Here is a 72,089-nt window from a genome sequence, read left to right on the forward strand (position 1 = left end):
CCGAGCTCGCCGCCGTCAACTCCGGCCACCCCGAGCCCAACCACCACCACCAATAGTCGCGGCTCAACCTCAGCAACACGTAGATGCCTTCCGCCGTCCATTTGGTTGCCGGAATGGCAAAAAGCACTTTCGCCGCCGTCTCGGACCTCGCCGGCGTCATGTCGCCGGTGGGGTTTGACTTGTCCGACCTGGGGTTTGACCCCCCAGGGTCACTGACGCGTGGGCCCTGTCGGCCAGGTGGTTAGATTAGCGCTAACTACTGTTAGTCAACCCCCCCTGACACTGACAGTGGGCCCCAGCGCCACTAATCCCTAATTAGGATTAATTTAATCCTGTTTAACCCCCCCTGTCACTGACGTGTGGGCCCCACACGTCAGGTTTGACCTCAGCCAGCCGCAGTTGACCACTGACGTCATGCTGACGTCATGCTGGCGCAATAATTATATTTCTGGATTTAATTTAAATCAGGAAATTCCAGAATATTATTTAAACTTCAAAAATTCATAACTTTTATTCTGTAACTCCAAATTGGACAAATTATATATGAAAAATGATCAGAAAAATCCAATCTATCCATCTGTACTATTTTCATGCATGATCAAACAAGTTAAATTGATGTTTTAAGCAGAACAAGGAAAAGCACTTTAAAAGGCCATATTTGAATTTGAAATTTGAATCTTTGATTCAAATTTGTTCAAACCCTTCTGGTTTTAGTTGCATTAGCCCAACACACTCATATTGCCATGTTTCATGCATGCATCATATTGTTGCACATTGTTTGGTGATGCTTGTGTATCGATGTCCTTTGCGACAGGTTCTGCCTCCGAGGAGTACCGTGATTACCCTAACGAAGAACCGTATCAGTGCATCGAACCATCAGGCAAGCAACCAACCATTTGATCATATCGATACAATCCCATGTTCTCGCTCCTGCTCTCTTTTACTGCATTAAGACAACGCGATTCAAACTGCTGTGTGCTACGGTAGTTGAACCCATTTCCTCTGCATGACCTGTCATTGCCACAGTAACTAGATGAAACCCACTAGCATGTGTAGGAGTTGATTGAGCCATATGTATGTGTTGTTCCTACCTTGCTATGCCTGCTATGCTTAGAGTCGTGTCAGGTCTGGTTCATCTGGGTGATGGGCTAGAGTGAAATGATTATGTCGGTAATGAGAGTGGTGTGGTGAACACGATTTGGTAAAGGTATCGATGAGAGGCCATGTAGGAGTACATGGTGGGTTGTTTCATTGAAGCCGACCTTAAGCACTGAGATCTGTATGTGTGATTTAAGAATCAGCTACTACCATGCATTGGGCCCGAAACCAATGGACCCTCTCGGCTTCTTATTCACCCTAGTTCTCCGTCCAGGAGTTGCAAGTAGTTTCTGGTGTTTGTAGCCTACTGGAGGCCGTGGACAGCGCTGACCGTAGGGGTGGGCTGTGATGCGGTAGGTACGTGGCCGGGTGTACCGAATACCCGTTAGGTATCTCGGGAACCCTGTTCACATCGTTCGGGGCCGTATGGGAAACCTCGGCCGGACTCCCTGCGGATGGAACCTGAATAGGCGATAAACCTGGACTGGAGGCTTAGGTGATTAGGTAGGTCGTGGCCGACACCCACGTTGGGCTTCCGCTTGAAGGTTGCCGAGTACATGTCGTGTAAACGACGGTAAGTGGTGAGAGCGTGTATGAAGAAGTACACCCCTGCAGGGTTAACATGATCTATTCGAATAGCCGCGTCCGCGGTAAAGGACTACTTGGTTGCCTATACAGTTCATAGACAAGTAAATGGAAACTACTAAAAGCCTCAAGATAAGTGTGAGTGCCGAGGATGGCTCTTCCGTAGGAAGACGGAGGTGGATCCTCGGTAGTGTATTGAAGTGGTGAGTAGTGGACTCGTGTGCGCAAAACCATTTCAAGTTGGAGTATCGTAGGATAGCCTAGCCAAGAGTCAAAGCTGGCTTGCTGCAATAACTCCACCAACCCTTCTTGATACTATGCATGTATGTAGGATCTGATGTAAGTCTTGCTGAGTACCTTTGTACTCATGTTGCTATAATCTACATTTTTACAGAAGACGCTGCAACCCCTTCTGATGGGTTCTATGTAGACGTTGACATCAACGAGTAGGCTAAAGACCCAGGTGGTGACCCTGAGCTTGTGAAGGACCACGTAGTATAGCTAGGCTTTCCAAGCCTCTTTTATTTTACTAGTTGTCTGTACTCAGACAAGTTACTTCCGCTGCTGGTTTGTATGACTGTATGACTTGTATGTTGGGTCGTGAGACCCGTACCTTTGTGTATGTTATGTATGGCTCCCTGAGCCTTAAATAAAGTACTTGTGTCGTAGAGTCATGTTGTGATGCTTCGTTGTATTTGCACATATCGAGCATATTGTGTGTATGATTGAAATGCTTGGTATGTGTGGGATCTGACTATCTAGTTGTTTATCTTTAGTAGCCTCTCTTACCGGGAAATGTCTCCTAGTGTTACCGCTGAGCCATGGTAGCTTGCTACTGCTCTGGAACACTTAGGCTGGCCGGCATGTGTCCTTCTTCGTTCCTGTGTCTGTCCCTTCGGGGAAATGTCACGCTTTGAGTACCGGAGTCCTGTTAGCCCGCTACAGCCCGGTTTACCGGAGTCCTGCTAGCCCAGTGCTACAGCCCGGACCCACTTGCTGATGACCGACACGTTCGAAGCTGGGTCATGGATGCCTGTCCCTGTAAGTCTGTGCCACTTTGGGTTTACGACTAGTCATGTCAGCCCGGGCTCTTTATCATATGGATGCTAGCGACACTATCATATACGTGAGCCAAAAGGCGCAAACGGTCCCGGGAAAAGGTAAGACGACACCCGTGGGGATACCGTGCGTGAGGCCGCAAAGTGATATGAGGTGTTACCAGCTAGATCGATGTGACATCGAGTCGGGGTCCTGACAGCGTTGGCATCAGAGCCGGACTGCCTGTAGGTTCTCCAAGCCAAACTGGTCGATGTTGAGTCTAGAAATTCTTTAGTTATATGTAGGGGAATTGTTTGTGGGTTGGAACGTAAGGCTCTTTTTACTCCTTATACTTATGACTTTCTGATCTGAGTCAGTCCATTCTTCCACCGGGGGTTAAGGAATTAGGATCTGTTCTCTCTATCAGGATCACGAGTTACTAATCAGTAGTACCTTATAAGTTTGATGGATACAAGCCTAGTTCAGTTCTACTACCACATTATGTTGCCAGAATGGTTTCAGAACTTTGATATGATGATGTTGAGTATGTACGAAATCCTTTGTCAAATGTCTCAAAATCCTTTTGAGCATTTACAGCTGTTATGCTGCCGAAATTTTGCTAGAAATTCTAATGCCTTTGCATTATGATTGTGCTTTCAGATGGCCACTCGCGACCTCAATCAAGTGGTTCGCCTGACTCGATGCCTAGATGTACCCGGCCATACTGCTAAGTTGGTCAGGGTAATGACTGAGGCTGGATACCGCTGGTATCCTGAGTACACGGTCGAAGAGCAATTCCGGGACTTCAATCAAAGCCAGTATCTCTGCACTGTCAGGATATTTCCATCTTATCCTGGATCCACCGAGCCTCTTCACTGCTCCTATGGACTCGGGGTTACTATTGAGATGGCTGTGCAGGACGCCGCCTACTCTATGATGACCATTATGCGAGTCAGATCTGGTTTATTTCGGGACTCTGATTTCCGGTATATGCCAGGATCACTTCCGGGAGCACAAGGGTATCTCCAGGCTATCTATGCTGACTCCACTCAGGAGGATTCACGGACTCGCACCACTGCTGAGATGCTCGAGGATAAGGACCGTGAAAATCGGGCCTTAAGGTTAGAGCTCTTCAATACCCGTGCTGACCACTGGGCCACTTTGACTCGGTTCGCACCGGCGGTGCAAGCTGGATTCTCAGATATGCGCGATCTCTATCCTGTGAGATCTGCTCTGCCAGACGTGATGGTTTGGCGTGATGTAGGAGGCATCACCCCACCTCGCGGTCCCCGCAGGCCACCGTTTGTTGGTCCACGACCTCATCCTAGCCCCTATGGTCCACAAGCTCCGCGAGATCGTCTGTTTCCGGATGAACATGTTGAGCTTCCAGGCTATGGAGGTGACTTTTACGAGGACTACTACGGATCGGTCTGAGTTAGTGGTAGTATCCCTAGTTCGCACTAGCTGTGTCGTCTATCGTCCCGCGTGACTCGTGGGATATGACCTAGTTGTACTCCTTCCGGAGGTGTAGAAAAATAATGTATAGGAGCTTGGGATGCCTCCGAAGAGATGTAATCCTCTTTCACCGTAATAGTACTTTGTTTGGTCTTGTACTAAACCCTGTATGGTGTGTATGACGATGGAATAAAGAAGCAGTCTCTGTATCTACCATGTCATACGGATGATCATCTTGCATTCCGAGTTATTCCTTACATTATGTATCCTATGTCGGAATTTTATCATCCTGACTAAAACATTGTCTTGATTACCTAGGATGGTCAACACGCGCGCTAACCCTGCTTCCCAAGAGCAGGCCGAAGGCAGTGAAGCCAGGGATGCAAATCTGCCTCATCCTCCTTCACTAGCCGAGGTTATGATGGAAGCTGAGAGAAACAAGCGGGAGACCAACCGTTTGTTGGAGCGTATTGAACAGAATACACCACACCATCAGAGGGCTAACGTGGTGTCACTCAGTGATTTTATCAAATTGCATCCACCCACGTTCCACCACTCCGTCGAGCCTCTCGACGCTGATGACTGGCTTCGCAGTATCTCTCACAAACTACGTTCCGCGCTGGTAGCGGAGGCTGACAAGGTCACCTTTACTGCATATCATCTTGAAGGCCCCGCCAGTCTGTGGTGGGAGAATTATGGAGCTATGCGCCCAGCGGGCCATGTCACCACTTGGGCTGAGTTCAGCGAGGTGGGGTCCTGACATACGTAGACAACACTCTCCCCTCTCATTGCTATGCATCACCATGATCTTGCGTGTGCGTAGGAAATTTTTTGAAATTACTACATTTCCCAACATTAAGACCATGTATTTCTTCAACAGGCGGTAAATTAAGACCATGTATTTGGTCAATAGGAGGTAAATTCTTAACATCTTCAGCTTTTATACCCTTTTTCCTTCATAGATTTCTTTGCCTCTTGCATACCTTCAGGACTAAGAAATAGAATACCCCTCTTCTTCGGAGTTGGCTTAGGAGTTGGTTCAGGAATTGGATCAGGAAGTGTCCAGTTATTTTCATTAGTCAATATATTATTCAATAGAATTTCAGCTTCATCTGGTGTTCTTTCCCTGCAAACACAACCAGCACAACTATCCAGGTGGTCTCTGGAAGCATCGGTTAGTCCATTATAAAAGATATCAAGTATTTGATTTTTCTTAAGAGGATGATCAGGCAAAGCATTAAGTAATTGGAAGCCTCCCCCAAGCTTGTGGGAGACTCTCTTGTTCAATTTGCACAAAATTATATACTTCCCTTAAAGCAGCTTGTTTCATATGAGCGGGGAAATATTTAGCAGAGAAGTAATAAATCATATCCTGGGGACTACGCACACAACCAGGATCAAGAGAATTAAACCATATCTTAGCATCACCCTTCGATGAGAACGGAAATATCTTAAGGATATAATAATAGCGAGTTTTCTCATCATTAGTGAACATGGTAGCTATATCATTTAATATAGTAAGATGTGCCACAACAGTTTCAGATTCATAACCATAGAAAGGATCAGATTCTACTAAAGTAATTATCTCAGGATCAACAGAGAAATCATAATCCTTATCAGTAACAAAGATAGGTGAAGTAGCATAAGCAGGATCATATTTCATTCTAGCATTCAGAGTTTTTGTTTCATCTTAGCTAATAGTTTCTTAAGATCACTCCTATCATTGTAAGCAAGAAAATCTCTAGCAGTTTCTTCATCCATAACATAGCCCTCGGGCACAACAAGTAATTCATATCTAGGGGGAGAGTCTTCATCATCACTTTCATCAATATTATCAGTTTCAATAATTTCATTCTCTCTAGCCCTATCAAGTTGTTCATCAAGAAATTCACCAAGTGGCACAGTAGTATCAAGCATAGAAGTAGTTTCATCATAAGTATCATGCATAGCAGAAGTGGCATCATCAATAACATGCGACATATCAGAATGAATAGCAGGTGTAGGTGTCGCAAGTTTACTGAAAAACAGAAGGTGAATCAAGTGCAGAGCTAGATGGCAGTTCCTTACCTCCCCTCGTAGTTGAGGGATAAATCTTGGTTTTAGCGTCTTTCAAGTTCTTCATAGTGATAAGCAGATATAAATCCCAAGTGACTAAAAGAATAGAGCTATGCTCCCCGGCAACGGCGCCAGAAAATAGTCTTGATAACCCACAAGTATAGGGGATCGCAACAATTTTCGAGGGTAGAGTATTACCCAAATTTATTGATTCGACACAAGGGGAGCCAAACAATATTCTCAAGTATTAGCAGCTGAGTTGTCAATTCAACCACACCTGGAAACTTAATATCTGCAGCAAGGTATTTAGTACCAAAGTAATATGATAATAGTGGTAACGGTGGTAAAAGGTAACGGTAGCAAAAGTAATGTTTTTGGTATTTTGTAGTGATGATAACAATAGCAACGGAAAAGTAAATAAGCAAAGAACAATATATGGAAAGCTCGTAGGCAATGCATCGGTGATGGAGAATTATGTCGGATGCAGTTCATCATGTAACAGTCATAACCTAGGGTGACATAGAACTAGTTCCAGTTCATCAATGTAATGTAGGCATGTATTCCAAATATAGTCAAACGTGCGTATCGAAAAGAACTTGCATGACATCTTTTGTCCTACCCTCCAATGGCAGCGGGTCCTATTGGAAACTCAGGGATATTGAGGCCTCCTTAATATATATTGATGAAAACATAATAGGTTCAGATCTAAAATCAAGGCACTCGGGTCCTAGTGACAAGCATCAAGCATAGCAAAGTCATAGCAACATCAATCTCAGAACATAGTGGATACTAGGGATCAAACCCTAACAAAACTAACTCGATTACATGATAAATCTCATCCAACCCATCACCGTCCACCAAGCCTACGATGGAATTACTCACGCACGGCGGTGAGCATCATGAAATTGGTGATGGACGAAGGTTGATGATGATGATGATGATGGCGACGGATTCCCCTCTCCGGAGCCCCGGACGGACTCCAGATCAGCCCTCCCGAGAGAGTTTAGGGCTTGGCGGCGGCTCTGTATCGTAAAATGCAATGAATCCTTCTCCCTGGGTTTTTCCTCCCCAAAAGTGAATATATGGAGTCCAGGTTGAGGTCGGTGGAGCGTCAGGGGGCCCACGAGGCAGAGGGCGCGCCCAGGGGGGTAGGGCGCGCCCCCACCATCGTGGACAGGTGGAGGCCCCCTAACGTGGATCTTCCTTCCAGTATTTATTATATATTCCAAAATAATTCTCCGTTGATTTTTAGGTCATTCCGAGAACTTTTATTTCTGCACAAAAATAACACCATGGCAATTCTGTTGAAAACAGCGTCAGTCCGGGTTAGTTCGATTCAAATCATGCAAGTTAGAGTCCAAAACAAGGGCAAAAGTGTTTGGAAAAGTAGATATGACGGAGACGTATCAACTGGCACTAAAGGGGGGGCTTTAGTCCCCACCCTTTAGTGTCGGTTGGTGAACCGAGCCTAAAGGTCCTGACGAACTAGGACTAATACCCAATTCTACACTAGTGCAAAGGGGCATCATCTTTGGGGTTGTGCATCGGCTAGAGGGATGGTTGGCTTGGTGGTTGGACACAAGTCTCCATATGCTTCTAGTGCGGTGATCAAGGTGGAGCGGCATACCATCTATAGTATCGATGACAACGAGTCTTGGTGGCAAGGTGCAGCGGGGTCTTGGCGCTGGATAGCGTTTTATGTGCATGAGTAGGAGGCTGGCATTGTGGTCGCATCGAAGGCAGAAGGGTGTGGCAAGATCAGTGCATTGATTGCACCTAAAAATGGCACTGCGGAAGAAGGCAACGACAGATTCTAATGCGAGCGCATGTGGTACACGCTGAGGCTCTGCTAGACTGGTTGGTGCTCTCTGGTAGCTAGCGGGTGGCTTGGTGATGCCACTGGATTTCTTGGTGTGCGTGGCGCGAGGTCAGGGCATATCATCAATCTTGTAGGTAGGGCGACATTTTTTGTCAAGAAGGTGTCTTTTGGTTGATCTATGCATTTATTTTGTAAGACCTTCATGAATAATGCAATAAAGATGGTTGTGTGCATCACACGATGCAGAGGACGTGAGTAGTTCTCCTTATCAAAAATATGTTTGTGGACATTCATGAAAAAACCTAGTTTAATGCTTCAAAGTTTACATGGAACTGATTTTTCTATTGCAGAGTGATGAAATCTTTGATTTTCCATGCAAATTCATTAACATGCTTAAACAAGCATTCAAATTCTCTGGACACTTTCAAGTTTTTGTCAGTATCGAGTGTTCATCTCTGAACATGTGCTTTAGGGAGACATTTTCGTCATGTCCAATTAGCCGCAGGTTGATCTTCCTTATTGTTTATGTTTACTTGACAATAATTTGTTCTATACTAGGGAAAGTTTGCAAATGCCAAACACCTTACTACAATTTTTTTGAGACTCGAGACACATCATACTACCAAGGACTCAAAAAACTTCATCTAGTAACACCAGCACAAAAGTTAAATAATTGCAGAAAGTATCATATATTCAATATACACGGAGAATTTCATGTATTTAGATATTTCATCACAGTACATGTAAACTCACTGTACAACTGTTGTTAAGATGATTAGTTCTAAATGGAAGACCACCTTCTTTCTTTTTAGGGAAAATGGAAGACCACCTAATCATATGGAACCTTCAATGTGCACTACACCGAGGATCGGTACAGATTCAGGTTCCACTTGCATTATGATGTTATAATAACCATGGCTGCAAGCATATGTCTGGCATCTGAACTTTATCTGGGTGTGCCACTACACACTAAATCGACTCTATGATAAATCCAAATTGCAGCCATATTCTTTGTGTGCCTAACCTGTGTACTGAAATTACAGAGCTATCATAACGCCGAGCACATGATTATTTTTCAAATTATAGGCCGAATCAAAAAAGAGTCTAAAAAATAAAGAATAATTGAAATTATACGACCCAATGTGGTGCGAAAATGACTATATACAATCTCGACTAGTGAAGTTGGGGGACACTTAGGGCAGCTCCAATACCGACACTCAAACCGCCCGCACATGTCCAGACCGCATGATCCGGACCCCGGAAGCCATCCAACGCGCATGTATTCTGTCCGCTCGGCTGTCCGGACGTACCTTTTTTTCCGCAAACTGGAGACAAAGTGGGGAGGGAGGATAGTTTGGGGCGTCTGGACCACTGCCACATTCACATCTAACCGACCTTGCTCACCCAAACATCCCACCCGCATCTCTCGTGCTTTTTATCAAGCGCCATACCGCATTCATGCCGGCCCAAACCATGCAGCAGTCGGCATTGATGTCCATGATTTGATCAGACGGAAGGGCGGCGCTTACGGAAGTGAGCTCTTGGGCATCGCAGCTTCAATGCGGACGCCGCGTCCTTAGAAACCAACTCTGACCACTGCACCACATTGAAGCTGGTTGACCACCCGTTCCTCTTTCCAAGCCGAGTGGTGATACCAAAGTCCTAATTCTCTACGCCAGCAGGCATAGGTGGTGGAAGTTTCTCCTCAGGCGAATCATGGCACCGCCGCCCTCGCTCTCCGGGCCCATCCGCGTCCAGGGCGACGGGCTCCTCCGGCAAGGAGGAGATAGTCATCTCCTCCGGCCACAAGGAGGACTAGTAGCTGCAACAATGGCCCCTCTCCTCGCAGAGGCGGCTCTGATGGATGATGAATCCGTCCATCAGATGGAGATCACAACAGAGCGCTTGCTCTGTCAGATAGGCCCGGCGCCACCATTGCAGGCACGCATGAAGTAGGAGTCACCGTCCTCGACAAACGTCCACGTGAAGAGGGAGCCTACATCCCCACTCAGGCGGGTGAAGGACTAGCCCGCGTCCCCATCGTGCAACCGCAATCTCCACATCAGAGGTCGCCTGAAGGAGGAGCACGCGTCCCCCCAGAGGCTCCGCTGCATCAAGGACGAGCCACCATCACCCCCGCTGTACGGCTGTACACACGAATTGATGGGCCCTCGTCGCCGCCACGACATCATCGCCACCCAATAAAGGAGGAGCTGCCGCCGGCGATCACGAAGGATCTTGGCCGCATCCTCCACTACCTTAGAGCAGGAGGTATCGGTTGTGCCTCGGGCTCGAGGTCTGTTGTATCCGCTGTGGAGCATGCAGCAAGGCAGCTGGCGCGGTATGACCGACGCAATGCTGCTCACCGCACCGCATTCGCCAAGACAGACGTGGCACAGAAATGGGTCCACAATGACCTGGACCTCGTCGCCGCAGCAGCACTCATCCGCTCTGGCACCACCGCAGAGACGGCCGGCAGGCGCCGGTGACACCTTGACGGAGAGCTCGGCGAGATCGTTGATGAGTGGCCGCTTAGTGACTGCTCAGCTGATGTCGGCAGGGTCAAGGCCGCTCACAGGGCTTCCCCGATGCCGTCGGCAATGGACAAGGCGGCCGTCCACACCGTGCAATAGGAGGCGCGGCGGATCCTATGCGAGCGGCAGGAAGGCACAAGACAAGGTTGTTGCGCCCCTCCGGCGCCCTTCCATCGCTGGAGGGACGATGATGATGACAACGGCACAGACGACGACGGTGCTGTTGCAGGACTGGGTGGCCATGTGTACAGGATGGTTCTCCGATATTGGTTTAGGTTTTTTTAGAGTTTTTAGTTAAATGGTCAAAATATTGTCCGTTTTATGTAAATTATGTCAATATTTTAATGAAATACAACAGGTTTGCATGGATTTTTCCGTTTAGTTCAAATAGTGGTTGAAATATATGCAAGCAGCATTGGATTATTGGCTCCACATCCATGTCCGCACCCTGATCTCTCTGTCCGTGGACGGACGCGGAAGTAAATTTGTAGGTCAGCGTTGGAGATGCCCTCATATTATGGGTACATAATAGTCCGGTACAAAATTACATAGAAATCCTCAGGCCTATTCAGCATTGACTATTTATGTCCGTCGGCTTATATAAAATTGGTAAATTCCTAACAGACCTGAAAAGGGCACCCGCAACAACGAACCATGGAGAATGGTGAAAAAGTTTTGGAGGGGAACAGTTTGACAACAGATATGGTCGAATGGTGCACTTTAACTAGCATTATACATGAAGATTTTTTTAGAAAAGGAGGATGACCCTCGGCCTCTGCATCTGGGGGATGCATACGACTACTTTATTAATTATTCTTACAAGACTTTACAAAGTAATACCGCAGTAAGACTAAAGCCGCGGTCTAAGCAACAAATTGTCGCTACACCTATCCAGTTGATGAAGGGGCGCAGATAGCCTGGGCCTAATACTAAACAGAACATCGTAGCTAAACCTAATATTTAAGACCTGAGGACCCATCCAGAACGCCTGCCGGGCATGGGTCTCGCCGGTCTGGCGTGCTCTCAGAGGCCGCCGCCGCCAACTGCCACCGCTCTATCTTCAGAACTGTACTGATGCATCAATCTTGCTCGGTCTAGCTATCGTCAAGGCCACCACGGCATCCAACGGCACCCCCTCCCTGCACGCAAACAGCTATGCACGCCGTGGTCGCCACTGATACACCTCAGCACCATGCTGCCAAGTACCACCAGCCGACAGAGTTTGAAGTCTTTGGAAGATACGTCGTGCGTAGCACCTGCCGACCAGGCATGACAAAGCGTAGCACCTGTCGGTCAGGCATGACTTAACTGTTGGAATTTTGCTAGTAGGCCTTTGGCCCAAATCCCACCTAAAATTCTGAAATTCTCTTGGACCATTCATGCACACATGTGAGTGGAGTGAGTGAGGCTAAAGTTTAGTCCCACCCCGGAAGTTGAGAGAGAGTTGCACCTCTTTATAAGGTGAGCTCTTCTACCACTTGTATGAGCATGAGAAGAGGAGACCTACACGCGCGCTCCTCCTCCTCGCTCGCCTCGCCACGTCACGACGCGCCGCGGGTTGTGGGATTGAGCCGAGCCGAGGACAGAGCTATGCACGTTGTCTATATTTTTGCTGCATGGGAAAATTAATGAGTCATTAATTAATAATTAACGGACGCGTTAATTACTGAACTGTTTCCGATTCTTTTGGATCGTGATGACTCGGACGTGGGGTTTACTCCCACGGCCTACCCGGCCCGCACTATATAGTTAGGCAGACGTCTACCCTAGCCGCCGCCGCTTCGTATGGTTTCTCACCACCGTTCCAGATCATTGCGCCGCCAAGCAAGTCTTCTCCATCCCTCCTTCCGGCGTGCACCGCGAGAAGGGACAGCAGGCCTCCGGAACCCCGCCTCTCGTGATCCTGTACGGGAGAGGGGCGATCAGGTTTTTGGGGAGCGCACTCGCGCGACTGCTGGCAGCGACGACTTCGCGAACGACGACTTCTTCCCCGACCTCGGCAACCTCGTCCTCGACGACATGGGCGACAACGTCAACGCCGGCGGTGCTGCACCCGCTGCACCGTATGTGATTCTATCCTTCCTGTTCGAGATCGTGGTAGAATTCATGCTTCTAGTATGTGCCCTAGATGTGATATGTTCATCTGCTATGCTAGTTCGCATGATTAGTTTAATCTCTGCTGCTGTGGTCATGATTTATCTTCTGTTTATTCGGATTAAATCTCGTAGTAATTTGCTCATATTTCCAACAATCCAAAAACCTGATTATAGGCAATTTACTCCGAGTGGTTTTGCTGCGCATCTGAAGCCGCCTGCCTTTAAGGGGGCGCAATATAAGAGGTGGCGCACGAGAGCAGTCTACTGGTTTCAGACCATGGGCTGCTATGATGCCACCAAGGGCAAGCCTGAGGGCGATCTTAATCCAGCACAGCTGGAAGCTTTTGAGAAGATCGATACCCTCTTTAAAGGCGCTCTTCTGAGTGTTCTTGATGACTCCATTGTGGATTCGTATATGTCGTTTGACAACGGCAAGGACATGTGGGCTGCGCTCGAGGCCAAGTTTGGTGCCTCGGACGCCGGCAGCGAGTTGTACGTCATGGAGCAATTCTATGACTACAAGATGACTGATGAGCGCCCTGTTGTACAGCAGGCTCATGAGATACAGTCGCTCGCAAAAGAACTTGAGTACTTCAAGTGTGTGTTGCCGGACAAATTTGTTGCCGGAGGCATCATTGCCAAGCTTCCACCTTCGTGGAACAATTTTGCTACTTCCCTGAAACACAAGAGACAGGAGTTTTCCGTTGCGGATCTCATTGGTACTCTTGATGTTGAAGAGAAGGCGAGAGCAAAGGACACACGTGCTCGAGTTGCTGAGGGAGGTTCTAGTGCCCACATGGTACAGAAGAAGAACTCCCAGCCCAACAAGTTCAAAAACAATAAGAACAAAACTCAGGGCAAAGGCAAGTTTGATACAAAGAACAAGCCATCACATTCTACCAACTTCAAGAAGAATTCTCATAAGAAGGGGAAGGGACTTTGCCATGTCTGCGGTGATCCTAATCACTGGGCTCCGAAGTGTCCTAACCGCTTTGAGGAGCGCGAACATGAGAAGAGCGGCAAGTCCGCTAATGTTGTCATCGGTGATACTGATATGAAGGAATCAGGGTACGGTATTTTTCCTACCATCCTTTCAGTATTTCAATCCCCTGATTGGTTAATTGACACCGGTGCCAATGTACATGTTTGTGCTGACGCCTCCATGTTTTCTTCTTACCAGGCAACAGGGACTTCACCCGTGCTGATGGGGAACGGGTCACATGCCATCGTTCGAGGTGTTGGTACGGTCGATCTGAAGTTTACTTCGGGGAAGACTGTGCGTCTGAAGAACGTTCATCATGTGCCGTCCATCAATAAAAATCTCGTTAGCGGTTCCCGTTTATGTCGAGATGGTTTTAAGTTGGTTTTCGAATCCAATAAAGTTGTAATTTCTAAGTGTGGACAATTTGTTGGAAAAGGCTATGAGTGCGGAGGCTTGTTCCGCCTATCTTTGTCAGATATTTGCACTAAAGTTATTAATAATGTTTGCCACAATAATGAGTCTGATATTTGGCATTCACGACTCTGTCATATTAACTTTGGTTGCATGACGCGGTTAGCCAATATGAATTTAATTCCGAAAATCTCTACTGTCAAAGGCTCCAAGTGCCAAGTATGTGTGCAAGCTAAGCAACCTCGCAAGTCCCATAAGACTGCAGAGGCAAGAGACTTGGCGCCACTAGAGCTTATACATTCTGATCTTTGTGAGATGAATGGCGTGTTGACAAAAGGTGGAAAGAGATACTTCATGACGTTGATTGATGACTCCACTAGATATTGTTATGTGTATCTTCTGAAATCAAAAGATGAGGCTTTGACTTTCTTTAAAAACTATAAAGCTGAGGCAGAGAACCAACTTGATCGAAAAATTAAACGGCTTAGGTCCGATCGTGGTGGAGAGTATTTTTCCAATGAATTTGATCTGTTTTGTGCGGAACATGGTATAATCCATGAGAGGACGCCTCCCTACTCACCCCAGTCAAATGGGGTAGCCGAAAGAAAGAACCGAACTCTAACTGATATGGTTAACACCATGTTAGACACTTCGGGTCTATCCAAGGAATGGTGGGGGGAGGCGCTAATGACTGCGTGTCATGTCCTAAACCGAGTTCCCACAAAGCATAAGACCATGACTCCATTTGAGGAATGGGAAAGGAAAAGGTTGAAACTCTCTTACCTACGTACTTGGGGTTGTTTGGCGAAAGTCAATATACCAATTCCCAAGAAGCGCAAGCTTGGACCAAAAACCGTGGATTGTGTTCTTCTGGGCTATGCTTTTCATAGCATCGGCTATAGATTTTTGATAATAAAATCTGAGGTATCCGACATGCATGTTGGTACGATTATGGAATCAAATGATGCAACTTTCTTTGAGGACATATTTCCTATGAAGGATATGTCGAGTTCATCAAATCAGGAGATACCTACTCCATCTAGTGAGGAATTCACTGTAATTCCTGAACCCACCATTGCGATGGAACACGTTGAGAATCCTGTTGAGGGTAACAATGGAACTCCTGTGAGGAGTAAGAGACAGAGGACTGCAAAGTCTTTTGGTGATGATTTCATTGTGTACCTCGTGGATGACACACCCAGGACTATTTCAGAAGCCTATGCATCTCCTGATGCTGACTACTGGAAGGAAGCTGTACGTAGCGAGATGGATTCCATCTTAGCTAACGGTACCTGGGAGATCACTGACCGTCCTTATGGGTGCAAACCTGTAGGATGTAAGTGGGTGTTCAAGAAGAAGCTTAGACCTGATGGTACGATTGAAAAGTACAAGGCACGGCTTGTGGCCAAGGGTTATACCCAGAAAGAAGGTGAAGACTTCTTTGATACTTACTCACCCGTGGCTAGACTGACCACAATTCGGGTGCTACTATCACTGGCTGCCTCACATGGTCTTCTCGTTCATCAAATGGACGTTAAGACGGCTTTCCTCAATGGAGAGTTGAAGGAGGAAATTTACATGGATCAGCCAGATGGTTTTGTAGTACCTGGTCAGGAAGGAAAGGTGTGCAAGTTATTAAAGTCTTTATATGGCCTTAAACAAGCTCCTAAGGAGTGGCATGAGAAGTTCGAAAGAACATTAACTGCTGCCGGCTTTGTAGTAAACGATGGTGACAAGTGCGTGTACTATCGCTATGGTGGGGGCGAAGGAGTTATTCTTTGTCTGTATGTCGACGACATATTGATCTTTGGAACCAAACTTGATTTAATCAAGGAGGTTAAGGATTTCTTATCTCGCTGTTTTGAGATGAAGGATCTAGGAGTAGCTGATGTTATCTTAAACATCAAGCTGTTGAGAGATGAGAATGGTGGGATCACACTGCTTCAGTCTCATTATGTGGAAAAGGTCTTGAGTCGTTTTGGGTATAGCGACTGCACGCCTTCTCCAACTCCATATGATGCTAGTGTGTTGCTTCGAAAGAATCGACGGATTGCTAGAGATCAACTGAGGTATTCTCAGATTATTGGCTCGCTTATGTATTTGGCGAGTGCCACGAGGCCTGACATCTCTTTTGCTGTGAGCAAGCTGAGTCGGTTTGTGTCAAAACCGGGAGATGATCATTGGCATGCGCTTGAGAGAGTTATGCGCTATTTGAAAGGCACCGCGAGCTATGGGATTCACTACACCGGGTATCCAAGGGTACTGGAGGGTTATAGTGACTCAAACTGGATATCTGATGCTGATGAGATTAAGGCCACAAGTGGTTATGTTTTTACACTTGGTGGTGGCGCTGTTTCCTGGAAGTCTTGCAAGCAGACCATCTTAACGAGGTCAACTATGGAAGCAGAACTCACAGCATTAGACACTGCCACTGTTGAAGCAGAGTGGCTTCGTGAACTCTTGATGGACTTACCTATGGTTGAAAAACCAATACCCCCTATCCTGATGAACTGTGATAATCAAACTGTGATCGTCAAGATAAACAGTTCTAAGGACAATATGAAGTCCTCAAGGCATGTGAAGAGGAGACTAAAATCTGTCAGAAAATTGAGGAACTCCGGAGTTATTACGTTGGATTATATCCAAACGTCGAAAAACTTGGCAGATCCCTTCACAAAGGGTCTATCACGTAATGTGATAGATAATGCATCGATGGAGATGGGTTTGAGACCCACCGCATGAGTTGTCCATAGTGGTAACCCACTCTATGTGATCGGAGATCCCGTGAAGTAGAAGTGGGAGACAAGCTGTTGGTCAGCTGGGAGGAGAGTATCCCTATATTAATTATCCCACTCCGTGAAGATGCAATACTCTCCTGATCTGCATGGCAGGTTGATACTTATCTTAATGTGTTCCAAGTGGCTTATTCGGGTAAGCAGAGATGTTGTCCTGCAGAACATCTTCTGAGGAACACACCTATATGAATTTGACTGTTAACGTCGCAGTCTGTGAGAATTGGGTGTTCTCTAATAAATTCATGAAAGGCCCTGGAGTATGACGTATACGCTCCACCCGCGGGGAAGCCTTGCGGCAGCCCAGTATCGGTCAAGAATTTGTGTGAAACTAGTTTCACAGAAAACTTGTAGTTCAAGGCATAGTCCACTATTCAAGTTGTGATCTAGTGTAGCATAAATTTCTAAGTGGAAGTTCAACTTCACAGTCTCCACTAAGCACCGATATATAAAACAATGTTTTGGAACTAAATGATGAGATGTGCCAATGAGACTTTGTGGGGGATTGTTGGAATTTTGCTAGTAGGCCTTTGGCCCAAAGCCCAACTAAAATTCTGAAATTCTCTTGGCCCATTCATGCACACATGTGAGTGGAGTGAGTGAGGCTAAAGTTTAGTCCCACCCCGGAAGTTGAGAGAGAGTTGCACCTCTTTATAAGGTGAGCTCTTCTACCACTTGTATGAGCATGAGAAGAGGAGACCTACACGCGCGCTCCTCCTCCTCGCTCGCCTCGCCACGCACGCCGCGCCGCGGGTTGCGGGATTGAGCCGAGCCGAGGACAGAGCTATGCACGTTGTCTATATTTTTGCTGCATGGGAAAATTAATGAGTCATTAATTAATAATTAACGGACGCGTTAATTACTGAACCGTTTCCGATTCTTTTGGATCGTGACGACTCGGACGTGGGGTTTACTCCCACGACCTACCCGGCCCGCACTATATAGTCAGGCAGACGTCTACCCTAGCCGCCGCCGCTTCGTATGGTTTCTCACCACCGTTCCAGATCATTGCGCCGCCAAGCAAGTCTTCTCCATCCCTCCTTCCGGCGTGCACCGCGAGAAGGGACAGCAGGCCTCCGGAACCCCGCCTCTTGTGATCCTGTACGGGAGAGGGGCGATCAGGTTTTTGGGGAGCGCACTCGCGCGACTGCTGGCAGCGACGACTTCGCGAACGACGACTTCTTCCCCGACCTCGGCAACCTCGTCCTCGACGACATGGGCGACAACGTCAACGCTGGCGGTGCTGCACCCGCTGCACCGTATGTGATTCTATCCTTCCTGTTCGAGATCGTGGTAGAATTCATGCTTCTAGTATGTGCCCTAGATGTGATATGTTCATCTGCTATGCTAGTTCGCATGATTAGTTTAATCTCTGCTGCTGTGGTCATGATTTATCTTCTGTTTATTCGGATTAAATCTCGTAGTAATTTGCTCATATTTCCAACATTAACATCTCCACCGAAGCTCCGTGCAAGACGAAGCCGCTTCACCTCCTGCCTCTGACTTCCAGCACTACTCCACAAACGATGCTCCCAAGAGAGAAACGACACCGCAGTGCCGCCATCGTCTGATCTGGAACACCAGATTCTAGGGTTTCCCCCAGAGCAGCACGAGTGGCTCGACAGTAGTTACACGACGATGCCTCCATCAAGGTAACGGCGTAGAACGCTGCCATCGCCTGCAAACGGCTCGGTTTTCACCAGCAACCATGTCTCTCCAACTCGCAGCCGGGACTGGATGATGGATCTCAAGATCCGATCACCAAGCCTCTGGCCGGCCATCTCTGACGAAGAAGATGACCACCACCGTTGGCCAGTGAGACGACGCGAGATGAAGTAAGGCGCTGCCAGCGTGCATCTTGGCCAGCACCACCGGCGCTCGGCCCGTCCCAGACCACGTCTCTTGGCCGAGGGCAACGACAAGCGCTGCCACGACAAGGACGCAGACCGGAAGCCCAGATCTGGCCCACCCGCGCGCCGCCACGTGGCCACCACCAAGCGCCATTCAGGGGCCGCCGCGCCACCGTGAGGGACGCCGCCCCACGGGCAGCAGGCGCCAGCCACCGACGTAACACCGCCGCGCGCCACCGGCCGCCATGAAATCTGCGCGAGAACGACAAGGACGCCCCGCCGCCACCTTATCTGGGGACCACGCACATCAACAACGAAACGGATGGTAGACATTTTAAGCTCAGCCAATCTTCCCGGTGTCAGGCTGTGAGCATCATGGCATGCTACACGTGAGAGCAATATAGATGTACAACTACATGAGGTGCTTGTCTGTAGAGAAGCGACTCGCAGATATAGCTTGCGTCACACGGGCACAACTCTTCCGGGTTGATGATGGATGAAGTGAGCACGTCAGAAACATGTTCGTGATGCAACAACCTCAGAATGGAGGCAAAGATGGCGTTGGATATAAGTTAACCAGGAAGTTATTGCGGCCTAAGCCTCAGCGGATTGAGTTGCTTTGGAAAGAGATTTGGATTTTATTTTATTCTCATGTGAAGGGAATTAGATCTGGGTCTTTGGCAGAATATCAAATTCAAACGTAATTCAGCGAACTCAGTAGTCGATCCAAACTGTGTCCTAGCAGCACACTAGCTAACCTTTAGCCATTTCCTAATACCTCCCAGTCCCGGTGTATTACTTGTGCCTCTCTCGATGTTTGCAAAAGTATCTATCTATAATATATACCCTCTGTATGCTGGCCAATGTCCATTGGGATTCCCTCGCGCACTATACCACAACAAAGAATCAAGTTCCATTGTGCACTAGCAATGCATATAGCCAAGTATATATATTCTATGTTACTGATATTTCTCGGCGCCCAGGGGCGTCTCTTCTCTTCACCTTCCTGACGGTTTCTAAGTTCACAAAGAGTACCTATCGGTGAAACCTGCCCATCAGGGTTCAAGTCTCGACGACTTTACCTAGATGTTTGCATTTTCCTAGATTTATTTCAGAATTAAACAGTGTTATTTTTTCAGTGGTAGGCGACGTACGTATCCGTTGATATATAACAAGGCGCCTATAGTGAATTCCCCAGTCACGTGATCTGTTGGTATAGCACAGTCTCTCAAAGATGCTCAACCTATCTTTATGAAACCTAGTGGTTATTATTTGCATGTAATCCACGTAGCTGGGACGAGACAAGTGTAAGGAATTCCCCTGGCAATGGAGGGATAGACTAGAATATATCTCAATGACGATGATGACCGAATACGAATAACAGAGCATCAAGACCTGCATTGGCTAGTAAACGGAAGAATCTATATCAACTCGATCTTCTGGGAATATTGCATTGGTAATATAAGGCCCCGATGCATGATTATCGTTTTTCGTTAGTGCCACTAGGCTATCTAGCGCATCACTATTGGTTCAAGGCAGATCAATCGTTGATCTGGCAATCTGGCATATAGTGGCAGGGCAGCTGTTGAGCTGATAGTGCCTAACCAACTGAGCTATTGCTCAGTTCGGCCGAGATCATCAAATTAATCAAAACCTATCCATCCACGAAGGCCAAATCACAACAACCTGTGGTTAGGTTACTTGTATCCACCACCCGGGTTCTCAAGCCCCCAAAATTAGTATGGCAACTTATTTATTTGTAGATTTATTTGCAGCGACAGACCGCCCCATAATAAACCATCATTGCCAAGTCCAAACCATGCGTCACTGCTGGTTTTGAGAATTGGCAGTGGACAAGCAATGTTATCACCGATTCCGGGCTAAATCAACAGTGATAATAGTAGTAATTTACTTACGGACTAAGTCTCTCGAAATCTAGAAAAATGAATATTGCTGCAATTAAAACTGAGAGCGAGGTATCTTACTTATAATAGGAGTTTCATGTCCAATCCTAAAAAAACTATAGTGATTTTGGTGAAGAGTGCCGCCCGCAACAACGGAGAGAAGCAATAGGAAGAAAAAAGGAGTGAATGCTCGGGTTGGAGGAAGGGGAAACATGGTTTTATATTGTGTAGAACCATTACTGCTAGTTCAACCTAAAAAATGACGGTGAGCTAACACCAGTTCTTGGCACAAATCTGTATTGTTAAGCACCACGTCACTGCCGGTTCGTGTCTAACTTAAACCTGCAGTGATTATAGGGCTATCACTTCTACAGTAGTTCTAACCGGCTCAATCATTTGAGGGGGCTATGCTTTAGAAGCAGCAGAACTGGCGGACCACCTTGATTGCCTAACCTGTAGTAGTGCTTCCTCAATCCTGGGATCTATGACCCTAGTCTTTCAATATCTAGTTTTTTTATTGCATGGTAATACGTTCTCATTAATAAGATAAAGATTCAATAACAAGCAACATAAGCACCGACATTATAGGACTGAAGAGATATGATAATCCTACGCAAAGTCCAGCGCATGTCCCTCTCCATCAAGGAAAAGGAGACAAATCAGCTCTTCACAAAAGCTCGACGCGACTTCATCTCTGATCAGCAACCTTACGGACCTTCAAAATAGTTTGCCTGAAGCAGAACCATTGCCGTTGAAAGAATCAGACCGAGGCAACGTGTCCCTGGACACCCCATCAAACTCCAGAGCTGACACCCCCGCACGACTACAAAGTGGATGGAGGAAACCAGAACTATCAGGCTCAAACCACCAACCCAGCACAAGCTGCACCTTCTTACAGCTATCACCGGCGAAAACTTATATTTAGAAACAGAGGAAGTAGTTGTGCACGCTTTAGTATTTACAAGATTGAGTATATGTGCGTATATATGTTTTGTTAAGAGAGAAAAGGTTATCTGGCCCAGGGAGTCACGGCATTAAGGCTGGGCCCAACAAGTCAGTCAGGTTGCACGGACCGTTGCTGGCCTCTTGGCCTATAAATAGCTGGGCAGTCCATCATCCATGGCACAACAGCTTCTTCCCCGGGAGAAAGAAAGAAGCTCTCCTCTCTCCATCGGTACAACAAGGTACTACGGGCCTGTTTCGATCTTCATTCGCTCGTTCCATGGCTTTATTTATTTTTCTGTTTCCGTCTTGTTAGATATACTTCATGCATGCATGCATGGTGACAGTTTTTAAAGTAAAAAAATGTGTGAATATTTTTTTTGTCAAGTAAAAAGAATATTAGTTGTTAGCACGAAAATTAGCGCAGAGTCAGTTACGTGAGCAAATCGCACGAGGGAGCCATCCACGATTGGAGATAGAAAAGGAAGGCATGCATGATTTGGGTGCTAACCCCACAAGAGGATTGGCCGCATCTTTTTATTTCCAAAAAAGTAACGATCCTTGGCTAGGCTTTAACTGTGCGTCCTACATTATGGGATTGCATGTAAATCCTAATACGCCTAAGATTTTGGGAAGGAGGGAGTAGCTGTTTAAGTAAATTGAAGATAAGGATATTACTTATTGTAATATTGTGCATAGGAAATCAGTTTGTATATTTGCATACACATGTGTATGTAAATATGTCTTGTTCTACCTACGTATAAGCGGCGTCAACCATATATTGCACGTTGATTAGTGATCATGTTGCTTCATTCTACTGCATGTAGTTGTGCGCGGATCAAGAACAGTAGTCACGTAGGTACGCGGTATACACACACACACACAATATAATTTTTTAATATATATATATATTAAAAAATTATGTTGCCTCCATCTAATTTGGCCACAGATCGAGATGGTGCCTGCAGCTGGTGGCGCTGGTGGCACGAATAATGTTAATGGTGCTAATGGTGGCGCTGGTGGCACGAACAATGTTTCCGGTGCTGCTGCACCGCTGGCCGATTCTTGCCGCAAGCCGCAGCAGCAGCTGCCAACGGTGAAACATCAGTATGCGGAACAATACGAGTATGCATACCCAGCAGCACCGCCATACAGCGGCCCTCCAAAGCCGCCGCCGGCGTATCGCTATTGCTATGGGTATGGTGGACGTGGTTCTGGTGGGTACGGCTACAGCTACGACTACCCCGAGCCCGATGGTATTTGGGATGAACCTGATGGTGCATACGGCGGCGGCAGATACCACCCACCACAGCCGCCGTATTATCATGGCGGCGGTCGTGGTGGGTATCCTTCTCCTCAGTTTGGTCGGGGAGTTGGTGCTGGTGGCTATAGCTGCTACGGCGGTGGCGGTGGCGGCTATCCTCCCAGTTCATTTCCGTCTGTAGGTACCATCGATACTATGATGCATGTAGCAGCTCAACACACACTACTCATATCACTCAGTTAGTTGTTGTGCTGATTGATGGCTCGATTCAGGAGGAGGAGGCGGCGGCTGTGATGGTGGGGTCAGCAACGCTTACGGAGGGCCGCCGCAGGAGAAGCCGCGGATGAGCGTCGGGTGGGTAGCCGCCGGGGGTGCTACCGCCTATGGAGGGTACCAGCACCACATGGGCGGTCGTGGTGGGTATGGTGGAGCTGGTGCTGGTGGCTATAGCTACCACGGCGGTGGCGGCGGCGGCGGCTGTGGTTATCCTCCGACTGCAGGTATGATCGATACTTATGATGCATGTAGCAGTTCGACACACACTACTGATACCACTCACTCAGTTGTTATGCTGACTGATGGGTCGATTCAGGAGGAGGAGGCGGCGGCGGTCATGGGGTCAGCAACCCCTATGGAGGGCCGCCGCAGCAGAAGCCGCACATGAGCGCGGGGTGGCTAGCCGCCGGAGCTGCTACCGCCTACCACGGAGGAGGAGGGCATGGGTACAGGCATGGGCACGGAGGATACGACGACGGCTGTACTTGTTGCGGCGACGGTTACGGTTATGGCTGCCGTGGTTGTGCCCCCCATATGCATATGCGAGGCGAGTTCGAGCACCAAGAGCACACCAATATCAAATACACTGTTCATCCCGACGGTAAGTGCAATGACGCTGCCAGCGGCCCGCCCGTTACAGTGTTGGACAAATGTGCCAGCCAACCAACAAGCGGGGTTTAATATGGACGGACTCCAAGCTCATCACTGTACGGTATGTACACTACTCGATGAGCCTCGATCATCATACCAGATGAATGCCTTATACTCATCCGTCATGTACGTCCTAAACATTACATATATGTATCTTGTGTTAGGGAATAAAACTATATGTACGTACTTATATGTAATGTAAGCCAGGAGGCTACCAAACGGCGTTCTGGCGTTTTGTGTACGAGCGCTACTGTGGCCGTGCGAGCCATCACATGGTTTGTCATGCTAACAAGCACATGGAACTGAATGACGACCTTATATTGATTGATGTGTTTGTGCGCGCGCGTGCGCGTGCGTGTGCCTAGTGTGTTGATTCTATATATGTATGTGTCCACAGAATAATTGTCCAAAGATATTCCTTATTTCTGTTTGGGAAATCAATCCAAAGGCACCTTCCCGGGAAGGAATCTTTAGTGACCATTATTTTTCCACATTAAAGATGGCGACTAGACCCGTTAGTAAATTAATGTAACTAATGCTCGGATATTACTGATGTGTTTCAGACTCGTCCCTAAAGCAATGATGATGGAGAATCAAAAACCCGTCAAAAGCCAGTCACTAATATGTTTATGACGGGAAACCAAAAGTACATCACTAGTATTCGCTTGTGTGACGGATCTTGGTTGTGACAGTTTTTTTTAAACCCATACCTAGTGTTGTCATAGACGTATTTCGTAAAACACCTCTCCGATACACGTTTCGAAAATATAAAAACTAGTAAGGTACATATACATTGTACGCATGAGATTTAGCAACCAAATTATGAATAAATACCACATTATAGCATGTAAATTTTGAGTCATATATTTATGATGTAGATGTTCGTTTAATTCTTATAGTTTATCTCGTTCAAAATCAATTAGTTTTTATAAAAAAGCTAATCTATTTTAATATTCATGAAATTGTACTTTGTAAAGCATAAAGTAAAAACAAATAATGGCAATTCATGCAAAAAAAATTTGAACAATTATGATACGGAAGATTGTAGAACAAAGAAGAAGTGCTTGTGTTTTGAGGTTTGTGCATTATGCTTAAGTTCAACTAGATGACTCCTTGCGCCAATGGCGCAAAGGCCGAGAGGGAGCCAGGTATTGTGAGAATATTTAGACACGTAAGTCAAAAACCAAATGTGACCAACACTCCCGCATCCTCTGCTTGGAAGCCGCCTTTTCTTACCGGATCTAACATAGATACAATGATTGTTCAAGAGCAAATTTCAGAGAAAATATAAAACATGAAATGTTAAGTTGTACTATTGAGACCATACCACCATATCTTTATTTAGTTTCTTTGGAAACCTAAAGGTCTAAGAGGATGGTACATGTAAGAAGCCGTGAATCCACAAAAAAAAACTAAACTAACTTCCAGATAAACATTTCAAGTTTGGAAGCCACAAAGAAGCAGCCCAGATCTCTCGTTGTAGTGCATGTACATGTCCTTAATCCTGCATCCACAACCCATAATTTTTCAACACCTAAATCCACAAAATCCAACTAAAGGAAATCATGGCAGAAACATGCTTACGTCTCTGAGAAGGACTTCTTGGCATTCTTGTGCAGGGACACAGCAATCCTCGTTGCGAGCTGCAGAAGAACCACACAGGCACCTTCCTTCACCTTGCCCTTGAGGAGGGGGGCAACACTTGCAGCGCCGCGACAAGGCTTGCTCCGAGTGTAATCATCAGCATTCTTAGATACCTAAACAAACAATCAAAAAAGAACATGCTGTGAGCAATCAAAAAAGAGGAATTATAGTCAGCTAAACAAAACAGACACATATTTTCAAAAGTGGAAAGACATAACCATCTAAAATAGAGGAACTTGTCGGCACACAACATAAAGCAGCGGATATTGCGCATGCTCACTTAAGGCAACATCTTCAAATAAATATAGCTGCAGAATTTTCCAAACCCTGAAAACAAACTACAACAAGCAACCAAGAAAAATCTGATGTTCTACATACACTGGAAGTATGGATGTTATTCAAAAAAGGAAGGCATCGACAAGCGTAATTATCTCTATTTTAGCTACCAATCCAGAAACAAGTCTGTTGTTCTACAATAAATATAGCTGCACAATTTTCCAAATCCTGAAAAGAAACTACAACAAACAGCCAAGAAAATTCTGATGTTCAACATACGCTGGAAGCATGGATGTTACTGCAAAAAGGGAAGGCATCGACAAACATAAGTATCTCAATGTTAGCTACCAATCCAGAAGACAAGTCACGTGCTTTTACTCAAGCTTCACACTACCACGAAAACCATGACAAACTTCGAAAAAAGACCAGGTCGAACATATGGAGGCAAAATCATGAAAGAGGTATATGGGTAAGAGCTCACGAAGCAAAGCAAATAGAACAATAAGTAGATCCGGCTTACATGCAGCGCCAGCAAAACCAATAATAAATTTGGACCAGTGCTTCGGCAAGAAATTACTGCACAACAATGGTGACCAACCACAAGCCTTTAAATAAGACTATACTCCACAAGCAAAACAATGAAGAAGCATCTTGTATAAGTTTACTTCATTTGGTCACAATACGTAACCATAAGTATTGATGTGCACAAAACAGGGAAGCACAATTTCTTCAGGCCTAATTTTCACAAATTAGTTCTTACTGATTACTAAATGGCAGCTAAGCATGTAGGTGCTCTGACTATCGCAACTGCTAGTAAACTAAGTAACTAACTATATTTACCAAAATGTACAATGCTCAAGGTCAGGTTTTTTTTTTTTTGAGAGATGCTCAAAGGTCAGCTAGGAAGACAAACACAAGGAATAGAGGATGCACACCTGATACCTGCTGAAGTTTGCTTTGGTCTCCTTCTCAAGGGCCAATCCAGAAACATAATCAGCAAGCCTATGTGCCTCCATGCCAGGCTTTCCACCTATAATTGAGAAGCACCTAAAAAGATGAAATTGAAATCAGCCATATATCACAAGTTCTACACAAAGAGATCTCTTATAAAACAAGTATACAAATTTTGCTCACTTCAAGATACTTCAAACAAGAAACCATAGTTTTGAATATGACAACAGAACAGAACTTCGGTTAAACATGACAATGAAAAAAAGCACCATTTTACTTACCATTTCAAACACCATTGTTACCATTTCCCCTAAAGAAATCCCAATACCTTCATCAAAGATAAAAGGAGTCATCATATGCACACGTGCTAGTCTGCTAGATAGTACATTTGAAATCTGGTAACAGTGAAGAAGAAAACCTGTCCTGCAAGGCATGCAATGTATTCTTTATAAGGAAGAGATGGTACACCACAAATAAAGAAGCAACGATCCCTGTAAAGTGATCTACATTTTGGGAAGGCTTATCCGAACATAATGCATATTTGATACTTAGCTGTGGCAGTACCTCACTGCAATATCCTACAAATAGGCATATTCTCCAGCATAGTGAAATAAATACCTAACTACCTTCCACTGAAACTATTGCAACATAAGTAGTTTTTTGTTCTAGGTCTAAACAAATGAACCCAAGGTATCATGCTCTTGTGTCAAAGAATACCATGTTTTCCTTTTTAATCTTAGTTTATCTAGCCATGTGAAATGCAATTCACCACAAGCATCAGAAGCCAAACATAAAGAAAAGGAGGCAGCAATGAACTAAAAAAAGGACATGCTAATGAATTAGAAGTAAACATATGAATATTCCTAATGGTAGATCTCTCACGAGAGAGTTTCTTATGAATCTTTTTAGCATATATTTTGTTTTAAAATAATAGATACGGTCAACCTTACTATGTCAATACTGGCCTGAATCATAACATAAGAGAATTCAAGTCCATATTTTCGAATATACAGGAAAACGAATTAATCACATAATGGAAGAGCAGACATCTTACCTTCCAATTGGCCCCTAGATCAGACACTTGGGCGGAGCACACCAGCATCATGAGCTTGGCGACGGGCTAGGATTGGCAAAATAACAACCAAGGCAAAATCAAAAGAAATAAGAATATGTGCAATACATAAGCATTTTGCCTGTGTTGATGTAGAAATGAAACAACCTAGTAACAGTGGCGTACAGTCGCGCTGCCGACACACCACAAGATAAGCCTTGTGAATAAATCCCCCTATTGCAAGAAACAAAAGATGGTTCCAATAAGCAAGCACAATATTAATTTAAGGGAACTATGTGTTCCCATGGTACATTCATAAGCTTTGTCCAGCTCTGTACATGCTGTCAATTTTTAGTTCATCTTTATCCTACAACATCCATATATTATACAAAACAAATGGATAACCGAAAAATAAATGGAAATGTACAAATTCTCATTAGCAAGATAAATCACTCCAGCCAACTCTTGCTTCAGTAATGACAACCAACCACCACATACATCCATCCATTATACATAAAGGGGAGAAGTAAATCACCTTGGATGAGAAATAATTAATTATCAAGCTGCTGTAGCTGCCAAACATGCCACAACTAAATACATGGATTCTTCCAATGTAGCTCGCAGAGGCACCTGAGTACACAAAAATAGATAGAATAATGCATCAATTAAAAGGAGCCAAAACAAGCAAAGTATATCACGAACAAAAACAAATGAGGAAAGGGTTCATACAGAGAGGGGAAAGAGGCAGTGGAAGGTGAGAATACCAGCAGGCTCCACAACAACTACAGATACCATGACACCATGTCGAGCATATGTAGTTCTTGATAGACAAAACCTTTACCAAAATAAGATAAACCTTAGTGTACTAACAACACTAAAATTTTGGATATTAGCTGCCAACCATGACTATGTGATATCTGCCCAGGTAAAAAAGTATGTAAGATATAACAAAAAGGGAGGCACACATGAATCATTTCTTCTGTTGGAGGCAAAGAATCTAAGGCCTTATACCTCTATCCCCAATTCTTTCTCTCTTTATCAGAATATAACTAAGAACCACTTCACAAATATGCATTCAGTATGGAACATAGGTCGCTGGAATATAAGCAAACAAAATAGTTGGCATACATAGAAACTAATCTACACATGGCTAAAACAAACAAATATCAGAATGCAGAAAAAACTTGACTTTGAGAGAGAGAGAGAGAGAGAGAGTACACCTTCATCAAACTCTTCCTCAGGATTCTTCCTCTCCTCTTTCTTTCTCAGATCTGCACATCATGTTTAAAAAATAAAGAAATCGAAATCAGATTACCAGAGAACTGGGGGGATCAAGAGGTAGGGGGGTGGGCGGTGTGAGGACGTGCAACCTGGATTGGGGACAGGGGACGACGACCGGTGAGCAACGACCATCAGTCATGGCCGGCGACGCTTCTCCACTCCACGACAACGCGAGCGACGCCTAGAGCTCTGGCATCGCGGTCCTGCCTCCAGCTCTGTTCTTCTCACCCTCTCATGCTCCTGCACACCCATCATTAAAACCAAACGCAGAAATCCTAACTGCAAAATATAAATTAATTTAAGGAGATAGGAATTAGGAGAAGGAGCTTACACATGGGAGGAGTTCAAACCCCTTCTTTCTTGTAGAGATCGAGCCCCCACTGACCGCGAGGTCGGCCCTCTCCCATCCGCCGCCACACCTCCCTCTCGTCTTCCTCTCAGATCAAGCCGCCACCGACCGTGAGGTCGACCCTCTCCCGTCCGTCGCCACACCTCCCTCTCCTCTTTCTCTCTCCTGCGCCGGTCGTCAGGGGAGAGCACGTTATGTTTCAGTAAGCACATATTTTTGTCAGAACCATATGCTAATACCAAGGAATGTGAGCTGTTTATTACTCCCTCCGTTCCAAAATAGATGACTCAACTTTGTACTAACATTAGTATAAAGTTGAGTCATCTATTTTGGAACGGAGGGAGTATGTTGGAAATCTGTTTCTTATCTACTCTAGCAATTTATACCAGATGGCTATATAATATGAAGAACATTAGATCTTATGCCCTTGAGCATTCCTTCATGAGTGATATCTCATCAATATATCTTAACATGTTTAGACCTTCATCAATAAATCTCCCAGAAATAATAACTGGATGCAACCTCCCTCTAGGTCAAGTGAAAATATATTTTTATTGAAGTACACAAACAAAAAATGCGCATATATTTCTATTGTTACAATTGGCCAACCTGCATCTTAAAAATTAAAATGCAGAAAAAAACATGAACGTGAGAAAGAGATGATTCACCCCTTCCTTTTTCGTCAAGCTCTTTCATAAGATATTTCTCCCCGTTCCTATCTCAGATCTGAAATTCCACAAGATTATTTCTCTTCTTTTCTAGCTCAGATCTGAAAAAAACACAAACTGAAAAATCAAAATCATAGAATCAGAGAACTGAGATAATAACTTGGGGAGGAGGGGGGAGCAACCTAGATTGGGGATGGCGATGATGGACGACGAGTCCTCCACTCCACCATGACGCGAGCGCCGCCAGGAAGTCCTGCTACTCTGCTCCCACCGCCCACCGTCATCCTCCTCTGCTCCTCCATGCCCACCATGAAGACCATGTTGGCCCTGCTCTCCCATGGCGGCGTCCCTCCTCTCCATCTCTCTCTCCTGCAGATCAAATCGAGCGCCGCCGCCACCGCCCTTTGCTTGCAGGTTGCCATCGCCGCTGGAGAAATTCGCCTCTGCGTCCGCACGCCTCTGATCCGCTGGATTTGGGATGAGGAGGGATGGACTGGTGAAGGGGACGAGGAGCTAGGGAGGCGGCTACGGGGTGGAGAGGAGCGGGGGGTGAGGTGGGGAGGCGAAGCAGCTCTTCTCTGGCCGCTGCCAGGCGGGGAGGCGGAGCTGCTAGCGGCGGCGGCTGAAGCGAGAGAAGGAGACGAGAGGAGTTGCTGCGCGACGGCTAGAGAGCGCTGAGCGGGGAAGGAGGGACGCGGGGGACCGCTCCGACCCGGCCGCCCGCCATGGGGTCGCCGCCGAGGCGCGCGAATGGAGGAGGCGGCGCGCGGATGGAGGAGGAGGCGAGGAGGCGGCGAGGATGGAGGAGGAGGCGAGGACGCGGCTAGGGTCGCGCTCTGGCTCCTGCCTGCGCTGCCTGCCTTTTTGGCCCGCTGGAAAGACCAAAATGCCCTTGGCCCGCTGAAAAGACTATCGGCGGGGTGCAGAATTTACAAGCGGTGGCATAGCGATTTATATGGGGCGACGTGGAGGGCGCGGTTCTGCCTAGCACTTTACGAGGGTTTATATGTTCAACTATGAAGTCTTCTAGATTGTACATGTGGAAAAATCTGATAAAATGTAGATGATATCCAATGGCCAATAGTATACAGATTTATCATCTCTACACTGTCGGATTTGCTTCATCCAACAACCATCTTTCAAAATTATCCGCACACTATATAGGGTATAGATATGCAATTCAAATGGCAGACACAAATTCAAATTACATGCTTTCATTAAAGTCTAAATCATAAAGTTCCAATGTATCACAAAAGGAGCCATTTTACCAACGCAAATAGATTAACACATTGCCAACGAGATGAACACCTAGGAGGGATATATTATACATAAAGATGGTTTCACACAAGTATTATAGAGTAGTGTATAAGAGTTTGTACATACAATTGTCATATAGATAATCTAAAATATACTTTCATACATGGAAGATGCTATGAAGCGAGGAACGTGCCACACCCAAGCAGGGAAGCGAAGGGGATCGATGAAAAGCTTTCTCTCCTCCGAGATCCGTTGTGAAACCCCATGCTCCCCTTGCTTCTTCAGCCGTGTACTTCATCAACGGCGCCCGTTTCTTCCAACTCCATTCCCCCCGACCGAGGATGGAGGCGTGATGCGGCGAGCCAAGGGAGATTCTTTTTTTTTGAGGAAAGCATGAGTACACAAAACTACTCCTGAGCCAACATAGGGTCGGCAGCTAAAGCTGCAGCCAAATCATCTGGGACGCCCGCCACTATATATACGTCGTCCTAGGTTCTAGCTCGAGCGGCTAGGAGGTGGGCCATGTTGTTTTGGCTCCTGCTCGTGTAATTAACCTGGGCAGCACTGAATTTCGCCAGCTCCATCTTAATGTCGACGATAGCGGGGTACCAAGCAGAGAGGTTGCTTGCACCCGGGCGCAGCTCATTTGATAGGAAGGTGCAGTCTATTTCAGCAGTGATTGGCCCCCTGTACAAATTCAAAAGGGCATGCAGTCCAGCATGTAGGGCTATCGCCTCGGCTTCCTCCACTGTGGCACAGTTGGCGATCTGCTTGGACAGTGAGAAGATGACCTCTCCCCTGTGGTTACGCGCAATCGCACCCGCATGGGACACGCCGCTGTTAGCCAGGAACGCCGCGTCCGTGTTCAGTTTAATGGTGCCAGCAACTAGGGGACACCATTGATTAGAAGTGGCTTTCCCGATGTTCTCTATTATCATACTGGCTGTAACTGACTGGGGATCCGAGGGGGTTCGCCCGACCAAAGTCTTCACTGCTACCACCTCCTTTTGTTTCATTTTTGGAGGCTCCTTATCAACTGCACTAGTGCAACTGATTTCCTCCTCGTATTGTTTCAAGAAGAGCGTTGATCGGGTAATTTGCTCCTTCCTTGTGTTGTGGATACAGTCATCTCGGAGGAACTAGCAACGCCACAGGAGGAGGATTTTTGCTCTCATCTCGGCACTGCAAGGGATAAGTAGGTTCTGTAACCAATCTGTCCCCATGTATTTGAACTGCATCTCGCTAGGTAGAGCCCAGACATCTCTCATTTTATCCCTCAGTGCCTTGCTTTTTGTGCAGGCTACAACTGCATGGTATTCATCTTCTTCTTCTCTGCCACATATGGTACACCTGCTGTCCAACTCCAGCGTCCGTCTCCATTTATTCTTCCACGTAGCTAGAGTGTTAGTTGCAACTCTCCATCCGAGGATTTTAACCTTTTCTGGCACATTTGCTTTCCATATCGAATCCCAGATGTTGTGATCATCCGCACCATTTGTTGAGGTAGAAGTTGGGTGGTTCACTTTGTTTTGGAGTGAAACCGCCAATCTATATGCACTCATAACTGTGAAGGAACCAGATTTCTCAAAGTGCCTAAGCCAGTACATCTTCAGTATGCGACCTAGGTAGCTTGATATTACAGATAGCCTCTGCATCAAACGGATAAAATAATTGATATATCAGGTCTGAGTTCCATCCACTGTCGTCGGCCAACATCAATTGGTTCACCCATCTCAACCTAGATCGCCGGATGAAATTAGCAGGCTGGAGCTGTTGGAAATATGCCCTAGAGGCAATAATAAAAGTATTATTATTATATTTCCTTGTTCATGATAATTGTCTTTTATTCATGCTATAACTGTATTATCCGGAAATCGTAATACACGTGTGAATACATAGACCACAATATGTCCCTAGTGAGCCTCTAGTTGACTAGCTCGTTGTGATCAACAGATAGTCATGGTTTCCTGGCTATGGACATTGGATGTCGTTGATAACGGGATCACATCATTAGGAGAATGATGTGATGGACAAGACCCAATCCTAAGACTAGCACAAAAGATCATGTAGTTCATTTGCTAGAGCTTTGCCAATGTCAAGTATCTCTTCCTTCGACCATGAGAGCGTGTAACTCATGGATACCGTAGGAGTGCTTTGGGTGTATCAAACGTCACAACGTAACTGGGTGACTATAAAGGTGCACTACAGGTATCTCCGAAAGTATCTATTGTTTTATGCGGATCGAGACTGGGATTTGTCACTCTGTGTAAACGGAGAGGTATCTCTGGGCCCACTCGGTAGGACATCATCATATGCGCAATGTGACCAAGGAGTTGATCACGGGATGATGTGTTACGAAACGAGTAAAGTGACTTGCCGGTAACGAGATTGAACAAGGTATTGGATACCGACGATCGAATCTCGGGCAAGTAACATACCGATAGACAAAGGGAATTGAATACGGGATTGATTAAGTCCTTGACATCGTGGTTCATCCGATGAGATCATCGTGGAACATGTGGGAGCCATCATGGGTATCCAGATCCCGCTGTTGGTTATTGACCGGAGAACGTCTCGGTCATGTCTACATGTCTCCCGAACCCGTAGGGTCTACACACTTAAGGTTCGATGACGCTAGGGTTATAAAGGAAGTTTGTTTGTGGTTACCGAATTTTGTTCGGAGTCCCGGATGAGATCCCGGACGTCACGAGGAGTTCCGGAATGGTCCGGAGGTAAAGATTTATATATGGGAAGTCCTATTTTGGCCACCAGAAAATGTTCGGGATTTTTCGGTATTGTACCGAGAAGGTTCTAGAAGGTTCCGGAGTGGGGCCCACCTGCATGGGGGGACCCACATGGACGTGGGTAGTGGGGGCAAGGCCCCACACCCCTGGTCAAGGCGCACCAAGATCCCCCCTTAGAAGGAATAAGATCATATCCCGAAGGGATAAGATCAAGATCCCTAAAAAGGGGGGATAACAATCGGTGGGGAAGGAAATAATGAGATTTCTTTCCTCCCACCTTGGCCAACGCCCCAATGGACTTGGAGGGCAAGAAACCAGCCCCTCCCACCCTATATATAGTGGGGAGGCGCATGGGAGCTATAGACGAAGTTCTGGCACAGCCCTACCTCTCTCCCTACTCCTCCTCTCCCATGGTGCTTGGCGAAACCCTGCTGGATTGCCACGCTCCTCCACCACCACCACGCCGTTGTGCTGCTGTTGGATGGAGTCTTCCTCAACCTCTCCCTCTCTCCTTGCTGGATCAAGGCGTGGGAGACGTCACCGGGCTGTACGTGTGTTGAACGCGGAGGTGCCGTCCGTTCGGCACTAGGATCATCGGTGATTTGAATCACGACGAGTACGACTCCATCAACCCCGTTCACTTGAACGCTTCCGCTTAGCGATCTACAAGGGTATGTAGATGCACTCTCTTCTACTCGTTGCTGGTCTCTCCATAGATAGATCTTGATGACACGTAGGAAAATTTTGAATTTCTGCTACGTTCCCCAACAGTGGCATCATGAGCTAGGTCTATTGCGTAGATTCTTCGCACGAGTAGAACACAAAGTAGTTGTGGGCATTGATGTTGTTCAATATGCTTACCGTTACTAGTCCAATCTTGTTTCGACGGTATTGTGGGATGAAGCGGCCCGGACCGACCTTACACGTACTCTTACGTGAGACAGGTTCCACCGATTGACATGCACTTGGTGCATAAGGTGGCTAGCGGGTGCCAGTCTCTCCCACTTTAGTCGGAACGGATTCGATGAAAAGGGTCCTTATGAAGGGTAAATAGCAATTGGCATATCACGTTGTGGTCTTGCGTAGGTAAGAAACGTTCTTGCTAGAAACCCATAGCAGCCACGTAAAACATGCAACAACAATTAGAGGACGTCTAACTTGTTTTTGCAGGGTATGCTATGTGATGTGATATGGCCAAGAAGAATGTGATGAATGATATGTGATGTATGAGATTGATCATGTTCTTGTAATAGGATTGATGACTTGCATGTCGATGAGTATGACAACCGGCAGGAGCCATAGGAGTTGTCTTTATTTATTGTATGACCTGCGTGTCATTGAAGAACGCCATGCAAACTACTTTACTTTATTGCTTAACGCGTTAGTCATAGAAGTAGAAGTAGTCGTTGGCGTGACAACTTCATGAAGACACGATGATGGAGATCATGATGATGGAGATCATGGTGTCGTGCCGGTGACGATGATGATCATGGAGCCCCGAAGATGAAGATCAAAAGGAGCAAAATGATATTGGCCATATCATGTCACTATTTGATTGCATGTGATGTTTATCATGTTTATGCATCTTGTTTGCTTAGGACGACGGTAGTAAATAAGATGATCCCTTATAAAATTTCAAGAAGTGTTCTCCCCTAACTGTGCACCGTTGCTACAGTTCGTCGCTTCTAAGCACCACGTGATGATCGGGTGTGATGGATTCTTACGTTCACATACAACGGGTGTAAGACAGTTTTACACAGCGAAAACACTTAGGGTTAACTTGACGAGCCTAGCATGTGCAGACATGGCCTCGGAACACGGAGACCGAAAGGTCGAGCATGAGTCGTATAGTAGATACGATCAACATGAAGATGTTCACCGATGTTAACTAGTCCGTCTCACGTGATGATCGGACACGGCCTAGTTGACTCGGATCATGTAATCACTTAGATGACCAGAGGGATGTCTATCTGAGTGGGAGTTCATAAGATGAACTTAATTATCTTGAACATAGTCAAAAGACCTTTTTACAAATTATGTCGTAAGCTCGCGCTTTAGTTCCACTGTTTAGATATGTTCCTAGAGAAAATATAGTTGAAAGTTGATAGTAGCGATTATGCGATCAGTAGAAAGCTTATGTCCTTAATGCACCGCTCAGTGTGCTGAACCCCAAACGTCGTTTGTCGATGTTGCGAACATCGGACATACACGTTTTGATAACTACGTGATAGTTCAATTAAATGGTTTAAGTAGAGGCACTAAAGACGTTTTCGAAACGTCGCAGAACATATGAGATGTTTCGAGGGCTGAAATTGGGATTTCAGGCTCGTGCCCACGTCAAGAGGTATAAGACCTCCGACGATTTTCTTAGCCTGCAAACTAAGGGAGAAAAGCTCAATCGTTGAGCTTGTGCTCAGATTGTCTGAGCACAACAATCACTTGAATCGAGTGGGAGTTGATCCTCCAGATGAGATAGTGATGTTTCCCCGAAGTCATTGCCACCAAGCTGCTAGAGCTTCGTGATGAACTATAACATATCAGGGATAGATATGATGATCCTTGAAATATTCATGATGTTTGACACCGCGAAAGTAGAAATCAAGAAGGAGCATCAATTGTTGATGGTTGGTGAAACCACTAGTTTCAAGAAGGGCAAGGGAACAAAGGGATACTTCATGAAACGGCAATTCAGCTGCTGCTCTAGTGAAGAAACCCAAGGTTGAACCCAAACCCGAGACTAAGTGCTTCTGTAATAAGGGGAACAACCACTGGAACAGCATTACCCTAGATACTTGGTAGATGAGAAGGCTGGCAAGGTCGATAGAAGTATATTGGATATACATTATGTTAATGTGTACTTTACTAGTACTCCTAGTAGCATAAGGGTATTAGATACCGGTTCGATTGCTAAGTGTTAGTAACTCGAAATAAAAGCTACGAAATATAAGGAGACTAGCTAAAGGTGAGCTGACGATATGTGTTGGAAGTGTTTCCAATGTTGATATGATCAAGCATCACACGCTCCCTCTACCATCGAGATTGGTGTTTGCGTTGAGCATAGACATGATTGGATTATGTCTATCGCAATACGGTTATTCATTTGAGGAGAATAATGGTTACTCTATTTGTTTGAATAAAACCTTCAATGGTCTTGCACCTAAAGGAATGGTTTATTGAATCTCGATCGTAGTGATACACATTTTCATGCCAAAAGATATAAGATAGTAATGATAGTACCACCTATTTGTGGCACTGCCACGTAAGTCATATCGGTATAAAATGCATGAAGAAGCTCCATGTTGATGGATCTTTGGACTCACTCATTTTTTAAAAGTTTGAGACATGCGAACCATGTCTATTGGTATATATGCATGAAGAAACTCCATGCAAATGGACCGTTTGAACTCACTTGATTTTGAATCACTTGAGATATGCAAATCATACCACATGGGCAAGATGACTGAAAAGCCTCGGTTTCAGTAAGATGGAACAAGATAGCAACTTGTCGGAAGTAACACATTTTGATGTGTGTAGTCCAATGAGTGCTGAGGCATACAGTGAATATCATTATGTTCTTACTTCACAGATGATTTGAGTAGATGTTGAATATATTTACTTGATGAAACACAAGTCTGAATTATTGAATGGTTCAAGTAATTTCAGAGTAAAGTTGAAGATCATCGTGACAAGAGGATAAAATGTCTATGATAAGATCATAGAGATGAGTATCTGAGTTACGAGTTTTGGCACACAATTAAGACATTGTGGAAATTGTTTCGCAATTAATACCGCTTGGAACACCATAGTGTGATGGTGTGTCCGAACATCATAACTGCACCCTATTGGATATGATTCATACCATGATGTCTCTTATCGAATTACCACTATCGTTCATGGGTTAGGCATTAGAGACAACCACATTCACTTTAAATAGGGCACCACGTAATTCCGTTGAGATGACACCGTATGAATTATGGTTTAGAGAAACCTAAGTTGTCGTTTCTTAAAAGTTTGGGGCTGCGACGCTTATATGAAAAAGTTTCAGGTTGATAAGCTCGAACCCAAAGCGGATAAAATGCATCTTCATAGGAAACCCAAAACAGTTGGGTATACCTCCTAATTCAGATCCGAAAGCAATATGGATTGTTTCTTGAATCGGGTCCTTTCTCGAGGAAAAGTTTCTCTCGAAAGAATTGAGTGGGAGGATGGTGGAAACTTGATGAGGTTATTGAACCGTCTCTTCAACTAGTGTGTGGCAGGGCACAGGAAGTTGTTCATGTGGCACCTACACCAATTGAAGTGGAAGCTTGTGATGTTGATCATGAAACTTCGTATCAAGTCACTACCAAACCTCGTGGGATGACAAGGATACGTACTACATCAGAGTGGTACGTAATCCTGTCTTGGAAGTCATGTTGCTGGACAACAATGAACCTACGAGCTATGAAGAAGCAATGGTGGGCCCGGATTCTGATAAATGGCTCGAGGCCATAAAATCCGAGAACGGATCCATGACTTTGGAAGAAATACTTGATGGTCGTAAGGCCATTGGGTACGGATGGATTTTAAAAGGAAGACAGACAATGATGGTAAGAATTACCATTAAGAAAGCTCGACTTGTCGTTAAGATATTTTCCGACAAGTTCAAGGAGTTGATTACGGTGAGGTTTTCTCACTCGTAGCGATGCTAAGAGTCTGTTGGAATTGGATTAGCAGTTACTGCATGATTGATGAAATCTTGCAGATAGGATGTCAAAACATTGTTTCCTCGACGTTATACTTGAGGAAAGGTTGTATGTGATACAACCGGAAGGTTTTGTCAATCCCAAAAGATGCTAATAAGTATGCAAAGCTCCAGCAATCCTTCTAAGGACTGGAGTGAGCATCTCGGAGTTGGAATGTGTGCTTTGATGATGATCAAAGATTTTGGGTTTGTACAAAGTTTACGAGAAACTTGTATTTCCAAAGAAGTGAGTGGGAGCACTATAGAATTTCTGATGAGTATATGTTGTTGACATATTGTTGATCAGAAATGACGTAGAATTTCTGGAAAGCATATAGGGTTATTTTGAAAGTGTTTTTCAATGGAAAGCCTGGATTAAGCTACTTGAACATTGAGCATCAAGATCTATAAGGATAGATCAAAATGCTTAATAATACTTTCAAATGAGCACATACCTTGACATGATCTTGAAGGTGTTCAAGATGGACCAGTCAAAGAAGGAGTTCTTGCCTGAGTTGTAAGGTACGAAGTTAAGACTTAAAGCTCGACCACGGCAGAATAGAGAGAAAGGACGAAGGTCGTCCCCTATGCTTAAGACGTAGGCTCTTCAGTATGCTATGCTGTGTACCGCACCTGAAGTGTGCCTTGCCATGAGTCAGTCAAGGGGTACAAGAGTGATCCAAGAATGGCTCACAGGACAGCGGTCAAAGTTATCCTTAGTAACTAGTGGACTAAGGAATTTTCTCGATTATGGAGGTGGTAAAAGAGTTCGTCGTAAAGGTTACGACGATGCAAGCTTGACACCTATCCGGATAGCTCTGAGTAGAGAGACCGGATACATATAATGGAGCAATAATTTAGAATAGCTCCAAGTAGAACAGTTGTTTGGAATAGCTCCAAATAGAGCGTGGTAGCTGCATCTAGGAGATGACATATAGATTTGTAAAGCACACACGGTTCTGAAAGGTTTAGACCCGTTGACTAAAACCTCTCTCACAAGCAACATGATCAAACATAAAACTCATTGAGTGTTAATCACATAGTGATGTGAACTAGACTACTGACTCTAGTAAACTCTTGGGTATTAGTCACATGGCGATGTGACCTGTGAGTGTTAATCACATGGCGATGTGAACTAGATTATTGACTCTAGTGCAAGTGGGAGACTGTTGGAAATATGCCCTAGAGGCAATAATAAAAGTATTATTATTATATTTCCTTGTTCATGATAATTGTCTTTTATTCATGCTATAACTGTATTATCCGGAAATCGTAATACACGTGTGAATACATAGACCACAATATGTCCCTAGTGAGCCTCTAGTTGACTAGCTCGTTGTGATCAACAGATAGTCATGGTTTCCTGGCTATGGACATTGGATGTCGTTGATAACGGGATCACATCATTAGGAGAATGATGTGATGGACAAGACCCAATCCTAAGACTAGCACAAAAGATCGTGTAGTTCATTTGCTAGAGCTTTGCCAATGTCAAGTATCTCTTCCTTCGACCATGAGAGCGTGTAACTCATGGATACCGTAGGAGTGCTTTGGGTGTATCAAACGTCACAACGTAACTGGGTGACTATAAAGGTGCACTACAGGTATCTCCGAAAGTATCTATTGTTTTATGCGGATCGAGACTGGGATTTGTCACTCTGTGTAAACGGAGAGGTATCTCTGGGCCCACTCGGTAGGACATCATCATATGCGCAATGTGACCAAGGAGTTGATCACGGGATGATGTGTTACGGAACGAGTAAAGTGACTTGCCGGTAACGAGATTGAACAAGGTATTGGATACCGACGATCGAATCTCGGGCAAGTAACATACCGATAGACAAAGGGAATTGAATACGGGATTGATTAAGTCCTTGACATCGTGGTTCATCCGATGAGATCATCGTGGAACATGTGGGAGCCATCATGGGTATCCAGATCCCGCTGTTGGTTATTGACCGGAGAACGTCTCGGTCATGTCTACATGTCTCCCGAACCCGTAGGGTCTACACACTTAAGGTTCGATGACGCTAGGGTTATAAAGGAAGTTTGTTTGTGGTTACCGAATTTTGTTCGGAGTCCCGGATGAGATCCCGGACGTCACGAGGAGTTCCGGAATGGTCCGGAGGTAAAGATTTATATATGGGAAGTCCTATTTTGGCCACCAGAAAATGTTCGGGATTTTTCGGTATTGTACCGAGAAGGTTCTAGAAGGTTCCGGAGTGGGGCCCACCTGCATGGGGGGACCCACATGGACGTGGGTAGTGGGGGCAAGGCCCCACACCCCTGGTCAAGGCGCACCAAGATCCCCCCTTAGAAGGAATAAGATCATATCCCGAAGGGATAAGATCAAGATCCCTAAAAAGGGGGGATAACAATCGGTGGGGAAGGAAATAATGAGATTTCTTTCCTCCCACCTTGGCCAACGCCCCAATGGACTTGGAGGGCAAGAAACCAGCCCCTCCCACCCTATATATAGTGGGGAGGCGCATGGGAGCTATAGACGAAGTTCTGGCACAGCCCTACCTCTCTCCCTACTCCTCCTCTCCCATGGTGCTTGGCGAAACCCTGCTGGATTGCCACGCTCCTCCACCACCACCACGCCGTTGTGCTGCTGTTGGATGGAGTCTTCCTCAACCTCTCCCTCTCTCCTTGCTGGATCAAGGCGTGGGAGACGTCACCGGGCTGTACGTGTGTTGAACGCGGAGGTGCCGTCCGTTCGGCACTAGGATCATCGGTGATTTGAATCACGACGAGTACGACTCCATCAACCCCGTTCACTTGAACGCTTCCGCTTAGCGATCTACAAGGGTATGTAGATGCACTCTCTTTCTACTCGTTGCTGGTCTCTCCATAGATAGATCTTGGTGACACGTAGGAAAATTTTGAATTTCTGCTACGTTCCCCAATAGGAGCCCCTCCTCCCTTGGGATCCAATTGTCTCTTTTGATATGAACCTTCTCTCTGTTTCCAATCCTCCAGACTAGCCCTGCTTTTAGGAGTTGCAGTCCATGCTCGATCCCTCGCCAGACGGGAGAGGCATCTGAAGCAAAGACAGTGTCAATCAGCTCACCGTGTGGGTAGTCCTTGGCCTTCAAGACTCGTGCACATAGAGACTCTGGTCTTTGCAGTAGTCTCCAAGCCTGTCTGGCCAGCAAGGCTTGGTTAAAGTGATTCATATCCTTGAAGCCTATGCCGCCCCCTCTCTTCGGTTTGACCATTCAATCCCATGACATCCAGTGCACTTTCCGATGTCCATTTTCCTCTCCCCACCAAAACTCCTGGATTAGTTTCTCATACTTATCACAGAATCCCTGGGACATCTTAAACACACCCATGCAATACCTGGGGAGAGCTTGCAGGACTGATTTTACTAAAGCTTCTTTAGCAGCAAAAGACATGAATCTTTCAGACCAATCCGAGCATCTCTTTATAAACCATTCCATGATCGGTTGGAAGGACGAATCCTTCATGCGTCCTTCCGGGGTTGGGAGGCCCAAATACTTACTCTCAAAAGTGGCAGTTGAGAGCTGAAGGGTCTCTTTAACAACAAGTTGTGTAGACTCTGGGCAAATATCGCTAAAAAGGATTGAGCATTTGTTGTTGCTTAACAGTTGACCCAAGCCCTTCTGAAATTTGTCAAGCGTCTTCATAATGCATTCAGCCTCCTCTCTGCATGCCTTAAAAAAGAGCAGGCTATCGTCGGCAAATAATAGGTTCGAGATCCCAGGGTACCACTCTGCCAAAAAAATATGAGTCTTTTTAGAAAAATCTAACAAGGTATCATATTATTCATTGACTAGGAAAGTGCCCGTGGGTTGCTACTGGCTTGAACTAAAAATAAACTATACACAAATTTTTATACAACAAAAGATCGTATTTATATTACATAATAGTTTTTGTAACAATTCTGTCATGGAAAGTTTTTCAAATCCATTTACGACACACAGATTGTAGCACAAACATAGTAGTAATTTTTCTTAAGACGAACCCGTAGAAGAATCGTTCTACGGTATTTTCACTAAATTAATTATGTACAAGAAAATAAAAAATAATTCAACCAATACGGTATTTTCATTAAATTAATTATGTACAAGAAAATACAAAATAGTTCAACCAATACGGTATTTTCATTAAAATAATTTTGTTTATTCCCTAACATTCATTTTTAATTAAGTTTTCCAACAAAACAGCAGCGCATGATGTATCATGTTTCCGGCCTTCGTTTTCTTTGTTTTTGTTTTTTCCGACTGGTCGTGTGGCACACACTTCTTCAAGCGCAATATAGTTTAAATGAAATACTAGCGGTTAATCGTACCTCCTTATCCACCGGTATAAATTGTAGATACAATTCCCCATTACACACACATTCCCTTTGTCCTTAAGTCTTTGGCTGTTAACTGCAAACAAGACTATGGCTTTTACCTCGTCAATTATCTATAACTGGAGGCTTAAACGGAATCAATATGATTGATCTAAGCCATATAGATTATACACGGCAACAAAGTTAACTTGGGAGTAAATATCATAGTTTGTAAATCGGACGGAATAGCCGGACCTAAAAAAATAAATTCCATTCAAACCAAACCATAACCTGGTGTATGAAATTTGACATCTTACTTAAGCATGCAGTTGTTTCATCAAAAAACCATATAGATGATACACCATGCCAAAGTTAACTTCGGAGTAAATTTCATAGTTTGTAAATCAGACTGAATAGCCGGACCTAAGAAAAATTAAATACAGTTCCATTCAAATCAAACCATAACTTGGAGTATGAAATTCGACATCTTACTTAAGCATGCAGCTGCTTGATTTAACGTTGGAGTAAATTTCATAGTTTCTAAACCAGACTAAATAGCCGGACCTAACAAAAAGAAATACAGTTCCATTCAGATTAAGCCATAACTTCGAGTATGAAATTAGACATCTTACTTAAGGATGCAGCTACTTGATCTAAAAACCATGTAGACGATGCACCACAACAAAGTTAACTTTGGAGTAAATTTCGTAGTTTGTAAATCAGACTAAATAGCCGGACCAAAGAAAAATAAATATAGTTCCATTCAAATCAAACCATAACTTGGAGTATGAAAATTGATATCTTACTTAAGCATGCAACTGCTTGATCTAAAAACCATAGACATGATGCATCACAACAAAGTTAATTTGGAGTAAATTTCATAGTTTGTAGATCAGACTGAATAGCCAGACCTAAGAAAAATATATGAAATACACAGTTCCATTCAAATCAAAACATAACTTGGAGTACGGAAATCGACATCTTACTTAAGAATGAGTGATGCCCGTTCATAACAGCTGCTAACGGAGTTGTTCATTCGAATGTGACGAAGTATGTGCCCAAAACTCAAATACAAATTTTGTTGCGAGGAAACCTTACATTGACATCTGCCATTGGATGACCTTTGTATGGTGCCTTCACAAAGTAAACATCATAGCCTGCTTTTTGTAAATGAGAAAAAAATAAGAACCCTATCATTATGAATTTACACTTTCAAATAAAACCGCACATTATTGAAAAATCAACAACAAAAGCACCAATTTTTTTCCTAATTGGCCCCGAAAGTATGTGTTTACTGTTGATATGTAGGTACTAAGAAAAAACATGCCAAACTTCCACTAATCAATGATTAAAGGATTACAGACAACCATTAAAGCACACGACCTTGACAAACTAAAAGATTGAGATATGACTTAGTAGGCTATTTATTATATTCCAAGCAAACTCGTAACAACCATAAATATAAACTCTCTTCCGTCAAGGGTCATCTTAAATGCATTTTGTAGGATTGGGAGTATAGTGACCAGAGGGGGTGGGGGCGAATGCGAGACTAATAATTTCGATGCAATATAGCGAAAGTAATACTACAATAGGAATACCGAAACTACATAAGGGCGGGCACACGAAGATAAATAGGCTCAACTTGAAAGACTATGCCAAACATGAAAGCAATGATAATCTTTTCTAGTATACTGACAAAGCATTTTTCACAGTAACAATGGTAACACAGAAAGGGAATAGGACAAAGATAAACAATATGAGCAAGCCTGATCATGAAAGAAAAGTAATCTATTGAGAGATGTTCATCAAACAATAGCTCCACTAAACAACAAAGTAGCACCAGATGATTAATAAATGTGCATACAAACAGATAACTTTGAGTGCAACGAATTGAAACACAACGAACACTACACGCATGGAACATATAACGAACAGAGTTAGATAAATGATCGCAATTATCTATCAGGACACGGAGCATAGAAGATATACTACTGACACTACACCACGACACTCAAAGCAGCATCGAACAATCTATCGGCATAGGTCACATAAGGCGACACATTTAGTGTCGACAAAGACCGTTGCTGACAGAAAAGAGCTATCACCTGTAGTCCTAGCTGGAAAGGTCTTTGCCTGTAGAGAAATCTATGCCGACATATAGTATTCCACAGTAGGTGAGGTCTACACCGACATACATTTCTACACCTATAGATAGTTTTATTCCGACAGTTCATCTGAATGTGCTATTCTGACAGATATTTCTACTCTATTGCTATGCTGACAGGTCATCTGACACTGAGCTATGCCGAGATTATGTGATTCCCAATACTTTTGCCGGCACACTTGCTATCAGGCTTCTACATTTCAGCACACATGTAAAAGCACCACAAATTAACACAAAATTAACTTCATAATATTCAATTCATGTTAAGTACACGATAAATAACATTCAATTCATCACAAGACATCATTGGTCAATGCATTCGTTCAACATATGTAGAAGACCATTATTTTTCTTCTCTCAAGTTATCTACCACCATTAAGGAAATACACAAGTCAAACATATAGGATGTGGTCTGTTACAGAATATGATGGCAAAATTACTAAGAAACTAATTGTTCGATCATTTGAATACTACAAACTATTATGGAAGAGACACTATTAGGAGAAAGGCTACCAGCAACGTGGGTAAATTGGCTACTAGTAGCGCGGGTCCCCATGCTAGTAGTATCGCGCTACAGCTAAAAGTTAGTAGTGGCGTGGATAAACCCGTGCTACTACTAACATTTTAGTAGTAGCATGGGTGCCACCTATGCTACTACTATTTCCCACCCACGCTACTACTAGTAGTAGCGCATCTACAGTACCACACGCTACTAGTATACTAAATACTAGTAGCGCTCTATTTTCCCCCACGCTACTATTAACTAATTAGGAAATAAAAAAATCTATCAATTCCATTTTATGCATACAAGTCTCACAACTAAAACAAGCCCAAATTTGTAATAAACCAGCAGCATTACACATCATTACAAATCCAAGATTTATAGTAAACCAGGAGCATTAGAGCATATCCATACATCTACACTTCTTGCCTAGTCACTTATTTCCAGCTAGTGCAAACACAGTTGAAAGCAAACAAAAATGCATAAAAACACCTAACAGTGGCATTCTATCCCTCCAAATGATCTGCTCCCTCTCCATCCTTGCAATCTTCTTCTCCCTTATGTCCTTCTCCCATTTATGAATCCAAGATTTCTGTACAGAGCAAAGAACAAATTAAATTAAATTTCAATAGACATATATTTCCTTGCATGTTGTGTTGTACAGTAGCTACGGGAATAAATATACCAAAACGAAAAAGTGAGTGATTTCTATTAACAAGAGATCACCTATGTAATAGCTACAAACAAATGAACCTGCTACACCAACTCATATCATGTCTTACATTGATATTCTCCACGTGTTACACATATACAACATCAACTATTTGCCATAAAGTATTTTTCAATGACTAATTGGATTCTTTAAACTTCTAAGGGAAAGAAAGATGACATGGCCTTGCTTGCTGCTAACCTGAATGGATGAAAGGGACATGCTTTGGAGTCTGGAGTACTTTGGAATGAATTTGAGAGTGTCACTTATAGCACTGGATGCCACCAGTTACTTTTAGTAATGTAACTGCAGTAATCGATAATCTCACTAACCTCTGTGACTTTCTTTGACTGCCGATTATAAGAGTTGTCATCAGTCCTAAACATTTCCATCTGAGATGGGCTTAAGCCGTAGAGGAACTGAGGAACATTCTTGTAATTATCCATTACTGCAAGAAGGTTAAAAATAAAGCTTTAAAGCCACACATAAAATAATTGGCATGGAAAGCATTAGGGATAAGGTACTGTTGCTTATCGGCTCACCATAAAAAGCTAGAAACTGCTACAATTTGTAAGCATGCATAGGTGTTTCATATGAGAGCATTTTACGTTAAGAGTTTGATGAGACAATACCACCTAGGAAGATAAAACATGGACATAGCATGTCTGGCACTTATGCATAGTCAACTTGCAAATGACTACCATTTCTCCCCTGCGGGTTTCCTTAAAAAAAAACTTCTGCGGCTTCTTAACAACCACCAGGCAGTAAAATTGCCCTATGGATACATATTTTCCTACCATTTGGTAGACAATATGAAGATGATATATTGTGCATGTCTGGTGAGGCGAGGAGCCGGACATGCTACAAACTATGCATCCACAAACTACATTAATCTACATGCGGAAAAATAGGAAGAGAGTTAAGGCAAGCAAGTTATTACGCACCTGTCAACAGTGTCGTTGTTGTGGTCGATCGCGGTCTCTCTCTCTCTCTCTCAAATGCATTTCATCGAGTAACTCAAGAAAATATGCTATTCTGCTGCTATTCTACTGAATCTGCTATTCTTCTGCTGCTTACCCAAAATATGCTCACAACTCGACAACATCTAGAGTAGCTCCCAGGCCTCAACCTGCCAAAAGCAACAACGGCCACAGTTGAAACATGCATGCATCAATACAACAGTACTACCCTTTTACATTACAATAAACATTGATTTTGGTTCATCACAAGACAAGATAGTGTGTGTTCGTAAACGTTGATTTTGAACCTTTCGTTATTGAACCCGGGTTATCTGCTGCCAAAGCTTCACTAAAGAATGGTACACTAAAGAACTCAAGCACAACATGGCTCACTTAAGCTCAGTTAGCAGATGGCCTGGATGGGATTAGTGAAGACAAATGGCTACGTCGCTGCTGGCGGAGTTGATGCAATCAAACTAGAATTACAGAATGATGGCCGTAATGCAAATGTAGACGCAGAATGCATGAACCTGGGTATTTCCTAGAAGTGAGACCAAATCTTTGATCCACAAGTCAATATCAACTTCCATGTGAACAAATGTGTCAGCATTGTTATGAACAAAAGTGATCACACCGGAACATCATAAATCAGTTGTGGGCTTACTTTCTATCTTCTGTCCTGAAAAAGAACTCTGTTTGAGAATCATAGAAATGAGAATTTGTTCAAAATTTTGAGTTGTCTACAATAAGTAATTGCTAGGATTATTTGCACATAACTTTGAAATAAAATCGTGTCTACCCTTTCCTACATGCTCTCGATTCATCTATAGTCTATTTAAGTACTCAATGCTCTTAGTTCATCTATCTATAGGCCACTAAACTTTTCACAGACCTAGCATAAATATTCACATCCATTAGTATATGCAAGAACAACAGATGCTCGGTGATTGTCATCGCCAACAAATTGAGAGTATAGCATGCCATTTCGCCCCCATTATTTGTTTTTCCAAGGAAATGCCCTTTTCTAGTAAAACTATGTGGCTGACAACATGTTATCTGCATATACTATCATGAAAACATGCAATTTCATTTTTAATATATATTGGATGTGTGAATATTGCCTGACAAGACCGAAGATCAGCACTACGCGGAAGCTAGGTGTTAGGACCAAGAGTGTATCGACCAGCGACGGGTGAATGGGAGATTCAAAAATTCTTTCGAAACTTTGAATCGAAACCAAACACCGCAGCGGAATAAACTCAGTAGATAAAACAACAAAGATAAAAAGGTAGAGCTGGACCAAAAGATAAGGTACGAAGAGGACTAAGCAAAGCTTTCAAGGAAAGATAATATGATAGTCCGAGAATAGTAACTCACAACTTTTACTATGACAATGATAACACAGTATGCTAACAGACAAAATAGCATGGGAGAGAGAACAACAATAACAATTATGAACAAAAATGCTAACGAATGTATTAGGGAATGAATATCAACGAAAACACAGATTGAGATGGAGACAATGAATGAATGTATGAATGAGAGAATTGCATACAGAACAGATAAGGTCACAGAAAAATAAACATGGTACAGATATGAGGAGATGATAATGATGACTATCAAACCACAGAACACTAAAGATAAACTACTGAATGTATTGCCATAGACACTAGTGCAGAACCGGGATTTAGCACCGGTTCGTAAGGGCCTTTAGTGCCGGTTCTGTAACTGTCACTAAAGGGTGGGGACTAAAGGTCCCCCCCTTTAGTACAGATTCGACACGAACCGCCACTAAAGTGCCACCACATGGCACGAGCCAGGCCTGGGTGCCGGGAGACCATTACTACCGGTTGGTAACACCAACCGGTACTTAATGTTGGGGGGGGGTTGATTTTATTTTTTATTTTTCCTTTAATTTTGTGTTTTCAATTTAATTTACAGATTGTTTTTACATTATAATGAGTTGTTAAATCATTAGGTGAAAGTACCGCAGATTAGTTTCGACTAGATGCATGGATATGGCATATACTTGATAACTTAGCTAGGATCCATCCAGTTGAAACTAATCTGTGGTTTCTTTCATAAATGACATATTAACTCATCATCATCATCATCGTCATCATATTAATATAAAAACTATTGCATCATATCATCATCAACAACAGTATACTAGCTAGCTCAAAATCATCATATATAGTCGTCATTACCTATTTAATCATCATAGTCATTACTGCTATCTAATCACCACCAACACTAGCTTAAAAAACATTCACTTGTACTAGAAGCAAATATATCATCGAGTTCAACATGGTCATGAGATTATAAGCGTTCGTAAGACCACAAAAGCAAATCACTCTTTGAGATTAAGTTCAGGACGAAGAACACGGACATGAGAGGACAAATACTAAGAGCATTAACTAGCTAATCACTCCTGCTGCTCTCTCTAAGGTAAAATAGCATAGAACATGTATAGCTATCTTGATTCATCATATTGGAGCATGCAGATGAACATGTCTCCTAATCATGGGCTGCGCTTCTGATTGCTGCCCCCTAGTACTTCTCTGCAATCGTTAACAATTTTGCTCCAATCTTTCACTATTAAGCATTCCTCGCTTTTAGAAATCCTGAATGCACTCATGTGCATTGTAGGTCTTGGCCCTAAGTTAACCATTGACATGCGACCTTTAGTACCGATCCACTGAGGCACAACTGTCATCGGGAGTCCCTGTTAAAGAACATCGTATAGTAACATTACTTCACAATGAAGTTTAGCTTAAAAATAATGTATGCAAAAGATGCACTGAGGACAAATAGTAAAAATCTTACCATCTTTCCTAAATAGATGTGACCGTAGTTCAATACGGTCACTATTGGTCGTACGTTTTGAGTGCTAAGATTTTCAAATTCAGCAAAATAATTTGTCTTGATAGCTTCAAGATCCTGAAGCCATGAAACATAATTACTTATCTCCTCGCAGTTTAGTTCAGCCCCGGGATAGTGGACGGTCCTATCTACCAAGCGCCGAACATGTTTGCTTGAATGGAAATAAGCTGTCAATAGAAATTAGTTGTCAACTATTTTTGAATAAACAATATCGAAGACATAATATGGGTGAGAAAACTCACATAATGGTAGAACTGGAGGCGTCTGCACATTGACCCAAATGTCTCTATTACCTTCAGTACCATCTTCGAGACGAATATCAAAGGTGATAAACATATCAGGCTCAAATGCATAAGCCTTGCATATTGCTTACCAAGTTTTGCATTCAAAATAGGTGTAGGTGTCTGCATTGTATAATTTGACGTTGAAGGTATAACCATGCTCGATCTTCAAGTAACTCTCTTTACCTTCATAGTTTTGTTACGACTGAAACCTATCTTATCCAAAACAAAAATTCTTGCATGGCAGGGGATACGCTAGTAGAATAGTGAAAATTTAAAATTATAAGTTGAAGCAAATGAAGCATAAGTCATGCTTAATTACGAAAAAATATTTGTCATTGTGACGACTTACTGTATCCACTTCGAAGGTCTCATTCAGCTTGATGCTGAAGCGCCTATCATCAACTAGGACATTTCTATCACACAGGCCGCGCTGGTCTTTGAAGTATTCGCACAAAATGAAATTGTTTTCGTCGTCGGACAACATTTGCTATGTTCATAGGTGAAACATTAAACACTTATTAGTTCTATTAATTCAACTAATTCAACTAGTTCTATTAATTAATTCAACTAGTTTAATTAATTCAACTAGTTTAACTAATTCAACTAGATGATCAAATCTCATATACCTAAAAATAAAGTAGCTAGTTCTATAGAGTAAATTTTAATTAGATGATTAAATCTCATATACCTAAATTTAATGTATATCTAATTCATTTAACATTAATATATCTAATTCATCTATTAATTCAACTTGTTCTATTAATTCAAATAGTTCAACTAATTCAACTAAGCACTTACTAAAAATCAACTAGTTCTATTAAAAATAAACTACTTATATCTAATTCATCTAACATTTGACATTAATCTAACATTCTTATCTAGCTAATTCATCTAATTTCGATCATCTAATTAACAATTTGACATGCATTAATCTAATTCATTTAGCTAGCTAAAACTTTGACATTAACAATTTGACATTAATGTAAAAACAGAAAACAGAAAATAAGTAAAAAAAAGTGTGTGTGTGTGTGTGTGTGGGCGCGCGCGTGTACGTGTGTGTGTGTGTGTGTGTGTGTGTGCGTGTGTGTGTGTGTGTGTGTGTGTACGATCGGCCGGGCTCAACTGGCGTGGTGACCGGGCAGCGGCGAGAGACGTACGGCGACGACGGGGCGGCGGCGCGAGACGTACGGGGATCGACCGGCGCGGCGACGGAGCGACGGCGCGAGACGTACGGCGACGACGGGGATGGCGACGATGCGTTGGGGCGTCGATGGGGACAGGGACGGCGACAGCGCACGGCGGGGGCGGCGACGGGGACAGCGACGGGCGACGGCGAGGGACCGGGGCGGCGTACGGGCCGGCGCCGATGTCGAAAGAGATTGGAGAAGTGGGAGATGAAACTAATTTTTTTTTGAAGTGTTGTATATATAGGATGGACCTTTAGTACCGGTTGGAGCCACCAACCGGTACTAAAGATCAAATTTGGCCAGGCCAAACGGCAGCAAGCGACCCCCTTTAGTACCGGTTCGTGGCTGAAACCGGTACTAAAGACCCCACTTTAGTACCAGTTGGAGCCACGACCCGGTACTAAAGGTGGTGCGCTCCCATCCCGCGGTGCATAAAGTTTAGTCCCACCTCGCCGAGCGAAGGGCAACCACACTGGTTTATGAACCCAGCCGCGGCTACTCCTTCGAGCTCCTCACTAAAGCAGGCTTGTGGGCCTAACTTTCTCGCGCTGCCCTGTGAGCCTGCTAGGCCTCATGGGCCTGCATATCCACGCCCAAGGCTGAGCAGGCCCACTAGGCAGCGCCGAAATATTTTTTATATAGTTTTTTCTTTTCTTCTTTATATATTTTTCTTCTATTTATTTCTGAGTAGTTTTTTGCTGTATTTAGAGTTTCTTTGTGAATATTTTAAATAGTTTAAATTTGAATTATTTGAAATTTGTGTGAATCACTAGTTTGTGAATAAGTTAACTTTAAAAATAGTTTTTTCAGTGATTATTTATTCTTATGTTTAATATTAGTGTGTTTTATCATTATATTCAAATTGATAATACGTCTGGAGTTGTAATAAGTTATTAAAATTTTGAATTGCAGGTGTAACAGATGAGTTTTCGTCCGAAACTCTGATATTTCGAAAGAGATTGTCCAGTTTGTACGCGAAGTGCATCCAGTTTTTGCCATGACCCTCTCAAGCTATGCGGGTGAAATGATGACACCATGCCAAGTTTCAACCTTTTCAGAGTTTATTTGTAGTGTTTTTCAATTTCAGGGCCATTTAGCTCAAAAGAAATCAGTAAATGCATTAAAAATAGGAAATTATGTCAGAAAGGGTTGAAAGTTGATGACGTGGCTTTGAATGGTGCATGCCGAGCACAAAAAAGTTTGGAATTGTAATAAGTTATTAAAATTTTGAATTGTCGGTGTAACAGATGAGTTTTCGTTTGAAACCCTGATACTTCGGAAGAGATTGTCCATTTTGTACATGAAGTGCATCCAGTTTTTGTCGTGACCCTCTCTACTTTTTGCACATGCTATGCGGGTGAAATGATGACACCATGCCAAGTTTCGACCTTTTCAGAGTTTATTTGTAATGCTCTTCAATTTCAGGGCCATTAGCTCAAAACAAATCAGTAAATGCATTAAAAATAGCAAATTATGTCAGACAGGGTTGAAAGTTGATGACATGGCTTTGAATGGTGCATGTTGACCGCAAAAAAGTCCGGAGTTGTAATAAGTTATTAAAATTTTGAATTGCCGGTGTAACCGATGAGTTTTCGTCTGAAACCCTGATACTTCGAAAGAGATTATCCAGTTTGTACACGAAGTGCATCCAGATTTTGCCGTGACCCTCTCTACTTCTTTGCACATGCTATGCGGGTGAAATGATGACACCATGCCAAGTTTCAACCTTTTCAGAGTTCATTTGTAGTGCTTTTCAATTTCAGGGCCATCTAGCTCAAAACAAATCAGTAAATGCATTAAAAATAGCAAATTATGTTAGAAAGGGTTGAAAGTTGGTGACGTGGCTTTGAATGGTGCATGCTGAACGGAAAAAAGTCCGGAGTTGTAAAAGGTTATTAAAATTTTGAATTGCCGGTGTAACAGATGAGTATTCGTCTGAAACCCTGATACTTCGAAAGAGATTGTCCAGTTTGTACACGAAGTGCATCCAGTTTTTGCCGTGACCCTCTCTACTTTTTTGCACATGCTATGCTGGTGAAATGATGACACCATGCCAAGTTTCAACCTTTTAAGAGTTCATTTGCAGTGCTTTTCAATTTCAGGGCTAAGTTTCAACCTTTTCAGAGTTCATTTTGCACATGCTAAATCAGGAGAGAGTGAGGGGCTGCCGGCGGGGGAGGACTGGCGTGGGGGGATTGAGGGGGGAGACCAAGTGAGTGTCAGTGTGAGTGGAGAGAGGATATATTGAGGGTGTAAACATGTAAAAATATACATAAAAAATACATTGATCATCAATGATCTTTTTTTGTACAATCTGAATTGTCAATATGAGTCCTCAACGGTTTAGAAACTGGTGAAGACTCATATTATGGCCACAAATTCTACACATAGGGTTCAATGAAGACCAAGTTCTTGTGATAGTTTGAGAAGTAACATATTTAAGGTGGTAAAAACCCTGTTAGGGGAGCGAGGTGGGACTAAAAACAGCCTGCCACAACCTCTTTAGTACTGGTTCATGCCAAGAACCGGTACTAAACGGGCTGGTCGGGCCCCAGCCCGACAACAGCTAGCCACTACATCTTTAGTACTGGTTCGTGGCATGAACCGGTACTAAAGGTTCGCCACGAACCGGTACTAATGAGCGCCGACCGCCTAGCCGTTGGAACCGGCACTAATGGTCACATTAGTGCCGGTTCAGTTGCAAACCGGGACTAATGTGCTTCACATTAGGCCCTTTTTCTACTAGTGAGAGTAGAATGGACCAATGGTGCTCGATGGGGACATAAGGATTTGATAGAACAGTTCGCCCTTTTACGAAAGAACTACGTTTGGTTGGAGGGACTTGTGATTGGACACAAGAGCAAACCTCTCCCCGTCCTATTCTCCTTAAACCCGAAGCTGATTGGACTTTGTTGAGTTCACTCGTGGTAGATACTTGTCGGCAATTGATGTCTACCATGCAACTTATTCTTGTAGACTCGTATTGGGCCTCCAAGCATAGAGTTTTGTAGGACAACATCAATTTTCCCTCAAGTGGATGACCTAAGGTTTATCAATCCGTGGGAGGCGTAGAATGAATATGGTCTCTCTCAACAACCCTACAACCAAATACAAGAAATCTCTTGTGTCCCAAACACACCTAATATAATGCAACATTGTATAGGTGCACTAGTTCATCGAAGAGATGGTGATAAAAGTGTAATATGGATGGTAGAAATATATTTTTATAATCTGAATAAATAAAAATAGCAAGGTAGCAAATAGTAAATGAACACAAAAATGGTATTGCAATGCTTGAAAATGAGACCTAGGGTCCGTACTTTCGCTAGTGCAATCTCTCAACAATGCTAATATAATTGGATCATATAACCACCCCTCAACGTGCAATGAAGAATCGCTCCAAAGTTCCTATCTAGCGCAGAACATAAGAAGAAATCGTTTGTAGGGTACGAAACCACCTCTAAGCTATTTTTTTCGATCGATCTATCCAAGAGTTTGTACTAAAATAACACAAAAGAATTTCAGATTCATAATACATAATCCAATACAAAGAACCTCAAATAGTGCCCCAAGATTTCTACTAGAGAAACAAAAGACAAGAACGTGCATCTACCCATATGCATAGATTACCCCGATGTCAACGTGGGAATCCGCGAGTTGAATGCCAAAACACATATCAAGTGAATCAATATGATACCCCATTGTTACCATGAGTATTCATATGCAAGACATATATCAAGTTCTCTCAAATTCATAAAAGTATTCAATCCGATAACAACGAAATCTCAAAGGGAAAACGCAATTCATCACAACAAGATAGAGAGGGGAAACACCATATGATCCGACTATATTAACAAAGCCCGTGATACATCAAGATCGTGACATCTCAAGAATACGAGAGAGAGAGAGAGATTAAACACATAGCTACTGGTACAAACCCTCAGCCCCGAGGGTGGACTACTCCCTCCTCATCGTGGTGGCCGTCGGGATGATGAAGATGGCCACTGGTGATGGTTTCCCCCTCCGGAAGTGTGTCAGAATGGGGTCTAGATGTGTTTTCGTTGGCTACAGAGCCTTGCGGTGGTGGAACTTCAGATATAGGGTTACCCCGAGGGTTTTTAGAATATTTGGTGATTTATATGGCAAAGAGGGGGCGCGGGAGGCCACCGAGGTGGGCACAACCCACATGGGCGCGCCTGGGCCCCAAGGTGTGCCCTGGTGGGTTGTGCCCCCCCTCGGGGCACCCCCTGGCCCACTGGATGTCTCCTGGTCCATAAAAAATTGACAAAAAGTTTCGCGGTGTTTGGACTCCGTTTGATATTGATTTCCTGTGATGTAAAAAACAAGTAGAAAACAACAAGTGGAACTGGGCACTGGGTCAATAGGTTTGCTACCTCTTGAGCTTGCGTTGGTTTTTTGCTTGAAGAGGAAAGGGTGATGCAACAAAGTAGAGTAATTATTTCCCTTAGTTTTGAGAACCAAGGTATCAATCCAGTAAGAGACAACACACAAGCCACCGAATACCTACACAAACAAACACCAACTTGCACCCAACGCGATAGAGGGTTGTCAATCCCTTCATGGTTATTTGCAACGTGAGATCTGATATAGATGGATAAACGGTAAAGTGATATTTTTGGTATTTTTTTTAATGAAACAGAGAGTAAAATATTGCAAACAAAGTAAATAGGAAACTAAAATTGTAGACCGGAAACTTATATGATGGAAACTAGACCCGAGGGCCATAGGTTTCACGAGAGGCTTCTCTCAAGATAGAACATATTACGGTGGGTGAACAAATTACTACCGAGCAATTGGTAGAAAATCGCAAAGTTATGATGATATCTAAGGAAATGATCATGAATATAGGCATCACGTCTATATCAAGTAGGCCGACTCCTGCCCGCATCTACTACTATTACTCCACACATCAATCGACTCCTGCCTGCATCTAGAGTATTAAGTTCATGAAGAACAAAGTAGCGCATTAAGTAAGATGGCATGATGTAGCGGTATAAACTCAAGCTATATGATGAAAAACCCATCTTGTTATCCTCGATGGCAACAATACAATACATGTCGGTTCCCCTTCTGTCACTAGGATCGAGCACCGCAAGATTGAACCCAAAGCTAAGCACTTCTCCCATTGCAAGAAAAACCAATCTAGTTGGCCAAGCCAAATTGATAGTTCAAAGAGACTTGCAAAGATATCAAATCATGCATATAAGAATTCAGAGGAGATTCAAATAATATTCATAGATAAGCTGATCATAAATCCACAATTCATCGGATCTCGGCAAACACATCGCAAAAGAGTATTACATTGAATAGATCTCCAAGAATATCGAGGAGAACATGTGAGGGAGTCCTGGATTAGGGGGTGTCCGGATGGCCGGACTATACCTTCAGCCGGACTCCTGGACTATGAAGATACAAGATTGAAGACTTCGTCCCGTGTCCGGAAGGGACTTTCCTTGGCGTGGAAGGCAAGCTTGGCGATACGGATATGTAGATCTCCTACCATTGTAACCGACTTTGTGTAACCCTAACCCTCTCCGGTGTCTATATAAACCGGAGGGTTTTAGTTCGTAGGACAATATACAGAACAACAATCATACCATAGGCTAGCTTCTAGGGTTTAGCCTCTCCGATCTCGTGGTAGATCTACTCTTGTACTACCCATATCATCAATATTAATCAAGCAGGACGTAGGGTTTTACCTCCATCAAGAGGGCCCGAACCTGGGTAAAACTTCGTGTCCCTTGTCTCCTGTTACCATCCGGCCTAGACGCGTAGTTCGGGACTCCCTACCCGAGATCCGCCGGTTTTGACACCGACACTGGTGCTTTCATTGAGAGTTCCTCTGTGTCGTCGCCGTTAGGCTTGATGGCTTCTACGATCATGAATAGCGATGCAGTCCATGGCGAGACCTTCCTCCCCGGACATATCTTCGTCTTCGGCGGCTTCGCACTGCGGGCCAATTCACTTGGCCATCTGGAGCAGATCGAAAGCTATGCACCTGGCCGTCAGGTCAGATTTGGAAGTTTAAACTACACGGCTAACATTCGCGGGGACTTGATCCTCGACGGATTCGAGCCACTGCTGAGCGTGCGGCACTGTCACGACGAGCATGATCTAGCTCTGCCGCCGAACAGTGCCCTGGAGGCCGCACCCGCATCGGCTTCGACCCTTAATTCGGAGCCAACTGCGCCGATCAAGGATGGGTGGTTGGACGCCTCCTTGGGGGCTGCGATCTCAACGGCGATCAAGCCGAGCACCATCCCCGCACTCCGCGAGACTCACGACTCCAAGGAGCCGGACTCCTCTCCGGACTCCGAACCCTCCGCGCCCCTGCCGATCGAATCCGATTGGGCGCCGATCATGGAGTTTACTACCGCGGACATCTTTCAGCACTCGCCTTTCGGCGATATTCTGAAGACACTAAAGTCTCTCTCTTTATCAGGAGAGCCCTGGCCGAACTACGGTCAGCAAGGTTGGGATACGAACGATGAAGAAATTCAAAGCCCACCCACCACCCACTTTGTAGCCACTGTCGATGATTTAACCGACATGCTTGATTTCGACTCCGAAGACATCGACGGTATGGACGCCGATGCAGGAGATGATGAAGAACCAGCACCTATTGGGCCCTGGAAAGCCACCTCGTCATATGACATATACATGGTGGACACCCCAAAAGAAGGAGATGGCGATGGAACAGCGGAGGATGACCCCTCCAAGAAACAGCCTAAGAGCCGGCGTCAGCGGCGCCGCTCAAAATCCCGCCAAAGAAAATACGGTGATTCCAACATGGGAGATAATAATACTCCGGAGAATGCCGAAGAAAACCCCCTCCAGCAAGATTCAACATAGGAGGATGGAGAAGCCAGCCCTCATGAGAGAGCGGCAGACAGAGAGGTCGAGGACGATAATTATACGCCTCCCTCCGAAGACGAGGCAAGCCTCGACGACGACGAATTCGTCGTGCCGGAGGATCCCGTCGAGCAAGAGCGTTTTCAACGCAGGCTTATGGCCACGGCAAGAAGCCTCAAGAAAAAAACAGCAACAGCTTAGAGCTGATCAAGATTTGCTAGTCGACAGATGAACTGAAGTCCTTGTGGCCGAAGAGCATAAACTCGAACGCCCCTCCAAGAGCTACCCAAAGCGCAGGTTGCTACCCCGATTAGAGGAGGAAGCACTTAAACCTACATCACCAGCACTTGATACGGCTGACCGGCCACCTCGTGGCCACGACAGAGAGGCCTCTCGGCCCTCCACTCAAGCCGCACCCCGTACCAAGGCACGAGAAAATGCGCCAGACCTGTGAGATATGTTGGAGGACAAGGCAAGGCAAACAAGATCGATCTACGGATCGCGTGGGTGCCCCACGACTCGAGACGGTAACCGTCATGCCGGACACAAATCCGGTAGGGACTAACACAGTAGACAAAGCTCATTGGAGCTACGTCGTGATATAGCCCAATACAGAGGCGCCGCACACCCACTATGCTTCATAGACGAAGTAATGGATCATCAAATCCCCGAGGGTTTCAAACCCGTAAACATCGAATCATATGATGGCACAACAGATCCTGCGGTATGGATCGAGGATTATCTCCTTCATATCCACATGGTCCGCGGCGATGATCTCCACGCCATCAAATACCTCCCACTCAAGCTTAAAGGACCAGCTCGACATTGGCTTAACAGCTTGCCAGCATGATCAACCAGTTGTTGGGAGGACCTGGAAGCCGCATTTCTCGACAATTTCCAGGGCACTTATGTGCGACCACCAGACGCCGATGACCTAAGCCACGTAATTCAGCAGCTAGAGGAATTGGCCAAGCAATTCTGGACATGGTTCCTAACAAAGAAAAATCAAATAGTCGACTGTCCGGATACAGAGGCCCTAGCAGCCTTCAAGCACAATATCCGTGACGAGTGGCTTGCCTGACACCTTGGACAGGAAAAGCCGAAATCTATGGCAGCACTCACGACACTCATGACCCTCTTTTGCGCGGGAGAAGACAGCTGGCTTGCTCGTAGCAACAATATGACCAAGAACCCTGGTAATTCAGATACAAGGGATAATAGTGGCAGGTCGCGTCGCAACAAGCAGAAGCGCCGCGTTAACGGCGACAATGCTAAGGATATGACAGTTAATGCCGGATTCAGAGGCTATAAATCCGGTCAACGAAAAAAGCCATTCAAAAGAAATCCTAGGGGGCCGTCCAGTTTGGACCGAATACTCGACCGCTTGTGCCAGATACATGGCACCCCCGAAAAGCCGGCCAATCACACCAACAGGGATTGTTGGGTGTTCAAGCAGGCAGGCAAGTTAAATGCCAAAAATACCGACACGGGCTGCATAGCGATGACGATGAAGAGCCCCGGCCGCCGAACAACAATGGACAGAAGGGTTTTCCCCCACAAGTGCGGACAGTGAACATGATATATGCAACCCACATCCCCAAGAGGGAGCGGAAGCGCGCGTTAAGGGTCGTATACGCGGTAGAGCCAGTCGCCCCAAAGTTCAACCCATGGTCCTCCTGCCCGATCACCTTTGATCGAAGGGACCATCCCACTAGCTCCTGTCATGGCGGATTCGATGCATTGGTTCTAGACCCAAATATTGACGGATTTCATCTCACTAGAGTCCTTATGGACGGCGGCAGCAGCCTGAACCTGCTTTACCAGGATACAGTGCGGAAAAGGGGCATAGATCCCTCGAGGATTAAGCCCACCAAAACGACCTTTAAAGGCATAATACCAGGTGTAGAGGCCAACTGTACAGGATCAGTCACACTTGAAGTGGTCTTCGGATCTCCGGATAATTTCCGAAGCGAGGAGTTAATCTTCGACATAGTCCCGTTCCGCAGTGGCTATCACGCACTGCTCGGGCGAACCGCATTCGCCAAGTTCAACGCGGTACCGCACTACGCATACCTTAAGCTCAAGATGTCGGGCCCTCGAGGAGTAATTACGGTCAATGGAAAGACCAAACGCTCTCTCCAAATAGAGGAGCACACGGCGGCCCTTGCAGCGGAAGTACAAAGCAGCCTCTCCAGGCAGTTCTCCAGTCCGGCCATTAAACGTCCGGACACCGTCAAGCGCACTCGGAGTAACCTACAACAAGACTGCCTGGCACGTTCCGAGCAGGTGTAGCAATGCGGCCCCAACCCCAGCCCTCGCAAAAATGCGACATCAGTACTTCGCGTACATAACTACGCTCTAGAAATACCATGGGTACAGGGGGAGGGGCACCATCACGGCATGCCCGAAACACGGCTTAAACCGCACCAGGGGCTGCCAATTTTTTAATTTTCTCTTACTTTCAGGACTCCACTCTTCGGAAGGCCTGTTCGGCAGTTCAATTGCCGCACAAATGATGCAAGAACCAGGGAAGCAGACAAGCCATGCCACATTACGGAACTCCCAGGTGGTCTCTATCACGAGCAGTATACCTATTTCGCATACCATTCCGCAGCCTGCCCCTGGAACGGACATGTTAAATAGTCCAACCTTTTGCTTATCGCATTATTTGCATCGTTCTGCTTTGGTCGCAACCCTTTTTAAGAAACAATGCATAGCTTTTGTCTCTCTTTGCATTACTCTTTTTTCTTACAAATATATGTTCCTCAATGACATGTTGCACCCGTACACTTTGGTACGGCCAAAATACGCCAGGGGCTTTAGTACCCCTCAATATGGTGTGAGAAGTCCGAACACTTCAACAAGTACGGCACCCCAAACTTATATCATTATATGCATCGGCTCCGAATCATGTCTTGGGTCAATAGTTGGGTTTGCCCGGCTCCTATGTTTTGGTGCCTTACGTTCCGTTGTGTCGGCTAAGGTAGCACTAGGAGAACTACTGCGATTGTGCCCCAGTTGAGCTGGGTCGAGCACCTCAGTAGAAAAAGCTAAAACTGACTGTCATGATGAAGCGAGAGCTGGTCGCTGTTCGAGAGGTTTTTCGAGTCCCTAAAGACTTATGCCGCTTAGAGCGAGGAGTCGGCTCTGTCCAGCCAAGGCGTGGATAGTGCCCCGAACTCGGGTTTCCGAATACCAGGGGCTTCACCGAAATTTAAAATTATAGAATTCTATGGCTAAGTGAGAGTGTTCACGCATTATAGTCCGATTACCTCGTTCGTTGTGTTGAGCGCCTCCCTCGAAGGACCCAAACATGGGAAAAAGAGCGCTCAGGTTTATCCCTGAACACCCCAGCACCAGCGGCACGGGGGGAGAAGCCGACGACTCGCCATCTCTCAGAATTGATAAAAAGCCGCACATAAGGTAATATTTTAAATTCCAACAGCATTCCTTAGCGCATATGAACAAGTTTTCAGCGCACAGGACAAAACGAGCGAGTTTTACTGAAAAATTACATCCCTGGAACATTCATCCGCCACAAGGCGGGCACCCTTCAGAACATCCGTATAATAATTCTCGGGCTTGCCATGCTCTTTCCCTGACGGTGGCCCGTCCTTCACAAGCTTCTCAGCATCCAGCTTGCCCCAGTGCACCTTAGCACGGGCAAGGGCCCTACGGGCACCTTCAATGCAGACGGAGCGCTTGATAACTTCGAGCCTTGGACAGGCCCCCACCAGCCGCCGCACCAGCCCGAAATAGCTCCCAGGCAGAGCCTCTCCAGGCCACAGCCGTACTATGAGGCCCTTCATGGCCTGTTCGGCCGCCTTGTGGAGCTCGACCAGTTGCTTCAGCTGGTCGCTCAGGGGCACGGGGTGTCCGGCCTCAGCATACTGAGACCAGAACACCTTCTCTATTGAGCTGCCCTCCTCGGCTTGATAGAATGCGGCGGCATCAGACACGCTACGGGGAAGATCCGCGAATGCTCCTGGAGAACTCCGGATCCGGGTAAGTAACAAGTAACTCACATTTATGTGTTTGCTCTGCATAAAGAATGCCTTACCCGCCACTATCTTTTTCACCGCATCCAACTCCTGGAGGGTCTTCTGGGATTCGGCCTTGGCAGACTTGGCATTTTCAATAGCCATCGCAAGCTCGAACGCTCGCGTCTTTGAGTCCAGCTCCAAACTCTCATGTTTTTTCATGAGAGCCTGGAGCTCTTGCCGCACCTTGCCAACCTGGGCCTCATACTTCTCCCGCTCGGTGCGCTCCATGGCCGCCCTCTTCTCGGCCTCGACCAGCGCTTGCTTAAGGGTCGCCACCTCAGACGTGGCCCCTACAATAGCCACGATGATCCTGTCATTTTTTGCAATTGCCCTTTTTATATATATTTAAACAAGGTATTTCTTACCTTCATTGTCCTCGAGCTGCTTCTTGGCACGCCCGAGCTCTTGCTCGGACTGCTCGATGTTCTGCTTTAGCGTGTCCACTTTTGCAGTCAGTGCGGCCGACGCGAGCAGAGAAGCCTGCATACGCATATTGACTCCTTTTTGTTAGACTCCTGCGAACTTTATTTGATCCTCTATTCGGCTTCTCTTCCCGAACGCCAAACAGAGCATCAGGGGCTACTGTCTATGCGGTAATATTATTTACACATTCTTTACTTACCTCAAAGCCTGTTAAAAGGCTAGCACAAGCTTCAGTCAGTCCGCTCTTGGCGGACTGAACCTTCTGGACCACCGCATTCATAATGGGTTGATGGAGGCGCCTTTGAGCACCTCCAACAGATTGTCCGGCGCCTCCGGTTGGACGGGGGTCACCGGCATGGTGGGCTTGCTCCTCTTGGAAGGAGGTCGCCCGCCGGACTCTGGAACCCTTGAAGGTTCCGGAGCGGTGTCCGGCCTAGGGTCGGACTTGGAGCCCTGGGGGGTTTTATCCCCTTTACTCCTGGAGTCCGGGAGGTCGCCTTGCGGTGCCTCCAGGACCACCTCCTCCTGGCTTGGAACCTATTGGGACAATACTTCAGCGGCGTCCGTAGGGCGGGGGGAGGTGGCCGTCGGAAGCGAATTCACATCCGACGAGTCCAGTGAACCGCTCGACGACGCGTTGAGCCGGTCTTTGGGTGGGCTGCATAATCATATTCGACATAAGGGAAAGCTGTGCAATAAAGGAATACTATGAATTACTCTAGTATCCGGGTACGTACGATTTCGCCAGGGGCTTGGCCCTGAGCGGCCACTCCTCTCCGTCGTTGTCGGCATCGGTGGAGTAGTCCGGAGGAAGGGGTTTCCCCTTCTTGGACCCTTCAGCCTCCTTAGTGAGGGCGGCCTTCCTTTTCTTCTCTCTCCCCGCTGGAGGGGGAGAGCTCTCTTCTTCCTCCTCCTCGTCTTCATGGGAGGAATGCACCTTGGAGCCGTCGGATGATGAACCCGACACCTCCTGGCGCCGGGCACTTTTTTGAGCCCCCGTGGCCCTCTTCGTGGCCTTCTTCTCCGGCACCACATAGGGTGCCGGAACCAGCAGCTTCGCCAAGCGGGCATCGGCTGGGTCTTCGGGCAAAGGAGCCGGACAGTCGATCTGTCCGGACTTCGCCTGCCAAACCTGTCAAAGGTAAGGGAGCTTAGATCCCGCATAGAGTTAAACTATGAAAAGCTAATACCCTATAAAAGGTACAAACAACTTACCGCGCTAGCGTGACACTGCGCGCTGAATCCGCGATCCTCGGTAGCGGATGCGGGAGCCTCGGCACCCTTGAAAAGCACCTTCCAGACATCTTCGTACGTTGTGTCAAAGAGCCTGCTCAGAGTTCGGTGCTGCGCCGGGTTGAACTCCCACAGATTGAAGGCCCGTTGTTGACACGGGAGGATCCGGCGGATGAGCATGACCTGGACTACGTTGACAAGCCTGAGCTACTTGTCCACCAGGGTTTGGATGCATGTTTGTAGTCCAGTCACCTCTCCTTTGCTGCCCCACGACATGCCCGTCTCTTTCCAGGACGTGAGCCACATTGGGGTCCGGGCCGGAACTCGGGGGCTACGACCCACTCAGGGTCACGCGGCTCGGTGATGTAAAACCACCCCGATTGCCACCCCTTCAGGGTCTCCACAAAGGAGCCCTCGAGCCATAAGACGTTGGGCATCTTGCCCACCATGGCGCCTCCGCACTCCGCCTGGTTGCCGCGCACCTCCTTCGGCTTGACATTGAAAGTCTTGAGCCATAGGCCGAAATGGGGGCGGATGCAGAGGAAAGCCTCGCACACGACTATAAACGCCGAGATGTTGAGGATGAAGTTCGGGGCCAGATCATGGAAATCCAGGCCGTAGTAGAACATGAGTCCCCGGACGAATGGGTGGATAGGAAAGCCCAGTCCGCAGAGGAAGTGGGGAAGGAACACTACCCTCTCATGGGGCCTTGGGGTGGGGAGGAGCTGCCCCTCTTCGGGAAGCTGATACGCGATGTCGTTAGACAAGTATCCGGCCTTCCTAAGTTTTTTGATGTGTCCCTCCGTGACGGAGGAGACCATCCACTTGCCTCCCGCTCCGGACATGGCTGGAGAAGGTTGAGGTGGGGAGTGCGGATTTGGGCGCTGGAGCTCGAGTGCGCGAAAATGGATAGGCAAAGGAGGAAGAAGGCGTAGGTGAAAAGGTGGATCCTTATCCCCTTATATGGGTGGACGCAACTACGTGTCCCCACCAGCCTGGTAAAACTCGCTTATCTCCAAGCGCCGTAATTAATGGCGCGGTTGGGTTACCCACGCCCGTATTGATGAGAATCCCGGAATAAGGGGACACGATCTCTGTTTTAACAAGACGTGCCAAGGAAACTGCCTCGCATGACGCGCTGAGGTGGGATAATAAAACAATTCGAATAAAGGTTTGGCCGTGGTGCGTCACACTACAGAATACGTCAGCAGATTAGATTTGTGTAAGTATTATTCTCTCTATGGCAATATGTGGAAACTTATTTTGCAGAGCCGGACACTATCTTTGTGTTCAAAATCTTCTATGAAGTACTTGGAGGAGGAACCCGCCTTGCAATGCCGAAGACAATCTGCACGCCAGACTCGTCGTCATTGAAGCCTGGTTCAGGGGCTACTGAGGGAGTCCTGGATTAGGGGGTGTCGGACTATACCTTCAGCCGGACTCCTGGACTATGAAGATACAAGATTGAAGACTTCGTCCCGTGTCCGGAAGGGACTTTCCTTGGCATGGAAGGCAAGCTTGGCGATACGGATATGTAGATCTCCTACCATTGTAACCGACTTTGTGTAACCCTAACCCTCTTCGGTGTCTATATAAACTGGAGGGTTTTAGTCCGTAGGACAATATACAGAACAACAATCATACCATAGGCTAGCTTCTAGGGTTTAGCCTCTCCGATCTCGTGGTAGATCTACTCTTGTACTACCCATATCATCAATATTAATCAAGCAGGACGTAGGGTTTTACCTCCATCAAGAGGGCCCGAACCTGGGTAAAACTTCGTGTCCCTTGTCTCCTGTTACCATCCGGCCTAGACGCACAGTTCGGGACCCCCTACCCGAGATTCGCCAGTTTTGACTCCGACAACATGGTATGGAAAATCAAAGAGAGAGAGAGAAGAATCCATCTAGCTACTAGCAATGGACCCGTAGGTCTGTGGTAAACTACTCACGCTTCATCGGAGAGGCAATGGTGTTGATGTAGAAGCCCTCCATGACCGAATAACCCTCTGGCAGGACGCGGAAGAGGCCCCTAGATGGCATCTGACGGGCAGAAGGTTGTGGCGGTGGAAAAATGGTTTTTTGGCTCCCGGGGAAGGTTTTAGGATATTTGAGAATATATAGGCTGAAGAAATAGGTCGGTGGAGTCACGAGGGGCCCACAAGGGTGGGGGCGGGCCCTAACACCCTGGGCGCGCCTCCCGACCTTGTGGTTGCCTCGTCGTTTTCCTGACGTGCACTCCAAGCCCGCTAGATGTCTTCTGGTCCAAGAAAAATTATCACAAAAGTTTCATTCCGTTTGGACTCCGTTTGGTATTCCTTTTCTGTGAAACTCTAAAACAAGGAAAAAAACAGGAACTGGCACTAGGCTCATAGGTTAGTCCCAAAAATCATATAAAATAGCATATTAATGCATATAAAACATCCAAGATAATATAATAGAATGGAACAATAAAAAATTATAGATTAGTCGGAGACGTATCAAGGTTAGTCCCAAAAAATGATATAAAGTTGGTATAAAATGATTGTAAAACATCCAAGAATGATAAAACAACATGAATACTTCATAAATTATAGATACGTCGGAGACGTACCAGCGATCTCCAAACCCTCGACAGACTTCTTCGCGAGCCACAATTACCCTTGGTTGCTGAAAATTTTGCTTGGTAGAGACAACTACTCTTCGACAATCAAGGTGACGCCTATCCGTCTAGAGAGTGTGCAGCTCACAAGAGTAATAGGTACAAGAGCTCTAACTCGAAACTACTATGATGCTCAACCACTGTCTAGGTTTAGGCTCTTGATTTTCTCTCAGTGGATCTTAAACTCAAATCTCTCAAGAGGGGTGCTGCTACCTCTTAAGCATGCGTTGGTTTTCCCTTGAAGAGGAAAGGGTGATGTAGCAAAGTAGCCAGTATTTCCCTCAGTTTTTGATAACCAAGGTATCAGTCCAGTAGGAGACTACACGTAAATTGCCTAGTACCTGCACAAACCATTAAGAACCTTGCAACCAACGCGATAAAGGGGTTGTCAATCCCTTCACGGCCACTTGCAAAAGTGAGATCTGGTAAAGATAATAAGATAAATATTTTTGGTATTTTTGTTGTATAGATTGAAAAGTAAAGATTGAAAAATAAATAGTAAACTAGAATTATAGATCGGAAACTTATGTGACGTAAAGTAGACCAGGAGGGCATAGGTTTCACTAGTGGCTTCTCTCAAGATAGCATATATTACGGTGGGTGAACAAATTACTGCCGAGCAATTGATAGAAAAGCGCATAGTTATGACAATATCTAGACATGATCATGAACATAGGCATCACGTCCGTGTCAAGTAGACCGAAACGATTTTGCATATAGTACTATTACTCCACACATCGACCGCTATACAGCACGCATCTACAGTATTAAGTTCATAAGAACAGAGTAACGCATTAGGCAAGATGACATGATGTAGAGGGATAAACTCAAGCAATACGATATAAACCCCATCTTTTTATCCTCAATGGCAGCAATACAATATGTGTCGGTTCCCTTTTTTTCACTAGGATCGAGCACCGCAAGATTGAACCTAAAGCTAAGCGCTTCTCCCATTGCAAGAAAGATCAGTCTAGTAGGCCAAACTAAACCAATAATTCAAAGAGACTGGCAAAGATATCAAATCATGCATATAAGAATTCAGAGAAGAATCAAATATTGTTCATAGATAATCTTGATCATAAACCCATGATACGTCTCCAACGTATCTATAATTTTTGATTGCTCCATGCTATATTATCTACTATTTTGGACATTATTGGGCTTTATTTTCCGCTTTTATATTATTTTTGGGACTAACCTATTAACCGGACGCCCAGCCCAGAATTGCTGTTTTTTTTGCCTATTTTAGGGTTTCAAAGAAAAGGAATATCAAACGGAGTCCAAATGGAATGAAACCTTCGGGAACATGATTTTCTCACCGAACATGATCCAGGAGACTTGGACCCTACGTCAAGCAACCAACAGGGAGGCCACGAGGTAGGGGGGCGCGCCTACCCTCCAAGCGCGCCCTCCACCCTCGTGGGCCCCCTGTTGCTCCACCGACATACTTCTTCCTCCTATATATACCTACGTACCCCCAAACAATCAGAGACGGAGCCAAAATCCTAATTCCACCGCCGTAACTTTCTGTATCCATGAGATCCCATCTTGGGGCCTATTTCGGAGCTCTGCCGGAGGGGGCATCGATCACAGAGGGCTTGTACATCAACACCATAGCATCTCCATTGAAGTGTGAGTAGTTTACCTCAGACCTACGGGTCCATAGTTATTAGCTAGATGGCTTCTTCTCTCTTTTTGGATCACAATACAAAGTTCTCCCCCACTCTTGTGGAGACCTATTCGATGTAATCTTCTTTTTGCGCTGTGTTTGTTGAGACCGATGAATTGTGGGTTTATGATCAAGTTTATCTATGAACAATATTTGAATCTTCTCTGAATTCTTTTATGTATGATTGGTTATCTTTGCAAGTCTCTTCGAATTATCAGTTTGGTTTGGCCTACTAGATTGATCTTTCTTGCAATGGGAGAAGTGCTTAGCTTTGGGTTCAATCTTGCGGTGTCCTTTCCCAGTGGCAGTAGGGGCAGCAAGGCACGTATTGTATTGTTGCCATCGAGGATAACAAGATGGGGTTTTCATCATATTGCATGAGTTTATCCCTCTACATCATGTCATCTTGCTTAAGGCGTTACTCTGTTCTTATGAACTTAATACTCTATATGCATGTTGGAAAGCGGTCGATGTGTGGAGTAATAGTAGTAGATGCAGGCAGGAGTCGGTCTACTTGTCTTGGACGTGATGCCTATATACATGATCATACCTAGATATTCTCATAACTATGCTCAATTTTGTCAATTGCTCAACAGTAATTTGTTCACCCACCGTAAAATACTTATGCTCTTGAGAGAAGCCACTAGTGAAACCTATGGCCCCTAGGTCTATCTTCATCATATTAATCTTCCAATACTTAGTTATTTTCATTGCCTTTTATTTTACTTTGCATCTTTATCATAAAAATACCAAAAATATTATCTTAGCATATCTATCAGATCTCACTCTCGTAAGTGACCGTGTAGGGATTGACAACCTCTTATCGCGTTGGTTGTGAGGATGTATTTGTTTTGTGCAGGTGCGAGGGACTCGCGCGTAGCCTCCTACTGGATTGATACCTTGGTTCTCAAAAACTGAGGGAAATACTTACGCTACTTTGCTGCATCACCCTTTCCTCTTCAAGGGAAAACCAACGCAGTGCTCAAGAGGTAGCAAGAGGGATTTCTGGCGCCATTGCCGGGGAGGTCTACGCAAAATTCAAACATACCAAGTACCCATAACAAACCCTTGCCGTTTTATTCGCCCCCCCTCTCTCTCTATCCTCCCACTCTTTCTCTATTCGCCTCTTTTTACCCGTTTCTTGCTTGCTTGTCACGATGGCTCAAGATAACACTAAATTGTGTGAATTTCCAATATCAACCATAATGATTTTATTAGCACTCCGATTGCTCCTCTTACCGATGCTGAATCTTGTGAAATTAATGCTGCCTTGTTGAATCTTGTTACGAAAGATCCGTTTTACGGCATTCCTAGTGAAGATGCCGCTACCCATCTCAATAGCTTCATTGATTAGTGTGATATGTAAAAGAAGAAAGATGTGGATAATGATATTGTTAAATTGAAGCTATTTCCTTTTTCGCTTAGAGATCGTGCTAAAGCTTGGTTTTCGTCTTCGCCTAAAAATAGTATTAATTCGTGGAATAAGTGCAAAGATGCTTTTATCTCTAAGTATTTTCCTCCCGCTAAGATCATCTCTCTTAGAAACGATATTATGAATTTTAAGAAACTTGATCATGAACATGTTGCATAAGCTTGGGAGAGGATGAAATTAATGATACGTAATTGCCCTACTCATGGTTTGAATTTGTGGATGATTATACAAAAATTTTATGCCGGATTGAATTTTGCTTCTAGAAATCTTTTAGATTCGGCCGCGGGAGGCACTTTTATGGAAATCACTTTAGGAGAATCTACTAAACTCCTAGATAATATCATGGTTAATTACTCTCAATGGCACACTGAAAGATCTACTAATAAGAAAGTGCATGCGATAGAAGAAATTAATGTTTTGAGTGGAAAGATGGATGAACTTATGAAATTATTTGCTAATAAATGTGTTTCTTCTAATCCTAATGATATGCCTTTGTCTACTTTGATTGAGAATAATAATGAATCTATGGATGTGAATTTTGTTGGGAGGAACAATTTTGGTAACAACGCGTATAGAGGAAACTTTAATCCTAGGCCTTATCCTAGCAATCCCTCTAATAATTATGGTATTTCCTACAACAATTCTTATGGAAATTTTAATAAGATGCCCTCTGATTTTGAATCTAATATTAAAGAATTTATTACTTCGCAAAAGAATTTCAATGCTTTGATTGAAGAAAAGTTGCTTAAGATTGATGAGTTGGCTAGGAAGGTTGATAGAATTTCTCTTGATGTTGATTCTTTGAAACTTAGATCTATTCCACCTATGCATGATATCAATGAGTCTCTCAAAGCCATGAGAATTTCCATTAATGAGTGCAAAGAAAGAACCGCTAGGATGCGTGCTAAGAAAGATTCCTTCATAAGAGCGTGTTCTTCTAGTTTCCATGATAATAAAGATGAAGATCTAAAAGTTATTGATGTGTCCCCTATTAAATCTTTGTTTTGCAATATGAATCTTGATAATGATGGGACTGAATATGATCCACCTTTACCTAGAAGACGCTCCAAAAATTCGGAGTTTCCAGATCTTGATGCTAAATTTGATAAAAGTGGGATTGAAGAGATCAAAACTCTAGATGTTAATGAACCTACTATTTTGGATTTCAAGGGATTTAATTATGATAATTGCTCTTTGATAGATTGTATTTCCTTGTTGCAATCCGTGCTAAATTCTCCTCATGCTTATAGCCAAAATAAAGCGTTTACTAAACATATCGTTGATGCTTTGATGCAATCTTATGAAGAAAAACTTGAGTTGGAAGTTTCTATCCCTAGAAAACTTTATGATGAGTGGGAACCTACTATTAAAATTAAAATTACAGATCTTGAATGCTATGCTTTTTGTGATTTGGGTGCTAGTGTTTCCACGATTCCACAAACTTTGTGTGATCTGTTAGGTTTCCGTGATTTTGATGATTGCTCTCTAAACTTGCACCTTGCGGATTCCACTATTAAGAAACCTATGGGAAGAATTAATGATGTTCTTATTGTTGCAAATAGGAATTATGTGCCCATGGATTTTATTGTTCTTGACATAGATTGCAATCCTTCATGTCCTATTATTCTTGGTAGACCTTTCCTTAGAACGATTGGTGCAATTATTGATATGAAGGAAGGAAATATTAGATTCCAATTTCCGTTAAGGAAAGGCATGGAACACTTTCCTAGAAATAAAATTAAATTACCTTATGAATCTATTATGAGAGTCACTTATGTATTGCCTACCAAAGATGGCAATACCTAGATCTATCCTTACTTTTTATGCCTAGCTAGGGGCGTTAAACGATAGCGCTTGTTTGGAGGCAACCTAATTTTATTTCTATTCCTTGCTTTTTGCTCATGTTTAGTAATAAAGAATTTGTATGGCCTTTGTTTTGGTTGTGTTTTTTATGTTTAATTAGTGTTTGTGCCAAGTAGAACCGTTGGGAAGACTTGGGGAAAGTCTTGTTAATCTTTCTGTAAAAAAATAGAAACTTTAGCGCTCACGAGAACTACTGCCATTTTTATTTGTAAAGTGCTATTTAGTT

At 44.7% G+C, this 72,089-nt stretch overlaps 2 protein-coding genes across 23 annotated transcripts; one reads left to right on the plus strand and one right to left on the minus strand.

Moving 5' to 3' along the window:
- Positions 1–21,764: 21,764 nt before the first annotated feature.
- On the plus strand, positions 21,765–24,080 carry LOC123151061 (glycine-rich cell wall structural protein 1.0). The gene is made up of 4 exons (XM_044570842.1): positions 21,765–21,803; positions 22,511–23,006; positions 23,098–23,325; positions 23,418–24,080. The coding sequence occupies exons 2-4, from the start codon at positions 22,517–22,519 to the stop codon at positions 23,780–23,782; spliced, it is 1,083 nt and encodes a 360-aa protein (XP_044426777.1). The 5' UTR covers positions 21,765–21,803; positions 22,511–22,516; the 3' UTR covers positions 23,783–24,080.
- Positions 24,081–25,067: 987 nt separating this feature from the next.
- Positions 25,068–30,898, minus strand: LOC123150003 (uncharacterized). 22 transcript variants are annotated; one of them, XR_006474904.1, is made up of 14 exons: positions 30,155–30,884; positions 29,973–30,073; positions 29,287–29,469; positions 29,045–29,195; positions 28,895–28,945; positions 28,404–28,509; positions 28,210–28,304; positions 27,843–27,908; positions 27,678–27,743; positions 27,042–27,046; positions 26,905–26,951; positions 26,608–26,719; positions 25,337–25,509; positions 25,068–25,256 (listed from the first exon to the last, which is right to left on the minus strand). XR_006474904.1 is itself a non-coding variant. In XM_044569802.1 (4 exons), exons 1-4 carry the CDS (start codon positions 27,055–27,057, stop codon positions 25,190–25,192), a joined length of 351 nt encoding a protein of 116 aa, XP_044425737.1. In that variant the 5' UTR covers positions 27,058–27,668; the 3' UTR covers positions 25,068–25,189. The 22 variants fall into 22 exon arrangements, 2 of the variants coding, with proteins under 2 accessions (XP_044425737.1, XP_044425738.1); XR_006474914.1 differs by having other exon boundaries at positions 26,905–27,046; positions 28,439–28,509; XR_006474905.1 differs by lacking the exon at positions 27,042–27,046.
- Positions 30,899–72,089: the final 41,191 nt, after the last annotated feature.

This window comes from Triticum aestivum, chromosome 7A (assembly GCF_018294505.1).
Source record: "Triticum aestivum cultivar Chinese Spring chromosome 7A, IWGSC CS RefSeq v2.1, whole genome shotgun sequence".
Lineage (NCBI taxonomy): Eukaryota > Viridiplantae > Streptophyta > Magnoliopsida > Poales > Poaceae > Triticum > Triticum aestivum.

Coding starts and splice junctions, on each gene's coding strand:
- LOC123151061 (XM_044570842.1), top strand. CDS start 22,517: ATGGTGCCTGCAGCTGGTGGCGCTGGTGGCACGAATAATGTTAATGGT. Junction 23,007..23,097: donor CAGTTCATTTCCGTCTGTAG/GTACCATCGATA, acceptor GGCTCGATTCAG/GAGGAGGAGGCGGCGGCTGT. Junction 23,326..23,417: donor TGGTTATCCTCCGACTGCAG/GTATGATCGATA, acceptor GGGTCGATTCAG/GAGGAGGAGGCGGCGGCGGT.
- LOC123150003 (XM_044569802.1), bottom strand. Junction 25,510..26,607: donor CAAACTTCAGCAGGTATCAG/GTGTGCATCCTC, acceptor TTGTTTGTTTAG/GTATCTAAGAATGCTGATGA. Junction 25,257..25,336: donor AAGAAGTCCTTCTCAGAGAC/GTAAGCATGTTT, acceptor TTGTGGATGCAG/GATTAAGGACATGTACATGC.